Genomic DNA, 72,089 nt, shown 5'->3' on the forward strand with positions numbered 1-72,089 from the left:
TAACTACTATAATACTGCCCCCTATATACAAGAATATAACTACTATAATACTGCCCCCTATGTAGAAGAATATAACTACTATAATACTGCCCCTATGTACAAGAATATAACTACTATAATACTGCCCCTATGTACAAGAATATAACTACTATAATACTGCCCCTATGTACAAGAATATAACTACTATAATACTGCCCCCTATGTACAAGAATATAACTACTATAATACTGCCCCCTATGTACAAGAATATAACTACTATAATACTGCCCCTATGTACAAGAATATATCTACTATAATACTGCCCCTATGTACAAGAATATAACTACTATAATACTGCCCCTATGTACAAGAATATAACTACTATAATACTGCCCCTATGTACAAGAATATATCTACTATAATACTGCCCCTATGTACAAGAATATAACTACTATAATACTGCCCCTATGTACAAGAATATAACTACTATAATAGTGCCCCTATGTACAAGAATATAACTACTATAATACTGCCCCTATGTACAAGAATATAACTACTATAATACTGCCCCTATGTACAAGAATATAACTACTATAATACTGCCCCTATGTACAAGAATATAACTACTATAATACTGCCCCTATGTACAAGAATATAACCTCTATAATACTGCCCCTATGTACAAGAATATAACTACTATAATACTGCCCCTATGTACAAGAATATAACTACTATAATACTGCTCCTATGTATAAGAATAGAACTACTATTAATACTGCCCCTATGTACAAGAATATAACTACTATAATACTGCCCCCATGTACAAGAATATAACTACTATATTACTGCCCCTATGTACAAGAATATAACTACTATAATACTGCCCCTATGTACAAGAATATAACTACTATAATACTGCTCCTATGTATAAGAATATAACTACTATAATACTGCCCCCTATGTACAAGAAGATAACTACTATAATACTGCCCCTATGTACAAGAATATAACTACTATAATACTGCCCCTATGTACAAGAATATAACTACTATAATACTGCCCCCTATGTACAAGAATATAACTACTATAATACTGCCCCCTATGTACAAGAATATAACTACTATATTACTGCCCCTATGTACAAGAATATAACTACTATAATACTGCTCCTATGTATAAGAATATAACTACATTGGGGAGCACACAGTCCCCTCTTGTCACATTGGGGAGCACACACAGTTCTTCGTGCCCTCTTCTCACATTGAGGGTGCACACAGTCCCCCGTCTCCTCACACTGGGAGGCATACATGGCTCCCTGTCCCCTCACATTGAGCGGTGCACATTCTCCTGACCCTTCACATTGTGTGGCACACAGTCCCCCGTCCCCTCACATTGGGGGCACACACTTTCCCCGTTCTCACATTCGGGGGCACACTATCCACAGTCCCCTTCCTCACAATGGAGGGTGCACAGTTTGCCGTTCCCTGGCCTCACAGTAGGGAGCGCACACAGTCTCTTGTCCTCTCTCCTCACATTGGAGCTGTATAGTCTCCCGTCTCCGCTCCTCACATTGGGGGGCGCACAGGCTCCTGTCCCCTCTCCTCACATTGGCGCGCTCAGTCCCCCATACCCTCACACTGGGGGCCACACAGTCCTCCCCTCACATTTGGGGCACACAGTCCTCCCTCCCCTCATATTTGGGGCACACAGTCCCCCGTCCCCTCACATTGGGGTGCACTCAGTCCCCCATCCCCTCATATTGACGGCGCACAGTCTCCCCTCCCCTCACATTTGGGGCACACTGTCCCCCTTTCCCATTTGGGGCACACTGTCCCCCATCCCCTTACATTGGGGTGCACTCAGTCCCCCATCCCCTCACATTGGGGCGCTCAGTCCCCTCACACTGGGGGCTACACAGTCCCCCCTCCCCTCACATTGGGAGGCACACTGTCCCCCGTCCCCTCACATTGGGAGGCACACTGTCCCCCGGCCCCTCACATTGGGAGGCACACTGTCCCCCGGCCCCTCACATTTGGGGCACACTGTCCCCCGTCCCCTCACATTGGGAGGCACACTGTCCCCCGTCCCCTCACATTGGGAGACACACTGTCCCCCGTCCCCTCACATTGGGAGACACACTGTCCCCCGTCCTCTCACATTGGGAGGCACACTGTCCCCCGTCCCCTCACATTGGGAGGCACACTGTCCCCCGTCCCCTCACATTGGGAGGCACACTGTCCCCCGTCCCCTCACATTGGGAGGCACACTGTCCCCCGTCCCCTCACATTGGGAGGCACACTGTCCCCCGGCCCCTCACATTGGGAGGCACACTGTCCCCCGTCCCCTCACATTGGGAGGCACACTGTCCCCCGTCCCCTCACATTGGGGCACACTGTCCCCCGTCCCCTCACATTGGGAGGCACACTGTCCCCCGTCCCCTCACATTGGGGCACACTGTCCCCCGGCCCCTCACATTGGGAGACACACTGTCCCCCGGACCCTCACATTGGGAGACACACTGTCCCCCGGCCCCTCACATTGGGAGGCACACTGTCCCCCGGCCCCTCACATTGGGAGGCACACTGTCCCCCGGCCCCTCACATTGGGAGGCACACTGTCCCCCGTCCCCTCACATTGGGGCACACACTGTCCCCCGTCCCCTCACATTGGGGCGCACACTGTCCCCGTCCCCTCACATTGGGGGCGCACACTGTCCCCCGTCCCCTCACATTGGGGCGCACACTGTCCCCCGTCCCCTCACATTGGGAGGCACACTGTCCCCCGTCCCCTCACATTGGGGGCGCACACTGTCCCCCGTCCCCTCACATTGGGGCGCACACTGTCCCCCGTCCCCTCACATTGGGAGGCACACTGTCCCCCGTCCCCTCACATTGGGGCGCACACTGTCCCCCGTCCCCTCACATTGAGGCGCACACTGTCCCCCGTCCCCTCACATTGAGGCGCACACTGTCCCCCGTCCCCTCACATTGGGGCGCACACTGTCCCCCGTCCCCTCACATTGGGAGGCACACTGTCCCCCGTCCCCTCACATTGGGGCGCACACTGTCCCCCGTCCCCTCACATTGAGGCGCACACTGTCCCCCGTCCCCTCACATTGAGGCGCACACTGTCCCCCGGCCCCTCACATTGGGAGGCACACTGTCCCCCGTCCCCTCACATTGGGAGGCACACTGTCCCCCGTCCCCTCACATTGGGGCGCACACTGTCCCCCGGCCCCTCACATTGGGAGACACACTGTCCCCCGTCCCCTCACATTTGGAGACACACTGTCCCCCGTCCCCTCACATTGGGAGACACACTGTCCCCCGTCCCCTCACATTGGGAGACACACTGTCCCCCGTCCCCTCACATTGGGAGGCACACTGTCCCCCGTCCCCTCACATTGGGAGGCACACTGTCCCCCGTCCCCTCACATTGGGAGGCACACTGTCCCCCGTCCCCTCACATTGGGAGGCACACTGTCCCCCGTCCCCTCACATTGGGAGGCACACTGTCCCCCGTCCCCTCACATTGGGAGGCACACTGTCCCCCCCGTCCCCTCACATTGGGAGACACACTGTCCCCCGTCCCCTCACATTGGGAGACACACTGTCCCCCGTCCCCTCACATTGGGAGGCACACTGTCCCCCGTCCCCTCACATTGGGAGGCACACTGTCCCCCGTCCCCTCACATTGGGAGGCACACTGTCCCCCGTCCCCTCACATTGGGAGGCACACTGTCCCCCGTCCCCTCACATTGGGAGGCACACTGTCCCCCGTCCCCTCACATTGGGAGGCACACTGTCCCCCGTCCCCTCACATTGGGAGGCACACTGTCCCCCGTCCATTCACATTGGGAGGCACACTGTCCCCCGTCCCCTCACATTGGGAGGCACACTGTCCCCCGTCCCCTCACATTGGGAGGCACACTGTCCCCCGTCCCCTCACATTGGGAGGCACACTGTCCCCCCCGTCCCCTCACATTGGGAGACACACTGTCCCCCGTCCCCTCACATTGGGAGACACACTGTCCCCCGTCCCCTCACATTGGGAGGCACACTGTCCCCCGTCCCCTCACATTGGGAGACACACTGTCCCCCGTCCCCTCACATTGGGAGGCACACTGTCCCCCGGCCCCTCACATTGGGGCGCACACCGTCCCCCGGCCCCGTCCTCTCTCCTCCCCGGTTCCGGTCGCACTGACTGAGCTGAGGGGCGGTCGCTCCGTTCCCTTCAGCCGCGGTGCACGCCGGGAGGCCGCATTGTTCCAGCTGATGCCGCACGGGGTCTCCGGAGCAGTAGGTGCAGGGACCGGCTCCGCTGCCGTGTGTCCGGGGGGGAGATGCTGCTGTGAAGGCGGCTGCGGAGATGTCGTTCCCGGGGCCCGGGCGGCCGGTGCCGGCGCCGCTGTGCTCCGGGGTGTTCGGGGGGATCCTTCCGCCGCCCCTCGGCCACAAGTTCTACTGTCACAACGGCGCCGCCAGCGGAGGAGGAGCGGGCTCCGGCGGGGCCCAGCACCCGGGGGCCACACACTGCGGCGGGGAGCCCGAGCCTGACAGGCCCATCGGATACGGAGCCTTCGGGGTCGTGTGGTGAGTGGGGGACGCGCGTGTAAGGGCCGTGTTTAGGGGGGGTGTATATGTATATAATGGTTATATATTGGGGCTGTATATGTATATAGGGGGGGTATATATGTATATAATGGTTATATATTGGTGCTGTATATGTATATAGGGGGGGTATATATGTATATAATGGTTATATATTGGGGCTGTATATGTGTATATAGGGGGTGTATATATGTATATAATGGTTATATATTGGGGCTGTATATGTATATAGGGGGGGTATATATGTATATAATGGTTATATATTGGGGCTGTATATGTGTATATAGGGGGTGTATATGTATATAATGGTTATATATTGGTGCTGTATATGTATATAGGGGGGGGTATATATGTATATAATGGTTATATATTGGTGCTGTATATGTGTATATAGGGGGGGTATATATGTATATAATGGTTATATATTGGGGCTGTATATGTGTATATAGGGGGTGTATATGTATATAATGGTTATATATTGGGGCTGTATATGTATATAGGGGGGGTATATATGTATATAATGGTTATATATTGGGGCTGTATATGTATATAGGGGGGGTATATATGTATATAATGGTTATATATTGGTGCTGTATATGTGTATATAGGGGGTGTATATATGTATATAATGGTTATATATTGGTGCTGTATATGTGTATATAGGGGGGTATATATGTATATAATGGTTATATATTGGTGCTGTATATGTGTATATAGGGGGTGTATATATGTATATAATGGTTATATATTGGTGCTGTATATGTGTATATAGGGGGTGTATATGTATATAATGGTTATATATTGGGGCTGTATATGTATATAGGGGGGGTATATATGTATATAATGGTTATATATTGGTGCTGTATATGTGTATATAGGGGGTGTATATATGTATATAATGGTTATATATTGGTGCTGTATATGTGTATATAGGGGGGTATATATGTATATAATGGTTATATATTGGTGCTGTATATGTGTATATAGGGGGTGTATATATGTATATAATGGTTATATATTGGTGCTGTATATGTGTATATAGGGGGGGTATATATGTATATAATGGTTATATATTGGTGCTGTATATGTATATAGGGGGTGTATATATGTATATAATGGTTATATATTGGTGCTGTATATGTGTATATAGGGGGGTATATATGTATATAATGGTTATATATTGGTGCTGTATATGTGTATATAGGGGGTGTATATGTATATAATGGTTATATATTGGGGCTGTATATGTGTATATAGGGGGGTATATATGTATATAATGGTTATATATTGGGGCTGTATATGTATATAGGGGGTGTATATATGTATATAATGGTTATATATTGGTGCTGTATATGTGTATATAGGGGTGTATATATGTATATAATGGTTATATATTGGGGCTGTATATGTGTATATAGGGGGGTATATATGTATATAATGGTTATATATTGGTGCTGTATATGTGTATATAGGGGGGTATATATGTATATAATGGTTATATATTGGTGCTGTATATGTGTATATAGGGGGTGTATATGTATATAATGGTTATATATTGGGGCTGTATATGTGTATATAGGGGGGTATATATGTATATAATGGTTATATATTGGTGCTGTATATGTGTATATAGGGGTGTATATATGTATATAATGGTTATATATTGGTGCTGTATATGTGTATATAGGGGGGTATATATGTATATAATGGTTATATATTGGGGCTGTATATGTATATAGGGGGTGTATATATGTATATAATGGTTATATATTGGTGCTGTATATGTGTATATAGGGGGTGTATATATGTATATAATGGTTATATATTGGGGCTGTATATGTATATAGGGGGTGTATATATGTATATAATGGTTATATATTGGTGCTGTATATGTATATAGGGGGTGTATATATGTATATAATGGTTATATATTGGTGCTGTATATGTGTATATATATGTATATAATGGTTATATATTGGTGCTGTATATGTATATAGGGGGTGTATATATGTATATAATGGTTATATATTGGTGCTGTATATGTGTATATATATGTATATAATGGTTATATATTGGGGCTGTATATGTATATAGGGGGTGTATATATGTATATAATGGTTATATATTGGTGCTGTATATGTATATAGGGGGTGTATATATGTATATAATGGTTATACATGTATATTGGTGCTGTATATAGGAGCAATATATGTATGTATATAGGGACTGTATATGTATATAGGGGGTGTATATATATATATATATATATATATATATATATATATATAGGGGCCGTGTTTACGGGGGGTGCATATATGTATATAATGATTATACATATATATTAGTGCTGTATACAGGTACTGTATATAGGAGCAATATATGTATGTATATAGGGACTCTGTATATGTATATAGGGGGTGTATATAGGGACCGTGTATGTATATAGGGACTGTGTATGAAGGTATATATGAATATAGGGGCTGTGTGTGTATATGTGTGTAGATAGATATATATATATATATATATATGGACTAATATATAAGTATATCAGTGGCGTATATGAGGATAATATAGGGGGTGTATATATGTATATAATGGTTATACATGTATATTTGTGCTGTATATAGGAGCAATATATGTATGTATATAGGAACTGTATATGTATATAGGGGGTGTATATAGGGACCGTATATGTATATAGGGACTGTGTATGAAGGTATATATGAATATAGGGGCTGTGTGTGTGTATATATATATATATATATATATATATATATATATATATATGGGCTAATATATAAGTATATCAGTGGCGTATATGAGGATAATATAGGGGGTGTATATAGGGCTGTGTATATATATATATATATATATATATATATATATATATATATATATATATATATATATATATATATATATATATATATATATGCACCCTGTTTCCCTGTAAACAATCCCCACTCCACATATAGGCCCTGGTCCCGGGTCAGCGGAGGTCACAGGTTACTCCAGGCTGTGGCATTTGCTCTTTAGGCGCTGTCCACACTCTGCAGCCTGTGCTCATAAGAACACATTTAAAAACACGTGTTTTTGATGCGTTTTTTTTTATTTTTATTTATTCATTCAAATGGTGATAACTAGAGCTGGTGGACCGGACTGTAGAATCCAACTCCCACGGGTTCAAAGGCGCGCGGTCCGAGCTTCTCAGGGAATTGCGGCTGATGATCTGGATCCGGCACCTGAGAAAAAAATAAAGTAAAAATAAAGCGAGTGCGCTATACTCACCGAGTCACCGACGCGGCTGTAACTTCTCCCGCAGCTGATGATTCACTTCCAGGGCCGCTCATTACCTTCATTGAATATTCACTGCTTCCCCCGCCCACCAGCATCTGTGATTGTTTGCACAGAGACGCGCCCCCTCCATGAGTGACACCCTGTGTGAAGCATCCAATCACAGGCATCGATGGGCGAGTCTATAGCGTACAGTACAAATACATGAATAAAAAATTGACGTAGGGTCCCCCCATATTATGATACCAGCACAGATAAAGCCACAGCTACAGCCTGCAGTCCCCAGCCGTGCATTTATCTTGGCTGTGTATCAAAATAAAAGGAATCACATGCGGCTTTTTTTTTTTTAATTATTTAAATAAATAATTTAAAAAAAACTGTGTGCGGTCCGTCCCCCCTCAATTTTGATACCCAGCTTAGATAAAGCCCAAAAGCTCGGGGCTGGTAATCTCAGGCTGGGGAGACCCAAGGTTATTGAGAGCCCTCCAGCCTAAAAATAGCAGCCTGCATTAGATGCGATAATCCCAACATTTTACCCGGCTCTTCCCTATTACCCTGGTGCAGTGGCAATCGGAATAATAAGGGGTTAATTCCAGCTCACAACTGCCACTAAGCCCTAGATTAGTAATGGCAGGCGTCTAAGAGACCCCCCCCATTACTAATCTGTAAGTGAAAAGAAATAAATACCAAAAAATCCTTCATTGAAATAAGTTAAAAAAAAATCCCCCTCTTTTACCACCTTTATTAACCCCAAAAACACCCAGGTCCGACGTAATCCACACAAGGTCCCATGTTGATTCAGCTTTGCTACATTGAAGGCACAGTGCGCGATCATGGTACATGACCACCCACTGTGGACTTCAGGCAGAGACTGAGCCACAGCGATCAGTGGTGAAATCACTCAGGTAAGTTGTGGACATAGCTGGAGGTTCCCGTGGTCCTCCACCGGTGACTGCAGGTAACTTGACCTCAGGTGACTTCAGTGACCTCATCTGAGTTCACTGAGGTCAGGTTACCTACAGTCACAGGTGGAGGACCATGGGAACCTCCAGCTGTGGCCGCAGCTAACCTGAGTAACGTCACCGCTACTTGCATGTCTCAGTCTCTGCCTGAACTTCACAGCGGGCAGTCATTGTTCTATGGCAGCGCAATGTTTGTAGCAGGGTTGGAATCCTCGTGGGACCTTGTGTGGATTACATTGGACCTGGGTGTTTTTGGGGTTAATAAAGTGGTGAAAGATGGGTTTTTATTTTGTATGTTAGTTCAAATAAAGGATTTTTTTCGGTGTTTGTGTTTATTTCTTTTCACTTACAGATTAGTGATGGGGGTTGTCTCATAGACACCTCCCATTACTAATCTAGGGCTTAGTGGCTGCTGTGAACTGCAATTCACCCCTTATTACCCCAATTGCCACCGCACCAGGGCAGTCGGGAAGAGCCGGGTAAAGTTCTGGGACTGTCGAAAACAAGCGTCAAAAACCGAAGCGTGTGCATGAGGCCTTACACGCCTCTGTAGCTGTCTGGACATTTTTTGATTTTTCTTCATGAATACTGGTAGATTGTTGTACATGGAATAAGGAAATAAGGACATAATAAGATCTCAAGAAATTCAGGATGGAATTCGGGTCGGGAGTAGTGTTGAGCGGACCCGAACTGTAAAAATCCGGATCTGCGCGGCTTCAGCGTCCGATCCGGGTCCGATCCGGACGCGGGAATCCGGCTGCACGATCCGGATTCGGGGTTTTTTTTTTGCTCTCTCTCGCTCTCTTTCTCGCGCTCTCTCTCGCGCGCGCTCGTGCTCTCTCTCGCGCGCGCTCGTGCGCTCTCTCGCGCGCGCTCGTGCGCTCTCACGCTCTCCTCCCCCCCTCGGGAGTTATAATGCTCCAGAATGTGAGGACGTAGTTATATTGGAATAAATGTTCACTTATTGTTCAAGAACAGGTGTAAATTTTTCTTTCTGGGGGAAAAAAATTACATCCCCTGAAAATAAGCCCTAACTATCCATCAGAGGAAGAAATAATATAAGACCCTGTCCTGTTTTCGGGGATACATAGTATATGGAGGATATATGGGTGTGTATATATGTATACATGTCTAGGGGGTGTATATATGTTTTGGGAGTGTGTGTATATATATGTATATGGTATGTGTATGTACATATTTTTATTTATTAGTGGTGTATACAGGTATATGGAGGGTGTATATACATATTTTTTGTAGCCAGCTAAGGTGAGGCAGACAGCGGCAGCCTGCAGGACAGCTGTGGTCTGGTATTTTCAGACTAGGGAGGTCCACAGTTTTTGGTCCCCCCCCAGCCTAAAAATGCAAGGCCGCAGCCAGCCCAGAAGTGGTGCATCCATTAGATGCGCCAATCCTGTTGCTTCGCCGCGGCTCATCCCGTTGCCCTGGTGCAGTGGCAAACTGAGTAATATATGGGGTTGATACCAGCTGTATAATTTCACCTTACATCAAGTCCAGCAATTAGTGATGTCACGCGTCTATCAGATACCTGACATCACTAACCCAGTCAGTAATAAAAAAAAAAAAAAAAATAGATGACAAAAAAACTTTTTATTTGAAAAAAAACACTCCCCAACACATTCCTTCTTTCACCAATTTATTGGAAAGAAAAAACAAACCCGGGTCCGGTGTAATCCAATAAGGGGGTCCCACGACAATCCATAGTCACTGTCCCAGTGAGTGAAGAACAGAATCCCCATTGGCTGGGAGAGCAGTGCAGTGACCTGAGCTAACATCATGAGGTCAGCCCAGGTCACCGCAGGATGACGAGCGCCGACGTCATGAGGTTAGCTGAGTTCATTACCTGCGGTGATGAACTCTGCTGAACTCATGACATCAGCGCTGGTCACTGAGTTCCATTGTCCGCTGCGTTCTGACGTGAAGTATCGCGAGCTCGTGATGTCACCGCTAGTTACAGCCTCGGGCTCCCGCGAGACTTGATACGAGAATGCGGCATCATGGAAGTCAGTGACGAGCGCTGACGTCACAAGTTCAGCGGAGGTCCCACGACGATCCATGAGCTGGCAGTGATGCCGGCTCGTGGAAATCATGTTATCACACCCACAGGAGCGTGGTAACACGGAAAGATGGCGACTAGTCTGGAGAAACAACGTCTCCGCGACTAGTCACAGGAATAATTATCATAGGGACAGCGAGGGGTATAAGATTCACATTAGTGGATAGCGTTATACAGGGCGGTGAGGGGGTGACTTTGGGCGTACAGGTATCTTTGCCGGTGGGGTGAAGACCAGGGGGGACCTGACAGCCCCCTTTATGGTCTTTCCTGGTCCTGAGCAGTGGAGACTCCGATGCTGTGATGGAGCCTCGTCCTGCAGAACCATCAGGGTTTTCTGGAGAGACGCAGACTTGTGGAAGAAAGTATCTTCTCATCACCGGACGGAGGTGATTCTGATCCATCCTCAACCCAAAGAGGTCCAGCTATCTCCTCTGTAAGAATCCTGGCCCATAACAGGACCCCTCTTCCACCTCGCTGAGGACTGTGCCGACACTGATCCAGCCACAGCCACGGGCCATCCATCTGCTCTCTCAGGGGTCGCTTTCATCTCCTGAGGCCATAAAACCTGTGAATCATCCATCCTCAGATATTTTTTGGCCCATTCTTGACGTTTCCACTTCTGTGTCTTGGTCAGTGGTGGACGGGTTCAACCACCTCCACCTCAGCCGTGTGAACACTGAACACGTTGTTCTTCTGTGTGTTGCTCGGTGGTTGTCGGGCTTTACCTCCTCACCTTGGCCGTGTCTCTGAGCACTGAACACCTTGTACTTCTGTGACTTGCTCAGTGGTGGTCGGGATCGGCCTCCTCACCTCGATCGTGTCTCTGAGCACTGAACACCTTGTACTTCTGTGACTTGCTAAGTGGTGGTCGGGATCAGCCCCCTCACCTCGGCCGTGTCTCTGAGCACTGAACACTTGTTCTTCTGTGTCTTGCTCAGTGGTGGTCGGGATCAGCCCCCTCACCTCGGCCGTGTCTCTGAGCACTGAACACTTGTTCTTCTGTGTCTTGCTCAGTGGTGGTCGGGATCAGCCCCCTCACCTCAGCCGTGTGAGCACTGAACACCTTGTACTTCTGTGTCTTGCTCAGTGGTGGTCGGGTTCGGCCTCCTCACCTCAGCCGTGTGAGCACTGAACACCTTGTTCTTCTGTGTCTTGCTCAGTGGTGGTCGGGATCAGCCTCCTCACCTCAGCCGTGTGAGCACTGAACACCTTGTACTTCTGTGTCTTGCTCAGTGGTGGTCGGGTTCGGCCTCCTCACCTTGGCCGTGTCTCTGAGCACTGAACACCTTGTACTTCTGTGTCTTGCTCAGTGGTGGTCGGGCTCAGCCTCCTCACCTCGGCTGTGTCTCTGAGCACTGATCACCTTGTACTTCTGTATCTTGCTCAGTGGTGGTCGGGCTCAGCCTCCTCACCTCGATCGTGTCTCTGAGCACTGATCACCTTGTACTTCTGTGTCTTGCTCAGTGGTGGTCGGGTTCAGCCTCCTCACTTCAGCCGTGTCTCTGAGCACTGAACACCTTGTACTTCTATGTCTTGCTCGGTGGTTGTCGGGCTTTACCTCCTCACCTCGGCCGTGTCTCTGAGCACTGAACACCTTGTACTTCTTTGTCTTGCTCAGTGGTGGTCGGGTTCGGCCTCCTCACCTCGACCGTGTCTCTGAGCACTGAACACCTTGTACCTCTGTGTCTTGCTCAGTGGTGGTCGGGTTCGGCCTCCTCACCTGTTGCTGGTTCTGTGATCACCCCGATGTCTGAGCAGTGTCAGGAGCTGCGTCCTCTGTAAGACAGGGCACAATCTGTGACTTTTCGGAGTCGGGTACATATCTTTTTGGCCCATTTTGCGTGAGGAAATCCCCCTCCTAGTAATTCTGCACACGTGTGTATATCGGGGTTGTATGTAATGTGTGTGTATATTGGGGTTGTATGTAATGTGTGTGTATATCGGGGTTGTATGTAATGTGTGTGTATATCAGGGTTGTATGTAATGTGTGTGTATATATCGGGGTTGTGTGTAATGTGTGTGTATATTGGGGTTGTATGTAATGTGTGTGTATATCGGGGTTGTATGTAATGTGTGTGTGTGTATATATCGGGGTTGTGTGTAATGTGTGTGTATATTGGGGTTGTATGTAATGTGTGTGTATATCGGGGTGTATGTAATGTGTGTGTATATCGGGGTTGTGTGTAATGTGTGTGTATATCGGGGTTGTATGTAATGTGTGTGTATATCGGGGTTGTATGTAATGTGTGTATATCGGGGTTGTATGTAATGTGTGTATATCGGGGTTGTGTGTAATGTGTGTGTATATCGGGGTTGTATGTGATGTGTGTGTATATCGGGGTTGTGTGTAATGTGTGTGTATATCGGGGTTGTATGTAATGTGTGTGTATATCGGGGTTGTATGTAATGTGTGTGTGTATATCGGGGTTGTGTGTAATGTGTGTGTGTATATCGGGGTTGTATGTAATGTGTGTGTATATCAGGGTTGTATGTAATGTGTGTGTATATCGGGGTTGTATGTAATGTGTGTGTATATCAGGGTTGTATGTAATGTGTGTGTATATCGGGGTTGTATGTAATGTGTGTGTATATCGGGGTTGTATGTAATGTGTGTGTATATCAGGGTTGTATGTAATGTGTGTGTATATCGGGGTTGTGTGTAATGTGTGTGTATATCGGGGTTGTATGTAATGTGTGTGTATATATCGGGGTTGTGTGTAATGTGTGTGTGTATATCGGGGTTGTATGTAATGTGTGTGTATATCGGGGTTGTATGTAATGTGTGTGTATATCGGGGTTGTGTGTAATGTGTGTGTATATAGGGGTTGTGTGTAATGTGTGTGTATATATCGGGGTTGTATGTAATGTGTGTGTATATCGGGGTTGTATGTAATGTGTGTGTATATCGGGGTTGTATGTAATGTGTGTGTATATTGGGGTTGTATGTAATGTGTGTGTATATATCGGGGTTGTATGTAATGTGTGTGTATATCGGGGTTGCATGTAATGTGTGTGTATATATCGGGGTTGTGTGTAATGTGTGTGTATATATCGGGGTTGTATGTGATGTGTGTGTATATCGGGGTTGTATGTAATGTGTGTGTATATCGGGGTTGTATGTAATGTGTGTGTATATCGGGGTTGTATGTAATGTGTGTGTATATCGGGGTTGTATGTAATGTGTGTGTATATCGGGGTTGTGTGTAATGTGTGTGTATATCGGGGTTGTATGTAATGTGTGTGTATATCGGGGTTGTATGTAATGTGTGTGTATATAGGGGTTGTATGTAATGTGTGTATATCGGGGTTGTATGTAATGTGTGTGTATATCGGGGTTGTGTGTAATGTGTGTGTATATCGGGGTTGTATGTGATGTGTGTGTATATCGGGGTTGTATGTAATGTGTGTGTATATCGGGGTTGTGTGTAATGTGTGTGTATATCGGGGTTGTGTGTAATGTGTGTGTATATCGGGGTTGTATGTAATGTGTGTGTATATCGGGGTTGTATGTAATGTGTGTGTATATCGGGGTTGTGTGTAATGTGTGTGTATATCGGGGTTGTATGTAATGTGTGTGTATATCGGGGTTGTGTGTAATGTGTGTGTATATTGGGGTTGTATTATTATTATTATTATTATTATTTATTATTATAGCGCCATTTATTCCATGGCGCTTTACAAGTGAAAGAGGGTATACGTACAACAATCATTAACAGTACAAGACAGACTGGTATAGGAGGAGAGAGGACCCTGCCCGCGAGGGCTCACAGTCTACAGGGAATGGGTGATGGTACAATAGGTGAGGACAGAGCTGGTTGCGCAGTGGTCTACTGGGCTGAGGGCTATTGTAGGTTGTAGGCTTGTTGGAAGAGGTGGGTCTTGAGGTTCCTCTTGAAGCTTTCCACGGTAGTGGAGAGTCTGATGTGCTGAGGTAGAGCGTTCCAGAGTATGGGGGATGATATGTGATGTGTGTGTATATCGGGGTTGTATGTAATGTGTGTGTATATCGGGGTTGTATGTAATGTGTGTGTATATCGGGGTTGTGTGTAATGTGTGTGTATATCGGGGTTGTATGTAATGTGTGTGTATATCGGGGTTGTGTGTAATGTGTGTGTATATCGGGGTTGTATGTAATGTGTGTATATCGGGGTTGTATGTAATGTGTGTGTATATCGGGGTTGTATGTAATGTGTGTGTATATCGGGGTTGTATGTAATGTGTGTGTGTATCGGGGTTGTGTGTAATGTGTGTGTATATCGGGGTTGTATGTAATGTGTGTGTATATCGGGGTTGTATGTAATGTGTGTGTATCGGGGTTGTATGTAATGTGTGTGTATATCGGGGTTGTATGTAATGTGTGTGTATCGGGGTTGTATGTAATGTGTGTGTATCGGGGTTGTATGTAATGTGTGCGTATATCGGGGTTGTATGTAATGTGTGTGTGTATATCGGGGTTGTATGTAATGTGTGTGTGTATATCGGGGTTGTATGTAATGTGTGTATATCGGGGTTGTATGTAATGTGTGTGTATATCGGGGTTGTATGTAATGTGTGTATATATCGGGGTTGTATGTAATGTGTGTGTATATCGGGGTTGTATGTAATGTGTGTGTATATCGGGGTTGTATGTAATGTGTGTGTATATCGGGGTTGTATGTAATGTGTGTGTATATCGGGGTTGTATGTAATGTGTGTGTATATCGGGGTTGTATGTAATGTGTGTGTGTGTATATCGGGGTTGTATGTAATGTGTGTGTATATCGGGGTTGTGTGTAATGTGTGTGTATATCGGGGTTGTGTGTAATGTGTGTGTATATCGGGGTTGTATGTAATGTGTGTGTATATCGGGGTTGTGTGTAATGTGTGTGTATATCGGGGTTGTGTGTAATGTGTGTGTATATCGGGGTTGTATGTAATGTGTGTGTATATCAGGGTTGTATGTAATGTGTGTGTATATCGGGGTTGTATGTAATGTGTGTGTATATCGGGGTTGTGTGTAATGTGTGTGTATATCGGGGTTGTATGTAATGTGTGTGTATATCGGGGTTGTGTGTAATGTGTGTGTATATCGGGGTTGTATGTAATGTGTGTGTATATCGGGGTTGTATGTAATGTGTGTGTATATCGGGGTTGTATGTAATGTGTGTGTGTATCGGGGTTGTATGTAATGTGTGTGTATATCGGGGTTGTATGTAATGTGTGTGTATATCGGGGTTGTATGTAATGTGTGTGTATATCGGGGTTGTGTGTAATGTGTGTGTATATCGGGGTTGTATGTAATGTGTGTATATCGGGGTTGTATGTAATGTGTGTGTGTATCGGGGTTGTGTGTAATGTGTGTGTATATCGGGGTTGTATGTAATGTGTGTGTATATCGGGGTTGTATGTGATGTGTGTGTATATCGGGGTTGTATGTAATGTGTGTGTATATCGGGGTTGTATGTAATGTGTGTGTGTATCGGGGTTGTATGTAATGTGTGTGTATATCGGGGTTGTATGTGATGTGTGTGTATATCGGGGTTGTGTGTATCGGGGTTGTATGTGATGTGTGTGTATATCGGGGTTGTATGTAATGTGTGTGTATCGGGGTTGTATGTGATGTGTGTGTATATCGGGGTTGTATGTAATGTGTGTGTATATCGGGGTTGTATGTAATGTGTGTATATCGGGGTTGTATGTGATGTGTGTGTATATCGGGGTTGTATGTAATGTGTGTGTGTATATCGGGGTTGTATGTGATGTGTGTGTATCGGGGTTGTATGTAATGTGTGTGTATATCGGGGTTGTATGTGATGTGTGTGTATATCGGGGTTGTATGTAATGTGTGTGTATATCGGGGTTGTATGTAATGTGTGTGTATATCGGGGTTGTATGTAATGTGTGTGTATATCGGGGTTGTATGTAATGTGTGTGTATATCGGGGTTGTATGTAATGTGTGTGTATATCGGGGTTGTGTGTAATGTGTGTGTATATCGGGGTTGTGTGTAATGTGTGTGTATATCGGGGTTGTATGTAATGTGTGTGTATATCGGGGTTGTATGTAATGTGTGTGTATATCGGGGTTGTATGTAATGTGTGTGTATATCGGGGTTGTATGTGATGTGTGTGTATGGGGGGGTTGTATGTAATGTGTGTGTATATCGGGGTTGTGTGTAATGTGTGTGTATATCGGGGTTGTATGTAATGTGTGTGTATATCGGGGTGTATGTAATGTGTGTGTATATCGGGGTTGTGTGTAATGTGTGTGTATATCGGGGTTGTGTGTAATGTGTGTGTATATCGGGGTTGTATGTAATGTGTGTGTATATCGGGGTTGTATGTAATGTGTGTGTATATCGGGGTTGTATGTAATGTGTGTGTATATCGGGGTTGTATGTGATGTGTGTGTATATCGGGGTTGTATGTGATGTGTGTATATCGGGGTTGTATGTAATGTGTGTGTATATTGGGGTTGTATGTAATGTGTGTGTATATCGGGGTTGTATGTAATGTGTGTGTATATCGGGGTTGTATGTAATGTGTGTGTATATCGGGGTTGTATGTAATGTGTGTGTATATCGGGGTTGTATGTGATGTGTGTGTATATCGGGGTTGTATGTAATGTGTGTGTATATCGGGGTTGTATGTGATGTGTGTGTATATCGGGGTTGTATGTAATGTGTGTGTATATCGGGGTTGTATGTAATGTGTGTGTATATCGGGGTTGTATGTAATGTGTGTGTATATCGGGGTTGTATGTGATGTGTGTGTATATCGGGGTTGTATGTAATGTGTGTGTATATCGGGGTTGTATGTAATGTGTGTGTATATCGGGGTTGTATGTAATGTGTGTGTATATTGGGGTTGTATGTAATGTGTGTGTATATCGGGGTTGTATGTAATGTGTGTGTATATCGGGGTTGTATGTAATGTGTGTGTATATCGGGGTTGTATGTGATGTGTGTGTATATCGGGGTTGTATGTGATGTGTGTGTATATCGGGGTTGTATGTAATGTGTGTGTATATCGGGGTTGTATGTAATGTGTGTGTATATCGGGGTTGTATGTAATGTGTGTGTATATTGGGGTTGTATGTAATGTGTGTGTGTATATCGGGGTTGTATGTAATGTGTGTGTATATCGGGGTTGTATGTGATGTGTGTGTATATCGGGGTTGTATGTGATGTGTGTGTATATCGGGGTTGTATGTGATGTGTGTGTATGGGGGGGTTGTATGTAATGTGTGTGTATATCGGGGTTGTATGTGATGTGTGTGTATATCGGGGTTGTATGTGATGTGTGTGTATGGGGGGGTTGTATGTAATGTGTGTGTATATCGGGGTTGTATGTGATGTGTGTATATCGGGGTTGTATGTGATGTGTGTATATCGGGGTTGTATGTAATGTGTGTATGGGGGGGTTGTATATTTTTGGGGGTTGTGTACACACTATATGATGGGCTATAAGATGCAGGGTTATGGAGTACTCGGAGTATATAAGGGGCAGATGCTGGGGGAGGGGGGGGACGCAGGGCCCGGCACAGTCCTATGTCACTCAGCTGCTGCTGCGCTTCTTTCCCAGTCTTGTATTTTCCCCTTTTCCTTCATTGTAATCTTCCAAGGCCTCTTCCCTGACGTCTGTTTCGGCTGTGTCCTTGCTCCGCGCCCCCTGTGCCAGTCTCGCCGTTCTTATCGGTTGTACCCCGGTTGTTATGACCGGGGCAGAGGGTTATTGGTGCGGGGGTGACACTCCACGCTTGGTGGCTGGCGCTGGGCACCTGTCATGGCGGCACCCCTGTGTTTCAGCTTGTGAACCCCTTCTTCTCCCGCAGGTCGGTGACTGACCCCCGAGATGGGAAACGTGTCGCACTTAAGAAGATGCCAAATGTCTTCCAGAACCTGGTGTCCTGCAAGCGCGTGTTCAGGGAGCTGAAAATGCTCTGCTTCTTCAAGCATGACAACGTAAGGAGCGGGGGACGGGGGACGGTGTGTGTGGGGGGGCTGGTGTGGGGGGGGGGGGGCGGTGTGGGGGTGGGGTACATGTGGCACCGGCCAGAGGGTGCACTTATACAGAGGTCGGTGCAGCATATACCTGCCTGCGTATTCCTGGCGCTGGGCACATGACCTTATAACACCGGTGCCCGTAACCAACCAGGGGCCAGCATCCTTGCTGGGGGGTGTCAGGACCCCCTCACCCTGATCTGCGCAGGCGTGGGCACCATCACGTGGCACTGCCGTATGTCTGACCACTGTTTTGTGTCGCAGGTTCTGTCCGCCCTCGATATCCTGCAGCCCCCGCAGATCGACTGCTTTGAGGAGATGTATCCTGAGTCATCCAGGGTGTCGGGTACGGGGGGGCTCGGCAGTGGCTGGGGGGCGAGTGGGTGGGGGGGGCGCTGACCAGCAGGTGACACTGTGATGGCTGGACAGAGGGTTTGTCACAAAGTGTCCACATCCGGGTCTCCATAGTGATACATTGTAACAATCCGATCTGCAGACATTCCTGATGCACTGGATACATTGTAACAATCCGATCTGCAGACATTCCTGGTGCACTGGATACATTGTAACAATCCGATCTGCAGACATTCCTGATGCGCTGGATACATTGTAACAATCCGATCTGCAGACAGTCCTGGTGCACTGGACACATTGTAACAATCCGATCTGCAGACATTCCTGGTGCACTGGACACATTGTAACAATCCGATCTGCAGACATTCCTGGTGCACTGGATACATTGTAACAATCCGATCTGCAGACATTCCTGATGCGCTGGACACATTGTAACAATCCGATCTGCAGACATTCCTGATGCACTGGACACATTGTAACAATCCGATCTGCAGACATTCCTGGTGCATTGGATACATTGTAACAATCCGATCTGCAGACATTCCTGATGCACTGGATACATTGTAACAATCCGATCTGCAGACATTCCTGATGCGCTGGATACATTGTAACAATCCAATCTGCAGACATTCCTGATGCCCTGGACACATTGTAACAATCCGATCTGCAGACATTCCTGATGCACTGGATACATTGTAACAATCCGATCTGCAGACATTCCTGATGCACTGGATACATTGTAACAATCCGATCTGCAGACATTCCTGATGCACTGGATACATTGTAACAATCCGATCTGCAGACCTTCCTGATGCCCTGGATACATTGTAACAATCAGATCTGCAGACATTCCTGGTGCATTGGATACATTGTAACAATCTGATCTGCAGACATTCCTGATGCACTGGACACATTGTAACAATCCGATCTGCAGACATTCCTGATGCACTGGACACATTGTAACAATCCGATCTGCAGATATTCCTGATGCACTGGACACATTGTAACAATCCGATCTGCAGACATTCCTGATGCACTGGACACATTGTAACAATCCGATCTGCAGACATTCCTGATGCCCTGGACACATTGTAACAATCCGATCTGCAGACATTCCTGATGCACTGGATACATTGTAACAATCCGATCTGCAGACATTCCTGATGCGCTGGATACATTGTAACAATCCGATCTGCAGACATTCCTGATGCGCTGGATATATTGTAACAATCTGATCTGCAGACATTCCTGATGCGCTGGATACATTGTAACAATCCGATCTGCAGACATTCCTGATGCGTTGGACACATTGTAACAATCAGATCTGCAGACATTCCTGATGCGCTGGATACATTGTAACAATCCGATCTGCAGACATTCCTGATGCGCTGGATACATTGTAACAATCCGATCTGCAGACATTCCTGATGCACTGGATACATTGTAACAATCTGATCTGCAGACATTCCTGATGCCCTGGATACATTGTAACAATCAGATCTGCAGACATTCCTGATGCGCTGGACACATTGTAACAATCCGATCTGCAGACATTCCTGATGCACTGGATACATTGTAACAATCCGATCTGCAGACATTCCTGATGCGCTGGACACATTGTAACAATCCGATCTGCAGACATTCCTGATGCGCTGGACACATTGTAACAATCCGATCTGCAGACATTCCTGATGCACTGGATACATTGTAACAATCCGATCTGCAGACATTCCTGATGTGCTGGATACATTGTAACAATCTGATCTGCAGACATTCCTGATGCGCTGGATACATTGTAACAATCCGATCTGCAGACATTCCTGATGCACTGGATACATTGTAACAATCCGATCTGCAGACATTCCTGGTGCACTGGATACATTGTAACAATCCGATCTGCAGACATTCCTGATACCCTGGATACATTGTAACAATCCGATCTGCAGACATTCCTGGTGCATTGGATACATTGTAACAATCCGATCTGCAGACATTCCTGATGCACTGGACACATTGTAACAATCCGATCTGCAGACATTCCTGATGCCCTGGATACATTGTAACAATCCGATCTGCAGACATTCCTGATGTGCTGGATACATTGTAACAATCTGATCTGCAGACATTCCTGGTGCACTGGACACATTGTAACAATCTGATCTGCAGACATTCCTGATGCGCTGGATACATTGTAACAATCTGATCTGCAGACATTCCTGGTGCATTGGATACATTGTAACAATCTGATCTGCAGACATTCCTGATGCACTGGATACATTGTAACAATCCGATCTGCAGACATTCCTGATGTGCTGGATACATTGTAACAATCCGATCTGCAGACATTCCTGATGTGCTGGATACATTGTAACAATCCGATCTGCAGACATTCCTGATGCACTGGATACATTGTAACAATCTGATCTGCAGACATTCCTGGTGCATTGGATACATTGTAACAATCCGATCTGCAGACATTCCTGATGCACTGGACACATTGTAACAATCCGATCTGCAGACATTCCTGATGCCCTGGATACATTGTAACAATCCGATCTGCAGACATTCCTGGTGCACTGGATACATTGTAACAATCCGATCTGCAGACATTCCTGATGCACTGGATACATTGTAACAATCTGATCTGCAGACATTCCTGATGCACTGGACACATTGTAACAATCCGATCTGCAGACATTCCTGATGCACTGGATACATTGTAACAATCTGATCTGCAGACATTCCTGATGCACTGGATACATTGTAACAATCCGATCTGCAGACATTCCTGATGCGCTGGATACATTGTAACAATCTGATCTGCAGACATTCCTGATGCCCTGGACACATTGTAACAATCCGATCTGCAGACATTCCTGATGCACTGGACACATTGTAACAATCCGATCTGCAGACATTCCTGATGCACTGGATACATTGTAACAATCTGATCTGCAGACATTCCTGATGCACTGGATACATTGTAACAATCTGATCTGCAGACATTCCTGATGCCCTGGATACATTGTAACAATCCGATCTGCAGACATTCCTGATGCACTGGATACATTGTAACAATCAGATCTGCAGACATTCCTGATGCGCTGGACACATTGTAACAATCCGATCTGCAGACATTCCTGGTGCACTGGATACATTGTAACAATCCGATCTGCAGACATTCCTGATGCACTGGATACATTGTAACAATCTGATCTGCAGACATTCCTGATGCACTGGATACATTGTAACAATCCGATCTGCAGACATTCCTGATGCACTGGATACATTGTAACAAACCCTCCGCTGTGTGTGATCCGTGCAGGTTGTCACTATGTGAATGTAGCATGAACGCATCGCTTTACCCCGGCCGCTGTAACCTCGCGATATTTCCATTCTACAGCGTCTGTGACTTAGCATTTCAGAATCCGTCCTCCGTTGTTCCTCCTGGCACTGTTTAGGTACACTGACAATAGGGTTAGGGGATATTGTCCCATTGATGTTGATTGTTCAGGGATAAACCAAACATTTCCATGAGGAATAACAGAGGACGCTGCTCCAGAGTCGGGGTCGGGAGAGGTGACGGGGACGCTTTACACCGGAGTGCTCCTCCTGGCAGTGACGTGATGGGCTCTGGAGCCCCCGGCAGATATATACATATATACTATGACCTTGACTGTGACCCCGGCAGATACGTCATCACCGAGCTGATGCAGACCGACCTCCACAAAGTGATCGTGTCTCCGCAGCCGCTCAGCGCAGACCACATCAAGGTCTTCCTGTACCAGATCCTACGAGGTGGGTGACCGGGGCCCCGGAGGGTGTGTGTGTGTGTGTGTGTGGGGGGGGGGGGTCCTGCCGGGATTAACCCTCGTGTTCCTTGCAGGATTGAAGTATCTGCACTCGGCCGGGATCCTGCACCGAGACATCAAACCGGGGAACCTGCTGGTGAACAGTAACTGCGTGCTGAAGGTCGCGTCACGTTCCCGCTCGCTCAGCGGCGGCGGCTGCTGCTGCTTTCCCTCCTTTAGTGCTTTTTAGCTTCACTACCTGATTGCATTATGTTCTATCCTCCAGTCACATCCAAAGCTGCATCCTCGATTCCTTCCCCCTTGAATTAGCCCTGTGCCGACAGACGAGTTGGATTACTGGACCGTGCCGCCATTGCATATCCCACAGGTGGGAGATCCTGCAGAGCTAATGGGAAATTGGTGCAGCTCTGGATGCAACTGGAGTAGAGGCCCCAGCGTAAGTAGCGGGATCGCTTGCAGCTTTGGTGATGCCGTCACTCTCTCCTCAGATCTGTGACTTTGGTTTGGCGCGGGTGGAGGAGCCGGACGAGTCGCAGCACATGACCCAGGAGGTGGTGACGCAGTATTACCGCGCTCCGGAGATCCTCATGGGCAGCCGCCATTACCAGAACGCCATCGACATCTGGTCCGTGGGCTGCATCTTCGCCGAGCTTCTGGGGAGGCGAATCCTGTTCCAGGCGCAGAGTCCGATCCAGCAGGTATGTATGGAGCCCCCTTATCTGTAGACCATAGCGTCACCCCTCGTTCATTACTCTCCGGAAGAAGGTTTAACCGGATAATTCTCAATAGATGTGATTTTTACTCCAGTCACACCCAGAGCTGCATTCACCATTCTGCTGTCACACAAGGCAGGTTTTCAACACTGGACATTATAGAGGCCTGCTCTGTGCAGACACTGAACAAGCAAGATCAGTGCTTGCGTAAAAAGTATTTAACTTTTTTTTTTTTTTCTTCAGGACCTCACCTTCACCTGCTTGTTCATGGTCTGTTCTTGGGTTGTAATCTGTACTCTGTGCAGATACTGAACCAGCAGGATCAGTGCTGCCCTTTTGCTTCAGGACCTCACCTTTACCTGCTTGTTCAGGGTCTGTTCTTGGGTTGTGATCTGTACTCTGTGCAGACACTGAACCAGCAGGATCAGCGCTGGCCTTTTGCTTCAGGATCTCACGTTTACCTGCTTTTTCAGGGTCTGTTCTTGGTTTGTGATCCGTGCTGTGTGCAGACACTGAACCAGCAGGATCAGCGCTGGCCTTTTGCTTCAGGATCTCACGTTTACCTGCTTTTTCAGGGTCTGTTCTTGGTTTGTGATCTGTACTGTGTGCAGACACTGAACCAGCAGGATCAGCGCTGGCCTTTTGCTTCAGGATCTCACGTTTACCTGCTTTTTCAGGGTCTGTTCTTGGTTTGTGATCTGTACTGTGTGCAGACACTGAACTAGCAGGATCAGAGCTGCCCTTTTGCTTCAGGACTTCACCTTCACCTGCTTGTTCAGCGTCTGTTCTTGGGTTGTCATCCATACTCTGTGCAGACACTGAACCAGCAGCTACATTCAGGTGATACGAGGTAGAGCAGACTTCACATCTCCCTGCTGTCCCCTACTTGTTCTGGATCTGATCTACGGCTGTGAACGGTGCGCTGTGCAGACACTGAACAAGCAGATATAACCAAGCAGTGTGAGGTGGAGGAGACTTAGCATATTCTTGCTGCACCTTGCACTGAACGCGGTTCACAGATCCAGACTGGATCCTGAACAAGGGGCAGCAGGGAAATGGGAGGTCTTCTATAGCTGCGCCTATTGGTTTTAGTTCTGCATGGGTCACAGCCCTATAAAAGACCATGAACAAGTAGGAGGCAGCAAGAAAATGTCAAGTGTGCTCTCCCTTATATCACGTGGCTTTTTCAGTGCCTGGCATGGTTTACAGTCCTCAACCAACACATGGACCTGCGGGCACAGCTGTGTAACATGAGGTGAAACCGAGCTAACAATTTGTGGCAGCCCCTACTTGCTGAGAGTCTGTGGTCAGGATGTGAAGCAGACTTTCAACCAGCAGGTGACATGAGGTAGAGCAGACGTCATATTTTCCTGCTGCTCAATCTTGTTCAGGGTCTGTGCTCGGGCTGTGACCCTCACGTGTGGCAGACACTGAACCAGCAGGACCTCACATTTCCCTTCTTGTTTAGGGTCTGTGTTAGGGCTGTGACCCTCATTTAGTGCAGACACTGAACCAGCAGGGCCTCACATCTTCCTTCTTGTTCAGGGTCTGTGTTAGGACTGTGACCCTCACTTGGTGCAGACACTGAACCAGCAGGACCTCACATTTCCCTTGTTCAGGGTCTGTGCTAGGGCTGTGACCCTCACTTAGTGCAGACACTGAACCAGCAGGACCTCACATTTCCCTTGTTCAGGGTCTGTGCTAGGGCTGTGACCCTCACTTAGTGCAGACACTGAACCAGCAGGACCTCACATCTCCCTTCTTGTTCAGGGTCTCTGTTAGGGCTGTGACCCTCATTTAGTGCAGACACTGAACCAGCAGGACCTCACATCTCCCTTCTTGTTTAGGGTCTCTGTTAGGTCTGTGACCCCCACTTGATGCAGACACTGAACCAGCAGGGCCTCACATCTCCCTTCTTGTTTAGGGTCTGTGTTAGGGCTGTGACCCCCACTTGGTGCAGACACTGAACCAGCAGGGCCTCACATCTCCCTTCTTGTTTAGGGTCTGTGTTAGGGCTGTGACCCTCGCTCTGTGCTCGCCCTGAACCAGCAGGACCTCACATCTCCCTTTTTGTTCAGGGTCTGTGTTAGGGCTGTGACCCTCACTTGGTGCAGACACTGAACCAGCAGGGCCTCACATGTCCCTTTTTCAGGGTCTGTTGTTAGGGCTGTGACCCTCGCTCTGTGCTCGCCCTGAACCAGCAGGTGCGGTCGGATAATATGAGGTGGAGATAACCTCCTGTTTTTCTGCTCCCTTGTTGTTCAGTGTCTGTGCTGCATTGTGGGAGATGTAGTCCTCCTCAGGCGCTGCAGTCGGCCATGTTTTATTCTGTAGGTAGGGGCCCGCGTTCTTGGGGCCCCGTGTACATGGCGTAATCTTGCGGTCTCTTTTGCAGCTGGACTTGATCACTGATCTCCTGGGGACCCCTCCTCTGACGGCCATGCGTTCCGCCTGCGAGGGGGCGAGAGCCCACATACTGCGCGGCCCGCACAAGCCGGTGATGATCCGTTCCTACATTACCGTCCTCCCCCAGTACCTCTGCTTGCTGTCAGTGAACTCCCGCCCTGACCTCACCTTCTCTCTCGGCAGCCGTCCCTCTCGGTCTTGTACATGCTGTCTGGTGAAGCCACCCACGAGGCCGTTCACCTCCTGTGCCGGATGCTGCTGTTTGATCCGGTGAGTCTCGTGCACGCTCCTCGGGGGAGGGGCTTATGGGCATTTGTGGGCGGCGGTTTCTGGATGGAGGCCTCGCGGTCTAATAACGCGGTGTCCTCAGATGAAGAGGATCTCTGCTAAGGACGCCCTGGCCCACCCGTACCTGGAGGAGGGGCGGCTCCGCTATCACACCTGTATGTGTCACTGCTGCTACTCCGTCTCCTCCGGACGCGTCTACACTGCAGACTTCGAGCCCACGGCCGGAGACCGATTTGATGATTCGTATGAGAAGAGCCTCACGTCTGTCTGGCAGGTCAAAGGTCAGTGACCCCCGGGGGTCGGGGTCTGGGGGGTCCTCGCTCCTGGTCAGTGACTAACGCTTCTGTCTTGGCGCAGAGCTGGTCCATCGCTTCATCACAGACCAACAGCAGGGCAAGCGGCCGCCGCTGTGCATAAACCCGCACTCAGCCGCCTTCAAGACCTTCATCAGGTGGGCGACCATCACCACAAGCAAGGCGTAGCCTGCACCCCATAGTCCCAAATCTCTGACCCCAGAGTGTATGGTAAAGAAGAGTAAGTGGACCCCAGGACTGTCCCATAACCCCGCATCCTCCTCTGAGCCTCCTCCGCTCTGCCTCATGGGCCGGCCTCCTCCTGAGCCTCACTCTCCTGCTTCACACTCGCGCCTCTTACCTTGAAGATCTGTCTCCTCCTCAGCCGCTGCCTCGTTCCTGCTTTCTCTGTAAGGTCGCCCCTCCATTGTCCCCTCTTCATAAACTTCTGCCTCCTTGGCCTTATTAGACATGTCTCCAATAGCTAAGAAGTGACCTAATTCTCTGCCTCCTTGTTATCTCCGACCTCCCCCCGCCTCGGTGTGCCCTCCTCTGTGTCGCCGACCTCCACCGCCTCCGGCATGGCCGCCTCTCCCCCAGCCTCAGCGTGGCCGCCTCTCACCCCACGTCTTTTCCCTCCCCAGTGTCTCTGCCGTTCCCAGCCTCGGTGTCTCCGCATCCTCTCCCTCCCTTGGTGTCTCCACGTCCTCTCCCCCGCCTCCGGTGTCTCCGCGTCCTCTCCCCCGCCGCCGGTGTCTCCGCGTCCTCTCCCCCGCCTCCGGTGCCTCCGCGTCCTCTCCCCCGCCTCCGGTGTCTCTGTCGTCCCCAGCCTCGGTGTCTTCGCATCCTGTCCCTCCCTCGGTGTCTCCACGTCCTCTTCCCCGCCTCCGGTGTCTCCGTGTCCTCTCCTCCGCTTCCGGTGTCTCCGTGTCCTCTCCTCCGCCTCCAGTGTCTCCGCGTCCTCTCCCCCGCCTCCGGTTTCTCTGCCGTCCCCAGCCTCTCCCCCGCCTCCGGTGTCTCCGCGTCCTCTCCCCCGCCTCCGGTGTCTCCGCGTCCTCTCCCCCGCTTACGGTGTCTCCGCGTCCTCTCCCCCGCCTCCGGTGTCTCCGCGTCCTCTCCCCCGCCTCCGGTGTCTCCGCGTCCTCTCCCCCGCCTCCGGTGTCTCCGCGTCCTCTCCCCCGCCTCCGGTGTCTCCGCGTCCTCTCCCCCGCCTCCGGTGTCTCCGCGTCCTCTCCCCCGCCTCCGGTGTCTCCGCGTCCTCTCCCCCGCCTCCGGTGTCTCCGCGTCCTCTCCCCCGCCTCCGGTGTCTCCGCGTCCTCTCCCCCGCCTCCGGTGTCTCCGCGTCCTCTCCCCCGCCTCCGGTGTCTCCGCGTCCTCTCCCCCGCCTCCGGTGTCTCCGCGTCCTCTCCCCCGCCTCCGGTGTCTCCGCGTCCTCTCCCCCGCCTCCGGTGTCTCCGCGTCCTCTCCCCCGCCTCCGGTGTCTCCGCGTCCTCTCCCCCGCCTCCGGTGTCTCCGCGTCCTCTCCCCCGCCTCCGGTGTCTCCGCGTCCTCTCCCCCGCCTCCGGTGTCTCCGCGTCCTCTCCCCCGCCTCCGGTGTCTCCGCGTCCTCTCCCCCGCCTCCGGTGTCTCCGCGTCCTCTCCCCCGCCTCCGGTGTCTCCGCGTCCTCTCCCCCGCCTCCGGTGTCTCCGCGTCCTCTCCCCCGCCTCCGGTGTCTCCGCGTCCTCTCCCCCGCCTCCGGTGTCTCCGCGTCCTCTCCCCCGCCTCCGGTGTCTCCGCGTCCTCTCCCCCGCCTCCGGTGTCTCCGCGTCCTCTCCCCCGCCTCCGGTGTCTCCGCGTCCTCTCCCCCGCCTCCGGTGTCTCCGCGTCCTCTCCCCCGCCTCCGGTGTCTCCGCGTCCTCTCCCCCGCCTCCGGTGTCTCCGCGTCCTCTCCCCCGCCTCCGGTGTCTCCGCGTCCTCTCCCCCGCCTCCGGTGTCTCCGCGTCCTCTCCCCCGCCTCCGGTGTCTCCGCGTCCTCTCCCCCGCCTCCGGTGTCTCCGCGTCCTCTCCCCCGCCTCCGGTGTCTCTGCCGTCCCCAGCCTCGGTGTCTCCGCATCCTGTCCCTCCCTCGGTGTCTCCGCGTCCTCTCCCCCGCCTCCGGTGTCTCCGCGTCCTCTCCCCCGCCTCCGGTGTCTCTGCCGTCCCCAGCCTCGGTGTCTCTGCCGTCCCCAGCCTCGGTGTCTCCGCGTCCTCTCCCCCGCCTCCGGTGTCTCCGCGTCCTCTCCCCCGCCTCAGGTGTCTCCGCGTCCTCTCCCCCGCCTCTGGTGTCTCCGCGTCCTCTCCCCCGCCTCTGGTGTCTCCGCGTCCTCTCCCCCGCCTCCGGTGTCTCCGCGTCCTCTCCCCCGCCTCCGGTGTCTCTGCCGTCCCCAGCCTCGGTGTCTCCGCATCCTGTCCCTCCCTCGGTGTCTCCGCGTCCTCTCCCCCGCCTCCGGTGTCTCTACCGTCCCCAGCCTCGGTGTCTCCGCATCCTGTCCCTCCCTCGGTGTCTCCGCGTCCTGTCCCTCCCTCGGTGTCTCCGCGTCCTCTCCCCTGCCTTGGTATGCCCACCTCATTGTCTCTCACCTCCTCCGGCGTGGTGTGACCACCTCCCGTGGCATATAAGTTAGTATGTGACCCTGTGAGCCCCGGGTCTACCAATCACTTCATGCCGTCTTCTAATGTCTCTCCTCTTCTTAGGTCCACCGCCTGGCATTCCTCAAAGGTTTCCAAGAAGGAGGAGAGATGAGCTGCTCGTGGGTGGAGTTCCTGTAGTCACCGTTCACAGCATGAAGCATCTGACTGTCCTTCCACTGCTGTCCATCACTCTCCTCCGATCTCCCGCTCGCTCCCCTTCTCTATTATTTCCTGCTTCGTTATAACCCCGCCCCCGAGGAACCGTCCCTATATTCCCAGAATCCTGTGGGAGACGGCAGTGATTGGCTGAGGAACCTCTATACGGATAAAGGACGCTGTAAATATTTTCTATAAGGAGACTCCTCTGCCTTCCCCCGTCACTGCCTTTTGGGGGAGACCCCTGGACTTGGGGGGGGGGGGGGGAGAGCGCTTCCAACATTGTTAGCACTTGTGTGAAGCGTTACTGCCCCGATTCTCCCGCAAAACTGCGCAAAATGTGTTTTATTTATTTTTACCGATTTTTAAAGGAGAGAAGAGTAGTAAAACGGAATGTCCCCATCCCCCTGCCTCACTGTAGGCGGCCATATTGTAGGCGTGGCCAATGGGCTACGTGTCATTGGATCATTCCTCAAGTTCATGGTACGGCCCTTCCATTGGATGGAGTGGGGGAGGGGGTGGGCAGCGCTGAAGCGCGGCATGCTGGGAAATATCAGGTCATTGGCTGCTTTTATATAGGAGCTGCTACGGGGACATCTTGTGGCCAAAGCGGGTACTGCAGGTTAATACATTTCATTGCCTGGCTCTCAGCAGACGGCGGTCACCGGTTGTGAAACATCTCTGGTCTAGATTGGTAATATTGGTCGACGCTGGTGTCGGGTGCGTCGACGCTGGTGTCGGGTGCGCCGACGCTGGTGTCGGGTGCGCCGACGCTGGTGTCGGGTGCGCCGACGCTGGTGTCGGGTGCGCCGACGCTGGTGTCGGGTGCGCCGACGCTGGTGTCGGGTGCGCCGACGCTGGTGTCGGGTGCGCCGACGCTGGTGTCGGGTGCGCCGACGCTGGTGTCGGGTGCGTCGACGCTGGTGTCGGGCGGGTCGACGCTGGTGTCGGGCGGGTCGACGCTGGTGTCGGGTGCGTCGACGCTGGTGTCGGGTGCGTCGACGCTGGTGTCGGGTGCGTCGACGCTGGGGTCTGGTGTGTCGACGCTGGTCTGGTGTGTCGACGCTGGTGTCGGGTGCGTCGACGCTGGTGTCGGGTGCGTCGACACTTATCGCTGCAGATTGCACAGATCACAGGAGCCCTCTGCTGACACCTTGTGGCCGCTGTCAGGTACTGCAGCGGCTGAGTATAATGCACTACAGGGGGCGCGGCGGCCCCTCGGAAGGGATGGTCGTGCATTGGACTGTTTTTCTCTCCCGTTTCCCCGTCTTTCTTGTTTTCTAACTTATGACTTGTACAGATGTGTATCACGTTGTGTCAGGCGATGGCGCTTCACTGTACTATGGTTTGAAACCCATTCAATAATCTACCTCTTCCAGTAAGTGTTTATTTTTTATGATTTTTTTTTTCTGTTGAGATTTTTCGTGTTTTTTTTGTTTTTTTTTGTTTTTTTAATTTCCTAAATGTGAAAAAAACCCAGAATCCCTGAAAACTTGAATTTAGCGTCTTCAGGTTTTATTTAACGATTGTTGGTCAAAGCCGACATCTTAAATAAATTCTGTCCTGCCTTTTACACCCGTCGTGTCTTGTGGTCTTTACACTAAATCCGGAGGCGCCTCGGTAACTCCTGCTGTCGAGGACGGTCGCCTGCACGGTGCGCCCCATGTCTACAGATGGACAAGACATGATTTACAGAACTGATGTCATCTTATGGGGCCCAGAAGAATAGTGAGTGCAGCTCTGGAGGCAACTGGACCATGAGAGGATGATATAGCAGAATAGTGAGTGCAGCTCTAGAGGCAACTAAACCATGAGAAGAGGATACAACAGAATAGTGAGTGCAGCTCTGGAGGCAACTGGATCATGAGAGGATGGTACAGAAAAATAGCAACTGCAGCTCATGAGGCAACTGGACCAGGAGAGGATGATACAGCAGAATAGTGAGTGCAGCTCTGGAGGCAACTGGACCATGAGAGGATGATACAGCAGAATAGTGAGTGCAGATCTGGCGGCAACTGGACCATGAGAGGATGATATAGCAGAATAGTGAGTGCAGCTCTGAAGGCAACTGGACCATGAGAGGAGGATACAACACAATAGTGAGTGCAGCTCTGGAGGCAACTGGACCGTGAGAAGATGATATAGCAGAATAGTGAGTGCAGCTCTGGAGGCAACTGGACCATGAGAGGATGATATAGCAGAATAGTGAGTGCAGCTGTGGAGGCAACTGGACCATGAGAGGATGATATAGTAGAATAGTGAGTGCAGCTCTGGAGGCAACTGGACCATGAGAGGATGATGCAGCAGAATAGTGATTGTAGCTTTGGCGGCAACTGAATCATGAGAGGATGATGCAGTAAAATAGAGAGTTCAGCTCTGGGTACAATGGGGGGGTCATAACAGAATTATGCAGCAGAATAGTAAGTGCAGCTCTTGAGACAACTGGACCATGAAAGGATGATACAGCCCAATAGTGAGTGCAGCTCTGGAGGCAACTGGACCATGAGAAGAGGATACAGCAAAATAGCGAGTGCAGCTCTGGAGGCAACAGCACCATGAGAAGATGATAGAGCAGAATAATGAGTGCAGCTCTGGAGGCAACTGTAGCACAAATGGATGAAGCAGCAAAATGGAGATTTCAGCTCTGGCGGCAATTGGAGCATAACAGGATGATGCAGCAGAATAGAGTGTTCAGCTCTGGAGACACCTCACGCTTGAGGATGAAGCAGCAGAATAGTGAGTGCAACTCTGAGGGAAACTGGGGCATAAGAGGGTGGTACAGCAGAATATTGAGTGCAGCTCTTGGGAGCAGCTATAGCATAAAGCAGGAAACAGAGTCCTTATTGCTGCCTGAGACATACAATAGAGTGTAGTAACAGATCATTGAGTGCAGCTCTGAATGGTGCATAAGACAGAAAAAAAGCCCTGAATGCAGCTCTGGGGGTGACTAGAGTATATGACAGGTTGAAGTATCAGAACAGTGAATGCAGCTTTAGGAGCAGATGCAGCGATATAGGGGTGGGGATTGCAGCTTCGGGGGTGACTGGAGTGTAAGACACGGGAATAGAACTGTAGATGCAGCTCTGGCAAGGACTGGAGTATGAGGACACAGCAGCAGAACAGAGAGTTCAGCTCTGGAGATAATGATCGCAGCACTTGGTAATGCAGGATGTGTATATCTTGTGCTTTGTTGTTGCGGCGCAGGTTGAGTGGTACAGGGTGCAGCGCTCGTCACACTTCCTCTCACGTGGGGAGACGGCGGAATACAGAAATACGTTGGTTTTTTGGTTTCATAAACTGCTGCAATTTCCGCCTCCTGCCCCGAAACAGCCGAGAACGAGACTGGACCCAGGGCCCGACGGGGCGAGTAACAGAGGTATGATACGAGAGGGGGGGGGGGGGGGCGGTGACGGGAGCCCTGGGGAAGCGGTGCTACACGGCACGACACTGAGCACTGCTACATCATGTGCCCGCCTACAATATACACGGCACCACAGTGTGAGCACTGCTACATCATGTGCCCGCCTACAATATACACAGCACCACAGTGTGAGCACTGCTACATCATGTGCCCGCCTACAATATACACGGCACCACAGTGTGAGCACTGCTAAATCATGTGCCCGCCTACAATATACACGGCACCACAGTGTGAGCACTGCTACATCATGTGCCCGCCTACAATATACACGGCACCACAGTGTGAGCACTGCTACATCATGTGCCCGCCTACAATATACACGGCACCACAGTGTGAGCACTGCTACATCATGTGCTCGCCTACAATATACACAGCACGACAGTGTGAGCACTGCTACATCATGTGCCCGCCTACAATATACACAGCACCACAGTGTGAGCACTGCTACATCATGTGCCCGCCTACAATATACACAGCACGACAGTGTGAGCACTGCTACATCATGTGCCCGCCTACAATATACACAGCACGACAGTGTGAGCACTGCTACATCATGTGCCCGCCTACAATATACACGGCACCACAGTGTGAGCACTGCTACATCATGTGCCCGCCTACAATATACACGGCACCACAGTGTGAGCACTGCTACATCATGTGCTCGCCTACAATATACACAGCACGACAGTGTGAGCACTGCTACATCATGTGCCCGCCTACAATATACACAGCACCACAGTGTGAGCACTGCTACATCATGTGCCCGCCTACAATATACACGGCACCACAGTGTGAGCACTGCTACATCATGTGCCCGCCTACAATATACACAGCACGACAGTGTGAGCACTGCTACATCATGTGCCCGCCTACAATATACAGGGCACGACAGTGTGAGCACTGCTACATCATGTGCCCGCCTACAATATACACAGCACCACAGTGTGAGCACTGCTACATCATGTGCCCGTCTACACTATACACAGCACCACAGTGTGAGCACTGCTACATCATGTGCCCGCCTACAATATACACAGCACCACAGTGTGAGCACTGCTACATCATGTGCCCGCCTACAATATACACGGCACCACAGTGTGAGCACTGCTACATCATGTGCCCGCCTACAATATACACAGCACCACAGTGTGAGCACTGCTACATCATGTGCCCGCCTACAATATACACGGCACCACAGTGTGAGCACTGCTACATCATGTGCCCACCTACAATATACACGGCACCACAGTGTGAGCACTGCTACATCATGTGCCCGCCTACAATATACACGGCACCACAGTGTGAGCACTGCTACATCATGTGCCCACCTACAATATACACGGCACCACAGTGTGAGCACTGCTACATCATGTGCCCGTCTACACTATACACAGCACCACAGTGTGAGCACTGCTACATCATGTGCCCGCCTACAATATACACAGCACCACAGTGTGAGCACTGCTACATCATGTGCCCGCCTACAATATACACAGCACCACAGTGTCAGCACTGCTACATCATGTGCCCGCCTACAATATACACGGCACCACAGTGTGAGCACTGCTACATCATGTGCCCACCTACAATATACACAGCACGACAGTGTGAGCACTGCTACATCATGTGCCCGCCTACAATATACACGGCACGAGTGTGAGCACTGCTACATCATGTGCCCGCCTACAATATACACAGCACGACAGTGTGAGCACTGCTACATCATGTGCCCACCTACAATATACACGGCACCACAGTGTGAGCACTGCTACATCATGTGCCCGCCTACAATATACACAGCACCACAGTGTGAGCACTGCTACATCATGTGCCCGCCTACAATATACACGGCACCACAGTGTGAGCACTGCTACATCATGTGCCCACCTACAATATACACGGCACCACAGTGTGAGCACTGCTACATCATGTAATCGTCTACAATATACACAGCACGACAGTGTGAGCACTGCTACATCATGTGCCCGCCTACAATATACACGGCACCACAGTGTGAGCACTGCTACATAATGTGCCCGCCTACAATATACACTGCACCACAGTGTGAGCACTGCTACATCATGTGCCCGCCTACAATATACACGGCACCACAGTGTGAGCACTGCTACATCATGTAATCGTCTACAATATACACAGCACCACAGTGTGAGCACTGCTACATCATGTGCCCGCCTACAATATACACGGCACCACAGTGTGAGCACTGCTACATCATGTGCCCGCCTACAATATACACGGCACCACAGTGTGAGCACTGCTACATCATGTAATCGTCTACAATATACACAGCACCACAGTGTGAGCACTGCTACATCATGTGCCCGCCTACAATATACACGGCACCACAGTGTGAGCACTGCTACATCATGTGCCCGCCTACAATATACACAGCACGACAGTGTGAGCACTGCTACATCATGTGCCCGCCTACAATATACACAGCACCACAGTGTGAGCACTGCTACATCATGTGCCCGCCTACAATATACACGGCACCACAGTGTGAGCACTGCTACATCATGTGCCCGCCTACAATATACACAGCACCACAGTGTGAGCACTGCTACATAATGTGCTCGTCTACAATATACACGGCACCACAGTGTGAGCACTGCTACATCATGTGCCCGCCTACAATATACACAGCACGACAGTGTGAGCACTGCTACATCATGTGCCCGTCTACAATATACACAGCACGACAGTGTGAGCACTGCTACATCATGTGCCCGCCTACAATATACACAGCACGACAGTGTGAGCACTTCTACATCATGTGCCCACCTACAATATACACTGCACCACAGTGTGAGCACTGCTACATCATGTGCCCGCCTACAATATACACGGCACGACAGTGTGAGCACTGCTACATCATGTGCCCGCCTACAATATACACAGCACGACAGTGTGAGCACTGCTACATCATGTGCCCGTCTACAATATACACAGCACGACAGTGTGAGCACTGCTACATCATGTGCCTGCCTACAATATACACAGCACCACAGTGTGAGCACTGCTACATCATGTGCCCACCTACAATATACACGGCACCACAGTGTGAGCACTGCTACATCATGTGCCTGCCTACAATATACACTGCACCACAGTGTGAGCACTGCTACATCATGTGCCCGCCTACAATATACACAGCACGACAGTGTGAGCACTGCTACATCATGTGCCCGCCTACAATATACACGGCACGACAGTGTGAGCACTGCTACATCATGTAATCGTCTACAATATACACAGCACCACAGTGTGAGCACTGCTACATCATGTAATCGTCTACAATATACACTGCACCACAGTGTGAGCACTGCTACATCATGTGCCCGCCTACAATATACACAGCACCACAGTGTGAGCACTGCTACATCATGTGCTCGCCTACACTATACACAGCACGACAGTGTGAGCACTGCTACATCATGTGCCCGCCTACAATATACACAGCACCACAGTGTGAGCACTGCTACATCATGTGCCCGCCTACAATATACACAGCACGACAGTGTGAGCACTGCTACATCATGTGCCCGCCTACAATATACACGGCACCAGAGTGTGAGCACTGCTACATCATGTGCCCGCCTACAATATACACGGCACGACAGTGTGAGCACTGCTACATCATGTGCCTGCCTACAATATACACGGCACCACAGTGTGAGCACTGCTACATCATGTGCCCGCCTACAATATACACGGCACCACAGTGTGAGCACTGCTACATCATGTGCCCACCTACAATATACACGGCACGACAGTGTGAGCACTGCTACATCATGTGCCCGCCTACAATATACACAGCACGACAGTGTGAGCACTGCTACATCATGTGCCCGCCTACAATATACACAGCACGACAGTGTGAGCACTGCTACATCATGTGCCCGTCTACAATATACACAGCACGACAGTGTGAGCACTGCTGCATCATGTGCCCGCCTACAATATACACAGCACGACAGTGTGAGCACTGCTACATCATGTGCCCGCCTACAATATACACAGCACGACAGTGTGAGCACTGCTACATCATGTGCCCGCCTACAATATACACGGCACCACAGTGTGAGCACTGCTACATCATGTGCCCGCCTACAATATACACGGCACCACAGTGTGAGCACTGCTACATCATGTGCTCGCCTACAATATACACAGCACGACAGTGTGAGCACTGCTACATCATGTGCCCGCCTACAATATACACAGCACCACAGTGTGAGCACTGCTACATCATGTGCCCGCCTACAATATACACGGCACCACAGTGTGAGCACTGCTACATCATGTGCCCGCCTACAATATACACAGCACGACAGTGTGAGCACTGCTACATCATGTGCCCGCCTACAATATACAGGGCACGACAGTGTGAGCACTGCTACATCATGTGCCCGCCTACAATATACACAGCACCACAGTGTGAGCACTGCTACATCATGTGCCCGTCTACACTATACACAGCACCACAGTGTGAGCACTGCTACATCATGTGCCCGCCTACAATATACACAGCACCACAGTGTGAGCACTGCTACATCATGTGCCCGCCTACAATATACACGGCACCACAGTGTGAGCACTGCTACATCATGTGCCCGCCTACAATATACACAGCACCACAGTGTGAGCACTGCTACATCATGTGCCCGCCTACAATATACACGGCACCACAGTGTGAGCACTGCTACATCATGTGCCCACCTACAATATACACGGCACCACAGTGTGAGCACTGCTACATCATGTGCCCGCCTACAATATACACGGCACCACAGTGTGAGCACTGCTACATCATGTGCCCACCTACAATATACACGGCACCACAGTGTGAGCACTGCTACATCATGTGCCCGTCTACACTATACACAGCACCACAGTGTGAGCACTGCTACATCATGTGCCCGCCTACAATATACACAGCACCACAGTGTGAGCACTGCTACATCATGTGCCCGCCTACAATATACACAGCACCACAGTGTCAGCACTGCTACATCATGTGCCCGCCTACAATATACACGGCACCACAGTGTGAGCACTGCTACATCATGTGCCCACCTACAATATACACAGCACGACAGTGTGAGCACTGCTACATCATGTGCCCGCCTACAATATACACGGCACGAGTGTGAGCACTGCTACATCATGTGCCCGCCTACAATATACACAGCACGACAGTGTGAGCACTGCTACATCATGTGCCCACCTACAATATACACGGCACCACAGTGTGAGCACTGCTACATCATGTGCCCGCCTACAATATACACAGCACCACAGTGTGAGCACTGCTACATCATGTGCCCGCCTACAATATACACGGCACCACAGTGTGAGCACTGCTACATCATGTGCCCACCTACAATATACACGGCACCACAGTGTGAGCACTGCTACATCATGTAATCGTCTACAATATACACAGCACGACAGTGTGAGCACTGCTACATCATGTGCCCGCCTACAATATACACGGCACCACAGTGTGAGCACTGCTACATAATGTGCCCGCCTACAATATACACTGCACCACAGTGTGAGCACTGCTACATCATGTGCCCGCCTACAATATACACGGCACCACAGTGTGAGCACTGCTACATCATGTAATCGTCTACAATATACACAGCACCACAGTGTGAGCACTGCTACATCATGTGCCCGCCTACAATATACACGGCACGAGTGTGAGCACTGCTACATCATGTGCCCGCCTACAATATACACAGCACGACAGTGTGAGCACTGCTACATCATGTGCCCACCTACAATATACACGGCACCACAGTGTGAGCACTGCTACATCATGTGCCCGCCTACAATATACACAGCACCACAGTGTGAGCACTGCTACATCATGTGCCCGCCTACAATATACACGGCACCACAGTGTGAGCACTGCTACATCATGTGCCCACCTACAATATACACGGCACCACAGTGTGAGCACTGCTACATCATGTAATCGTCTACAATATACACAGCACGACAGTGTGAGCACTGCTACATCATGTGCCCGCCTACAATATACACGGCACCACAGTGTGAGCACTGCTACATAATGTGCCCGCCTACAATATACACTGCACCACAGTGTGAGCACTGCTACATCATGTGCCCGCCTACAATATACACGGCACCACAGTGTGAGCACTGCTACATCATGTAATCGTCTACAATATACACAGCACCACAGTGTGAGCACTGCTACATCATGTAATCGCCTACAATATACACGGCACCACAGTGTGAGCACTGCTACATCATGTAATCGTCTACAATATACACAGCACCACAGTGTGAGCACTGCTACATCATGTGCCCGCCTACAATATACACAGCACGACAGTGTGAGCACTGCTACATCATGTGCCCGCCTACAATATACACAGCACCACAGTGTGAGCACTGCTACATCATGTGCCCGCCTACAATATACACGGCACCACAGTGTGAGCACTGCTACATCATGTGCCCGCCTACAATATACACAGCACCACAGTGTGAGCACTGCTACATAATGTGCTCGTCTACAATATACACGGCACCACAGTGTGAGCACTGCTACATCATGTGCCCGCCTACAATATACACAGCACGACAGTGTGAGCACTGCTACATCATGTGCCCGTCTACAATATACACAGCACGACAGTGTGAGCACTGCTACATCATGTGCCCGCCTACAATATACACAGCACGACAGTGTGAGCACTTCTACATCATGTGCCCACCTACAATATACACTGCACCACAGTGTGAGCACTGCTACATCATGTGCCCGCCTACAATATACACGGCACGACAGTGTGAGCACTGCTACATCATGTGCCCGCCTACAATATACACAGCACGACAGTGTGAGCACTGCTACATCATGTGCCCGTCTACAATATACACAGCACGACAGTGTGAGCACTGCTACATCATGTGCCTGCCTACAATATACACAGCACCACAGTGTGAGCACTGCTACATCATGTGCCCACCTACAATATACACGGCACCACAGTGTGAGCACTGCTACATCATGTGCCTGCCTACAATATACACTGCACCACAGTGTGAGCACTGCTACATCATGTGCCCGCCTACAATATACACAGCACGACAGTGTGAGCACTGCTACATCATGTGCCCGCCTACAATATACACGGCACGACAGTGTGAGCACTGCTACATCATGTAATCGTCTACAATATACACAGCACCACAGTGTGAGCACTGCTACATCATGTAATCGTCTACAATATACACTGCACCACAGTGTGAGCACTGCTACATCATGTGCCCGCCTACAATATACACAGCACCACAGTGTGAGCACTGCTACATCATGTGCTCGCCTACACTATACACAGCACGACAGTGTGAGCACTGCTACATCATGTGCCCGCCTACAATATACACAGCACCACAGTGTGAGCACTGCTACATCATGTGCCCGCCTACAATATACACAGCACGACAGTGTGAGCACTGCTACATCATGTGCCCGCCTACAATATACACGGCACCAGAGTGTGAGCACTGCTACATCATGTGCCCGCCTACAATATACACGGCACGACAGTGTGAGCACTGCTACATCATGTGCCTGCCTACAATATACACGGCACCACAGTGTGAGCACTGCTACATCATGTGCCCGCCTACAATATACACGGCACCACAGTGTGAGCACTGCTACATCATGTGCCCACCTACAATATACACGGCACGACAGTGTGAGCACTGCTACATCATGTGCCCGCCTACAATATACACAGCACGACAGTGTGAGCACTGCTACATCATGTGCCCGCCTACAATATACACAGCACGACAGTGTGAGCACTGCTACATCATGTGCCCGTCTACAATATACACAGCACGACAGTGTGAGCACTGCTGCATCATGTGCCCGCCTACAATATACACAGCACGACAGTGTGAGCACTGCTACATCATGTGCCCGCCTACAATATACACAGCACGACAGTGTGAGCACTGCTACATCATGTGCCCGTCTACACTATACACAGCACCACAGTGTGAGCACTGCTACATCATGTGCCCGCCTACAATATACACAGCACGACAGTGTGAGCACTGCTACATCATGTGCCCGCCTACAATATACACAGCACGACAGTGTGAGCACTGCTACATCATGTGCCCGTCTACAATATACACAGCACGACAGTGTGAGCACTGCTACATCATGTGCCCGCCTACAATATACACAGCACGACAGTGTGAGCACTGCTACATCATGTGCTCGCCTACAATATACACAGCACGACAGTGTGAGCACTGCTACATCATGTGCCCGTCTACAATATACACAGCACGACAGTGTGAGCACTGCTACATCATGTGCCCACCTACAATATACACAGCACCACAGTGTGAGCACTGCTGCATCATGTGCTCGCCTACAATATACACAGCACGACAGTGTGAGCACTGCTACATCATGTGCCCACCTACAATATACACAGCACCACAGTGTGAGCACTGCTACATCATGTGCTCGCCTACAATATACACAGCACGACAGTGTGAGCACTGCTACATCATGTGCCCACCTACAATATACACAGCACCACAGTGTGAGCACTGCTACATCATGTGCTCGCCTACAATATACACAGCACGACAGTGTGAGCACTGCTACATCATGTGCCCGCCTACAATATACACAGCACCACAGTGTGAGCACTGCTACATAATGTGCCCGCCTACAATATACACGGCACCACAGTGTGAGCACTGCTACATCATGTGCCCGCCTACAATATACACAGCACGACAGTGTGAGCACTGCTACATCATGTGCCCGCCTACAATATACACAGCACCACAGTGTGAGCACTGCTACATCATGTGCCCGCCTACACTATACACGGCACCACAGTGTGAGCACTGCTACATCATGTGCCTGCCTACAATATACACGGCACCACAGTGTGAGCACTGCTACATCATGTGCCTGCCTACAATATACACGGCACCACAGTGTGAGCACTGCTACATCATGTGCTCGCCTACAATATACACAGCACGACAGTGTGAGCACTGCTACATCATGTGCCCGCCTACAATATACACAGCACGACAGTGTGAGCACTGCTACATCATGTGCCCGCCTACAATATACACGGCACCACAGTGTGAGCACTGCTACATCATGTGCCCGCCTACAATATACACGGCACCACAGTGTGAGCACTGCTACATCATGTGCTCGCCTACAATATACACAGCACGACAGTGTGAGCACTGCTACATCATGTGCCCGCCTACAATATACACAGCACCACAGTGTGAGCACTGCTACATCATGTGCCCGCCTACAATATACACAGCACCACAGTGTGAGCACTGCTACATCATGTAATCGTCTACAATATACACAGCACGACAGTGTGAGCACTGCTACATCATGTGCCCGCCTACAATATACACGGCACCACAGTGTGAGCACTGCTACATCATGTGCCCGCCTACAATATACACAGCACGACAGTGTGAGCACTGCTACATCATGTGCCTGCCTACAATATACACTGCACGACAGTGTGAGCACTGCTACATCATGTGCCCGCCTACAATATACACAGCACCACAGTGTGAGCACTGCTACATCATGTTCCCGCCTACAATATACACGGCACCACAGTGTGAGCACTGCTACATCATGTGCCCGCCTACAATATACACGGCACCACAGTGTGAGCACTGCTACATCATGTGCCCGCCTACAATATACACGGCACGACAGTGTGAGCACTGCTACATCATGTGCCCGCCTACAATATACACGGCACCACAGTGTGAGCACTGCTACATCATGTGCCCGCCTACAATATACACGGCACGACAGTGTGAGCACTTCTACATCATGTGCCCGCCTACAATATACACGGCACCACAGTGTGAGCACTGCTACATCATGTGCCCGCCTACAATATACAAAGCACGACAGTGTGAGCACTGCTACATCATGTGCCCGCCTACAATATACACAGCACGACAGTGTGAGCACTGCTACATCATGTGCCCGCCTACAATATACACAGCACGACAGTGTGAGCACTGCTACATCATGTGCCCGTCTACAATATACACAGCACGACAGTGTGAGCACTGCTACATCATGTGCCCGCCTACAATATACACAGCACGACAGTGTGAGCACTGCTACATCATGTGCCCGTCTACAATATACACAGCACGACAGTGTGAGCACTGCTGCATCATGTGCCCGCCTACAATATACACAGCACGACAGTGTGAGCACTGCTACATCATGTGCCCGCCTACAATATACACAGCACGACAGTGTGAGCACTGCTACATCATGTGCCCGCCTACAATATACACAGCACGACAGTGTGAGCACTGCTACATCATGTGCCCGCCTACAATATACACAGCACGACAGTGTGAGCACTGCTACATCATGTGCCCGCCTACAATATACACAGCACGACAGTGTGAGCACTGCTACATCATGTGCCCGCCTACAATATACACAGCACGACAGTGTGAGCACTGCTACATCATGTGCCCGCCTACAATATACACAGCACGACAGTGTGAGCACTGCTACATCATGTGCCCGCCTACAATATACACAGTACGACAGTGTGAGCACTGCTACATCATGTGCCCGTCTACAATATACACAGCACGACAGTGTGAGCACTGCTGCATCATGTGCCCGCCTACAATATACACAGCACGACAGTGTGAGAACTGCTACATCATGTGCCCGTCTACAATATACACAGCACGACAGTGTGAGCACTGCTACATCATGTGCCCGCCTACAATATACACAGCACGACAGTGTGAGCACTGCTACATCATGTGCCCGCCTACAATATACACAGCACCACAGTGTGAGCACTGCTACATCATGTGCCCGCCTACAATATACACAGCACCACAGTGTGAGCACTGCTACATCATGTGCCCGCCTACAATATACACAGCACGACAGTGTGAGCACTGCTACATCATGTGCCCGCCTACAATATACACAGCACCACAGTGTGAGCACTGCTACATCATGTGCCCGCCTACAATATACACAGCACCACAGTGTGAGCACTGCTACATCATGTGCCCGCCTACAATATACACAGCACGACAGTGTGAGCACTGCTACATCATGTGCCCGCCTACAATATACACAGCACCACAGTGTGAGCACTGCTACATCATGTGCCCGCCTACAATATACACAGCACGACAGTGTGAGCACTGCTACATCATGTGCCCGCCTACAATATACACGGCACCAGAGTGTGAGCACTGCTACATCATGTGCCCGCCTACAATATACACGGCACGACAGTGTGAGCACTGCTACATCATGTGCCCGCCTACAATATACACAGCACGACAGTGTGAGCACTGCTACATCATGTGCCCGCCTACAATATACACTGCACGACAGTGTGAGCACTGCTACATCATGTGCCCGCCTACAATATACACGGCACCACAGTGTGAGCACTGCTGCATCATGTGCCCGCCTACAATATACACAGCACCACAGTGTGAGCACTGCTACATCATGTGCCCACCTACAATATACACAGCACCACAGTGTGAGCACTGCTACATCATGTGCCCGCCTACAATATACACGGCACCACAGTGTGAGCACTGCTACATCATGTGCCCGCCTACAATATACACGGCACCACAGTGTGAGCACTGCTGCATCATGTGCCCGCCTACAATATACACTGCACGACAGTGTGAGCACTGCTACATCATGTGCCCGCCTACAATATACACGGCACCACAGTGTGAGCACTGCTGCATCATGTGCCCGCCTACAATATACACAGCACCACAGTGTGAGCACTGCTACATCATGTGCCCACCTACAATATACACGGCACCACAGTGTGAGCACTGCTACATCATGTGCCCGCCTACAATATACACTGCACGACAGTGTGAGCACTGCTACATCATGTGCCCGCCTACAATATACACGGCACCACAGTGTGAGCACTGCTGCATCATGTGCCCGCCTACAATATACACAGCACCACAGTGTGAGCACTGCTACATCATGTGCCCACCTACAATATACACGGCACCACAGTGTGAGCACTGCTACATCATGTGCCCGCCTACAATATACACAGCACGACAGTGTGAGCACTGCTACATCATGTGCCCGCCTACAATATACACGGCACCACAGTGTGAGCACTGCTACATCATGTGCCCGCCTACAATATACACGGCACCACAGTGTGAGCACTGCTACATCATGTGCCCGCCTACAATATACACAGCACGACAGTGTGAGCACTGCTACATCATGTGCCCGCCTACAATATACACAGCACGACAGTGTGAGCACTGCTACATCATGTGCCCGCCTACAATATACACAGCACGACAGTGTGAGCACTGCTACATCATGTGCCCGCCTACAATATACACAGCACGACAGTGTGAGCACTGCTACATCATGTGTCCGTCTACAATATACACAGCACGACAGTGTGAGCACTGCTGCATCATGTGCCCGCCTACAATATACACAGCACCACAGTGTGAGCACTGCTACATCATGTGCCCGCCTACAATATACACAGCACGACAGTGTGAGCACTGCTACATCATGTGCCCGCCTACAATATACACGGCACGACAGTGTGAGCACTGCTACATCATGTGCCCGCCTACAATATACACGGCACGACAGTGTGAGCACTGCTACATCATGTGCCCGCCTACAATATACACAGCACGACAGTGTGAGCACTGCTACATCATGTGCCCGCCTACAATATACACAGCACGACAGTGTGAGCACTGCTACATCATGTGCCCACCTACAATATACAGGGCACGACAGTGTGAGCACTGCTACATCATGTGCCCACCTACAATATACACGGCACGACAGTGTGAGCACTGCTACATCATGTGCCCGCCTACAATATACACAGCACGACAGTGTGAGCACTGCTACATCATGTGCCCGCCTACAATATACACGGCACCACAGTGTGAGCACTGCTACATCATGTGCCCACCTACAATATACACAGCACGACAGTGTGAGCACTGCTACATCATGTGCCCGCCTACAATATACACAGCACGACAGTGTGAGCACTGCTACATCATGTGCCCGCCTACAATATACACAGCACGACAGTGTGAGCACTGCTACATCATGTGCCCGCCTACAATATACACAGCACGACAGTGTGAGCACTGCTACATCATGTGTCCGTCTACAATATACACAGCACGACAGTGTGAGCACTGCTGCATCATGTGCCCGCCTACAATATACACAGCACGACAGTGTGAGCACTGCTACATCATGTGCCCGCCTACAATATACACTGCACCACAGTGTGAGCACTGCTACATCATGTGCCCGCCTACAATATACACAGCACGACAGTGTGAGCACTGCTACATCATGTGCCCGCCTACAATATACACAGCACGACAGTGTGAGCACTGCTACATCATGTGTCCGTCTACAATATACACAGCACGACAGTGTGAGCACTGCTGCATCATGTGCCCGCCTACAATATACACAGCACGACAGTGTGAGCACTGCTACATCATGTGCCCGTCTACAATATACACAGCACGACAGTGTGAGCACTGCTACATCATGTGCTCGCCTACAATATACACAGCACGACAGTGTGAGCACTGCTACATCATGTGCCCGCCTACAATATACACAGCACCACAGTGTGAGCACTGCTACATCATGTGCCCGCCTACAATATACACGGCACCACAGTGTGAGCACTGCTACATCATGTGCCCGCCTACAATATACACAGCACGACAGTGTGAGCACTGCTACATCATGTGCCCGCCTACAATATACACGGCACCACAGTGTGAGCACTGCTACATCATGTGCCCGCCTACAATATACACAGCACGACAGTGTGAGCACTGCTACATCATGTGCCTGCCTACAATATACACGGCACCACAGTGTGAGCACTGCTACATCATGTGCTCGCCTACAATATACACAGCACGACAGTGTGAGCACTGCTACATCATGTGCCCGCCTACAATATACACAGCACCACAGTGTGAGCACTGCTACATCATGTGCCCACCTACAATATACACGGCACCACAGTGTGAGCACTGCTACATCATGTGCCCGCCTACAATATACACAGCACGACAGTGTGAGCACTGCTACATCATGTGCCCGCCTACAATATACACGGCACCACAGTGTGAGCACTGCTACATCATGTGCCCGCCTACAATATACACGGCACCACAGTGTGAGCACTGCTACATCATGTGCTCGCCTACAATATACACAGCACGACAGTGTGAGCACTGCTACATCATGTGCCCGCCTACAATATACACAGCACCACAGTGTGAGCACTGCTACATCATGTGCCCGCCTACAATATACACGGCACCACAGTGTGAGCACTGCTACATCATGTGCCCGCCTACAATATACACAGCACGACAGTGTGAGCACTGCTACATCATGTGCCTGCCTACAATATACACTGCACGACAGTGTGAGCACTGCTACATCATGTGCCCGCCTACAATATACACGGCACCACAGTGTGAGCACTGCTACATCATGTGCCCGCCTACAATATACACGGCACCACAGTGTGAGCACTTCTACATCATGTGCCCGCCTACAATATACACGGCACCACAGTGTGAGCACTGCTACATCATGTGCCCGCCTACAATATACACAGCACGACAGTGTGAGCACTGCTACATCATGTGCCCGCCTACAATATACACAGCACGACAGTGTGAGCACTGCTACATCATGTGCCCGCCTACAATATACACAGCACGACAGTGTGAGCACTGCTACATCATGTGCCCGCCTACAATATACACAGCACCACAGTGTGAGCACTGCTACATCATGTGCTCGCCTACAATATACACAGCACGACAGTGTGAGCACTGCTACATCATGTGCCCACCTACAATATACACGGCACCACAGTGTGAGCACTGCTACATCATGTGCCCGCCTACAATATACACGGCACCACAGTGTGAGCACTTCTACATCATGTGCCCGCCTACAATATACACGGCACCACAGTGTGAGCACTGCTACATCATGTGCCCGCCTACAATATACACGGCACGACAGTGTGAGCACTGCTACATCATGTGCCCGCCTACAATATACACAGCACGACAGTGTGAGCACTGCTACATCATGTGCCCGCCTACAATATACACGGCACGACAGTGTGAGCACTGCTACATCATGTGCCCGCCTACAATATACACAGCACGACAGTGTGAGCACTGCTACATCATGTGCCCGCCTACAATATACACAGCACGACAGTGTGAGCACTGCTACATCATGTGCCCGTCTACAATATACACAGCACGACAGTGTGAGCACTGCTACATCATGTGCCCGCCTACAATATACACAGCACGACAGTGTGAGCACTGCTACATCATGTGCCCGCCTACAATATACACGGCACGACAGTGTGAGCACTGCTACATCATGTGCCCGCCTACAATATACACGGCACGACAGTGTGAGCACTGCTACATCATGTGCCCGCCTACAATATACACAGCACGACAGTGTGAGCACTGCTACATCATGTGCCCGCCTACAATATACACGGCACGACAGTGTGAGCACTGCTACATCATGTGCCCGCCTACAATATACACAGCACGACAGTGTGAGCACTGCTACATCATGTGCCCGCCTACAATATACACAGCACGACAGTGTGAGCACTGCTACATCATGTGCCCGTCTACAATATACACAGCACGACAGTGTGAGCACTGCTACATCATGTGCCCGCCTACAATATACACAGCACGACAGTGTGAGCACTGCTACATCATGTGCCCGCCTACAATATACACGGCACGACAGTGTGAGCACTGCTACATCATGTGCCCGCCTACAATATACACGGCACCACAGTGTGAGCACTGCTACATCATGTGCCCGCCTACAATATACACAGCACGACAGTGTGAGCACTGCTACATCATGTGCCCGCCTACAATATACACAGCACGACAGTGTGAGCACTGCTACATCATGTGCCCGCCTACAATATACACAGCACGACAGTGTGAGCACTGCTACATCATGTGCCCACCTACAATATACACAGCACGACAGTGTGAGCACTGCTACATCATGTGCCCGCCTACAATATACACAGCACGACAGTGTGAGCACTGCTACATCATGTGCCCGCCTACAATATACACGGCACGACAGTGTGAGCACTGCTACATCATGTGCCCGCCTACAATATACACAGCACGACAGTGTGAGCACTGCTACATCATGTGCCCGCCTACAATATACACAGCACGACAGTGTGAGCACTGCTACATCATGTGCCCGCCTACAATATACACGGCACGACAGTGTGAGCACTGCTACATCATGTGCCCGCCTACAATATACACAGCACGACAGTGTGAGCACTGCTACATCATGTGCCCGCCTACAATATACACAGCACGACAGTGTGAGCACTGCTACATCATGTGCCCGTCTACAATATACACAGCACGACAGTGTGAGCACTGCTACATCATGTGCCCGCCTACAATATACACAGCACGACAGTGTGAGCACTGCTACATCATGTGCCCGCCTACAATATACACGGCACGACAGTGTGAGCACTGCTACATCATGTGCCCGCCTACAATATACACGGCACCACAGTGTGAGCACTGCTACATCATGTGCCCGCCTACAATATACACAGCACGACAGTGTGAGCACTGCTACATCATGTGCCCGCCTACAATATACACAGCACGACAGTGTGAGCACTGCTACATCATGTGCCCGCCTACAATATACACAGCACGACAGTGTGAGCACTGCTACATCATGTGCCCACCTACAATATACACAGCACGACAGTGTGAGCACTGCTACATCATGTGCCCGCCTACAATATACACAGCACGACAGTGTGAGCACTGCTACATCATGTGCCCGCCTACAATATACACAGCACGACAGTGTGAGCACTGCTACATCATGTGCCCGCCTACAATATACACGGCACGACAGTGTGAGCACTGCTACATCATGTGCCCGCCTACAATATACACGGCACCACAGTGTGAGCACTGCTACATCATGTGCCCGCCTACAATATACACGGCACCACAGTGTGAGCACTGCTACATCATGTGCTCGCCTACAATATGCACAGCACGACAGTGTGAGCACTGCTACATCATGTGCCCGCCTACAATATACACAGCACCACAGTGTGAGCACTGCTACATCATGTGCCCGCCTACAATATACACGGCACCACAGTGTGAGCACTGCTACATCATGTGCCCGCCTACAATATACACGGCACCACAGTGTGAGCACTGCTACATCATGTGCCTGCCTACAATATACACTGCACGACAGTGTGAGCACTGCTACATCATGTGCCCGCCTACAATATACACAGCACGACAGTGTGAGCACTGCTACATCATGTGCCCGCCTACAATATACACGGCACCAGAGTGTGAGCACTGCTACATCATGTGCCCGCCTACAATATACACGGCACGACAGTGTGAGCACTGCTACATCATGTGCCCGCCTACAATATACACGGCACCACAGTGTGAGCACTGCTACATCATGTGCCCGCCTACAATATACACGGCACGACAGTGTGAGCACTGCTACATCATGTGCCCGCCTACAATATACACGGCACGACAGTGTGAGCACTGCTACATCATGTGCCTGCCTACAATATACACGGCACCACAGTGTGAGCACTGCTACATCATGTGCCCGCCTACAATATACACAGCACCACAGTGTGAGCACTGCTACATCATGTGCCCGCCTACAATATACACTGCACCACAGTGTGAGCACTGCTACATCATGTGCTCGCCTACAATATACACAGCACGACAGTGTGAGCACTGCTACATCATGTGCCCGCCTACAATATACACGGCACCACAGTGTGAGCACTTCTACATCATGTGCCCGCCTACAATATACACGGCACCACAGTGTGAGCACTGCTACATCATGTGCCCGCCTACAATATACACAGCACGACAGTGTGAGCACTGCTACATCATGTGCCCGCCTACAATATACACGGCACCAGAGTGTGAGCACTGCTACATCATGTGCCCGCCTACAATATACACGACACCACAGTGTGAGCACTGCTACATCATGTGTCCGCCTACAATATACACGGCACCACAGTGTGAGCACTGCTACATCATGTGCCCGCCTACAATATACACGGCACGACAGTGTGAGCACTGCTACATCATGTGCCTGCCTACAATATACACTGCACCACAGTGTGAGCACTGCTACATCATGTGCCCGCCTACAATATACACGGCACGACAGTGTGAGCACTGCTACATCATGTGCCCGCCTACAATATACACGGCACCACAGTGTGAGCACTGCTACATCATGTGCCCGCCTACAATATACACGGCACGACAGTGTGAGCACTGCTACATCATGTGCCCGCCTACAATATACACGGCACCACAGTGTGAGCACTGCTACATCATGTGCCCGCCTACAATATACACGGCACGACAGTGTGAGCACTGCTACATCATGTGCCTGCCTACAATATACACGGCACCACAGTGTGAGCACTGTTACATCATGTGCCTGCCTACAATATACACTGCACCACAGTGTGAGCACTGCTACATCATGTGCCCGCCTACAATATACACGGCACGACAGTGTGAGCACTGCTACATCATGTGCCCGCCTACAATATACACGGCACCACAGTGTGAGCACTGCTACATCATGTGCCCGCCTACAATATACACGGCACGACAGTGTGAGCACTGCTACATCATGTGCCTGCCTACAATATACACGGCACCACAGTGTGAGCACTGCTACATCATGTGCCCGCCTACAATATACACGGCACGACAGTGTGAGCACTGCTACATCATGTGCCCGCCTACAATATACACGGCACGACAGTGTGAGCACTGCTACATCATGTGCCCGCCTACAATATACACGGCACGACAGTGTGAGCACTGCTACATCATGTGCCCGCCTACAATATACACTGCACTACAGTGTGAGCACTGCTACATCATGTGCCCGCCTACAATATACACAGCACCACAGTGTGAGCACTGCTACATCATGTGCCCGCCTACAATATACACGGCACCACAGTGTGAGCACTGCTACATCATGTGCCCGCCTACAATATACACAGCACGACAGTGTGAACACTGCTACATCATGTGCCCGCCTACAATATACACGGCACCAGAGTGTGAGCACTGCTACATCATGTGCCCGCCTACAATATACACGGCACGACAGTGTGAGCACTGCTACATCATGTGCCCGCCTACAATATACACGGCACCACAGTGTGAGCACTGCTACATCATGTGCCCGCCTACAATATACACAGCACCACAGTGTGAGCACTGCTACATCATGTGCCCGCCTACAATATACTCGGCACCACAGTGTGAGCACTGCTACATCATGTGCCCGCCTACAATATACACGGCACCACAGTGTGAGCACTGCTACATCATGTGCCCGCCTACAATATACACGGCACCACAGTGTGAGCACTGCTACATCATGTGCCCGCCTACAATATACACGGCACGACAGTGTGAGCACTGCTACATCATGTGCCTGCCTACAATATACACGGCACCACAGTGTGAGCACTGCTACATCATGTGCTCGCCTACAATATACACGGCACGACAGTGTGAGCACTGCTACATCATGTGCCCGCCTACAATATACACAGCACCACAGTGTGAGCACTGCTACATCATGTGCCCGCCTACAATATACACAGCACCACAGTGTGAGCACTGCTACATCATGTGCCCGCCTACACTATACACGGCACGACAGTGTGAGCACTGCTACATCATGTGCTCGCCTACACTATACACAGCACCACAGTGTGAGCACTGCTACATCATGTGCCCACCTACAATATACACGGCACGACAGTGTGAGCACTGCTACATCATGTGCCCGCCTACAATATACACGGCACGACAGTGTGAGCACTGCTACATCATGTGCCCGCCTACAATATACACGGCACGACAGTGTGAGCACTGCTACATCATGTGCCCGCCTACAATATACACGGCACGACAGTGTGAGCACTGCTACATCATGTGCCCGCCTACAATATACACTGCACCACAGTGTGAGCACTGCTACATCATGTGCCCACCTACAATATACACAGCACCACAGTGTGAGCACTGCTACATCATGTGCCCGCCTACAATATACACGGCACCACAGTGTGAGCACTGCTACATCATGTGCCCGTCTACACTATACACAGCACCACAGTGTGAGCACTGCTACATCATGTGCTCGCCTACAATATACACAGCACGACAGTGTGAGCACTGCTACATCATGTGCCTGCCTACAATATACACTGCACCACAGTGTGAGCACTGCTACATCATGTGCCCGCCTACAATATACACTGCACCACAGTGTGAGCACTGCTACATTATGTGCCCGCCTACAATATACACAGCACCACAGTGTGAGCACTGCTACATCATGTGCCCGCCTACAATATACACTGCACCACAGTGTGAGCACTGCTACATCATGTGCCCACCTACAATATACACAGCACCACAGTGTGAGCACTGCTACATCATGTGCCCACCTACAATATACACTGCACCACAGTGTGAGCACTGCTACATCATGTGCCCGCCTACAATATACACTGCACCACAGTGTGAGCACTGCTACATCATGTGCCCGCCTACAATATACACAGCACGACAGTGTGAGCACTGCTACATCATGTGCCCGCCTATAATATACACGGCACCACAGTGTGAGCACTGCTACATCATGTGCCCGCCTACAATATACACAGCACCACAGTGTGAGCACTGCTACATCATGTGCCCGTCTACAATATACACTGCACGACAGTGTGTGCACTGCTACATCATGTGCCCGCCTACAATATACACTGCACCACAGTGTGAGCACTGCTACATCATGTGCCCGCCTACAATATACACTGCACCACAGTGTGAGCACTGCTACATCATGTGCCCGCCTACAATATACACTGCACCACAGTGTGAGCACTGCTACATCATGTGCCCGCCTACAATATACACAGCACGACAGTGTGAGCACTGCTACATCATGTGCCCGCCTATAATATACACGGCACCACAGTGTGAGCACTGCTACATCATGTGCCCGCCTACAATATACACAGCACCACAGTGTGAGCACTGCTACATCATGTGCCCGTCTACAATATACACTGCACGACAGTGTGTGCACTGCTACATCATGTGCCCGCCTACAATATACACTGCACCACAGTGTGAGCACTGCTACATCATGTGCCCGTCTACAATATACACTGCACGACAGTGTGAGCACTGCTACATCATGTGCCCGCCTACAATATACACTGCACCACAGTGTGAGCACTGCTACATCATGTGCCCGCCTACAATATACACAGCACGACAGTGTGAGCACTGCTACATCATGTGCCCGCCTACAATATACACGGCACCACAGTGTGAGTACTGCTACATCATGTGCCCGCCTACAATATACACGGCACCACAGTGTGAGCACTGCTACATCATGTGCCCGCCTACAATATACACGGCACGACAGTGTGAGCACTGCTACATCATGTGCCCGCCTACAATATACACGGCACGACAGTGTGAGCACTGCTACATCATGTGCCCGCCTACAATATACACGGCACGACAGTGTGAGCACTGCTACATCATGTGCCCGCCTACAATATACACGGCACCACAGTGTGAGCACTGCTACATCATGTGCCTGCCTACAATATACACGGCACCACAGTGTGAGCACTGCTACATCATGTGCCTGCCTACAATATACACAGCACCACAGTGTGAGCACTGCTACATCATGTGCCCGCCTACAATATACACAGCACGACAGTGTGAGCACTGCTACATCATGTGCCCGCCTACAATATACACGGCACCACAGTGTGAGCACTGCTACATCATGTGCCCGCCTACAATATACACGGCACGACAGTGTGAGCACTGCTACATCATGTGCCCGCCTACAATATACACGGCACCACAGTGTGAGCACTGCTACATCATGTGCCTGCCTACAATATACACGGGACCACAGTGTGAGCACTGCTACATCATGTGCCCGCCTACAATATACACGGCACCACAGTGTGAGCACTGCTACATCATGTGCCCGCCTACAATATACACGGCACCACAGTGTGAGCACTGCTACATCATGTGCCCGCCTACAATATACACGGCACGACAGTGTGAGCACTGCTACATCATGTGCCCGCCTACAATATACACAGCACCACAGTGTGAGCACTGCTACATCATGTGCCCGCCTACAATATACACGGCACGACAGTGTGAGCACTGCTACATCATGTGCCCACCTACAATATACACAGCACCACAGTGTGAGCACTGCTACATCATGTGCCCGCCTACAATATACACAGCACCACAGTGTGAGCACTGCTACATCATGTGCCCGCCTACAATATACACGGCACCACAGTGTGAGCACTGCTACATCATGTGCCCGCCTACAATATACACGGCACGACAGTGTGAGCACTGCTACATCATGTGCCCGCCTACAATATACACGGCACGAGTGTGAGCACTGCTACATCATGTGCCCGCCTTCAATATACACGGCACCACAGTGTGAGCACTGCTACATCATGTGCTCGCCTACAATATACACGGCACGACAGTGTGAGCACTGCTACATCATGTGCCCGCCTACAATATACACAGCACGACAGTGTGAGCACTGCTACATCATGTGCCCGCCTACAATATACACGGCACCACAGTGTGAGCACTGCTACATCATGTGCCCGCCTACAATATACACAGCACCACAGTGTGAGCACTGCTACATCATGTGCCCGCCTACAATATACACTGCACCACAGTGTGAGCACTGCTACATCATGTGCCCGCCTACAATATACACGGCACGACAGTGTGAGCACTGCTACATCATGTGCCCGCCTACAATATACACGGCACGACAGTGTGAGCACTGCTACATCATGTGCCCGCCTACAATATACACAGCACCACAGTGTGAGCACTGCTACATCATGTGCCCGCCTACAATATACACGGCACGACAGTGTGAGCACTGCTACATCATGTGCCCGCCTACAATATACACAGCACGACAGTGTGAGCACTGCTACATCATGTGCCCGCCTACAATATACACAGCACGACAGTGTGAGCACTGCTACATCATGTGCCCACCTACAATATACAGGGCACCACAGTGTGAGCACTGCTACATCATGTGCCCGCCTACAATATACACAGCACCACAGTGTGAGCACTGCTACATCATGTGCCCGCCTACAATATACACTGCACCACAGTGTGAGCACTGCTACATCATGTGCCCGCCTACAATATACACGGCACGACAGTGTGAGCACTGCTACATCATGTGCCCGCCTACAATATACACGGCACGACAGTGTGAGCACTGCTACATCATGTGCCCGCCTACAATATACACAGCACCACAGTGTGAGCACTGCTACATCATGTGCCCGCCTACAATATACACGGCACGACAGTGTGAGCACTGCTACATCATGTGCCCGCCTACAATATACACAGCACGACAGTGTGAGCACTGCTACATCATGTGCCCGCCTACAATATACACAGCACGACAGTGTGAGCACTGCTACATCATGTGCCCACCTACAATATACAGGGCACGACAGTGTGAGCACTGCTACATCATGTGCCCACCTACAATATACACGGCACGACAGTGTGAGCACTGCTACATCATGTGCCCGCCTACAATATACACAGCACGACAGTGTGAGCACTGCTACATCATGTGCCCGCCTACAATATACACAGCACGACAGTGTGAGCACTGCTACATCATGTGCCCACCTACAATATAAACTGCACCACAGTGTGAGCACTGCTACATCATGTGCCCGCCTACAATATACACGGCACCACAGTGTGAGCACTGCTACATCATGTGCCCGCCTACAATATACACGGCACGACAATGTGAGCACTGCTACATCATGTGCCCGCCTACAATATACACGGCACGACAGTGTGAGCACTGCTACATCATGTGCCCACCTACAATATAAACTGCACCACAGTGTGAGCACTGCTACATCATGTGCCCACCTACAATATACACGGCACGACAGTGTGAGCACTGCTACATCATGTGCCCGCCTACAATATACACAGCACGACAGTGTGAGCACTGCTACATCATGTGCCCGCCTACAATATACACGGCACGACAGTGTGAGCACTGCTACATCATGTGCCCACCTACAATATACACGGCACCAGTGTGAGCATTGCTACATCATGTGCCCGCCTACAATATACACGGCACGACAGTGTGAGCACTGCTACATCATGTGCCCGCCTACAATATACACGGCACCACAGTGTGAGCACTGCTACATCATGTGCCCGCCTACAATATACACGGCACCACAGTGTGAGCACTGCTACATCATGTGCCCGCCTACAATATACACGGCACCAGTGTGAGCATTGCTACATCATGTGCCCGCCTACAATATACACGGCACCAGTGTGAGCACTGCTACATCATGTGCCCGCCTACAATATACACGGCACCAGTGTGAGCATTGCTACATTATGTGCCTGCCTACAATATACACGGCACCACAGTGTGAGCACTGCTACATCATGTGCCCGCCTACAATATACACTGCACCACAGTGTGAGCACTGCTACATCATGTGCTCGCCTACAATATACACGGCACCACAGTGTGAGCACTGCTACATCATGTGCCCGCCTACAATATACACTGCACCACAGTGTGAGCACTGCTACATCATGTGCCCGCCTACAATATACACTGCACCACAGTGTGAGCACTGCTACATCATGTGCTCGCCTACAATATACACGGCACGACAGTGTGAGCACTGCTACATCATGTGCCCACCTACAATATACACTGCACCACAGTGTGAGCACTGCTACATCATGTGCCCGCCTACAATATACACGGCACGACAGTGTGAGCACTGCTACATCATGTGCCCGTCTACAATATACACGGCACGACAGTGTGAGCACTGCTACATCATGTGCCTGCCTACAATATACACTGCACCACAGTGTGAGCACTGCTACATCATGTGCCCGCCTACAATATACACTGCACCACAGTGTGAGCACTGCTACATCATGTGCTCGCCTACAATATACACGGCACGACAGTGTGAGCACTGCTACATCATGTGCTCGCCTACAATATACACGGCACGACAGTGTGAGCACTGCTACATCATGTGCCCGCCTACAATATACACGGCACCACAGTGTGTGCACTGCTACATCATGTGCCTGCCTACAATATACACGGCACCACAGTGTGAGCACTGCTACATCATGTGCCCACCTACAATATACACTGCACCACAGTGTGAGCACTGCTACATCATGTGCCTGCCTACAATATACACGGCACCACAGTGTGAGCACTGCTACATCATGTGCCCGCCTACAATATACACGGCACCACAGTGTGAGCACTGCTACATCATGTGCCCGCCTACAATATACACAGCACCACAGTGTGAGCACTGCTACATCATGTGCCCGTCTACACTATACACAGCACCACAGTGTGAGCACTGCTACATCATGTGCCCGCCTACAATATACACTGTGCAAACATATACACTGCTATATCACATACACACCCAGATCTGCTGGATAGACTGCTACATCACACACCCAGATCTTCACCGAGCTCCCACCGTGCTTCACTGTAGACATTGCCGAGCCTCCACCGTGCTTCACTGTAGATATCACTGAACTCCACCATGCTTCACTGTAGACCTCACCGAGCTTCACTGTAGACATCGCTGAACCCCTGCTACGCTTCACTGTAAACATCGCCGAGCCCCCGCCGTGCTTCACTGTAGACATCGCCGAGCCTCCGCCGCGCTTCACTGTAGACATCCGTGAGCCCCCGCCGCACTTCACTGTAGACATCCGTGAGCCCCCGCCGCGCTTCACTGTAGACATCCGTGAGCCCCCGCCGCGCTTCACTGTAGACATCCGGGAGCCCCCGCCGCGCTTCACTGTAGACATCCGTGAGCCCCCGCCGCGCTTCACTGTAGACATCCGTGAGCCCCCGCCGTGCTTCACTGTAGACATTGCCGAGCCCTCACCGCGCTTCACTGTAGACATCGCCGAGCCCCCACCGCGCTTCACTGTAGACATCGCCGAGCCCCCGCCGTGCTTCACTGTAGACATCCGTGAGCCCCCGCCGTGCTTCACTGTAGACATGGCCGAGCACCCGCCGTGCTTCACTGTAGACATGGCCGAGCACCCGCCGCGCTTCACTGTAGACATCGCCGAGCCCACACCGCGCTTCACTGTAGACATCCGTGAGCCCCCGCCGCGCTTCACTGTAGACATCCGTGAGCCCCCGCCGTGCTTCACTGTAGACATTGCCGAGCCCACACCGCGCTTCACTGTAGACATCGCCGAGCCCCCGCCGCGCTTCACTGTAGACATCGACGAGCCCCCGCCGTGCTTCACTGTAGACATCCGTGAGCCCCCGCCGTGCTTCACTGTAGACATCCGTGAGCCCCCGCCGTGCTTCACTGTAGACATCCGTGAGCCCCCGCCGTGCTTCACTGTAGACATCCGTGAGCCCCCGCCGTGCTTCACTGTAGACATCCGTGAGCCCCCGCCGTGCTTCACTGTAGACATCCGTGAGCCCCCGCCGTGCTTCACTGTAGACATGGCCGAGCACCCGCCGTGCTTCACTGTAGACATCGCCGAGCCCCCACCATGCTTCTCTGTAGACATCTCTGAGCACCACCATGCTTCACTGTAGCCATGGCCGAGCCCCCTAAACCTGGTCTGTAAATCATTTTGACTGCGGCTGTACCTGCTCCTCAGTGACTGCCTGTAACAGGCGGGTGACCAGATTATTATATGGGGCGGTAGACACCTTGCGCCTCTTCTGACCGGGGCACCTGATATTTCTGTAGGTGTCTGTGTAGATTACAGAATGTTAACCCCTTTATGATATTCTCCCCTTTTATCGCAGGTTCTCCGGCTCCTTTGCTATGGCAGCACTTCCAGCGGCCTCTGCCGGCCTCCCCACAGCCAGCCCCCTCCTGCCGCCTTCTTGTGGTCACTGTCTGGTGGCCATTCTGGTGCTCGGCGCCCTCACGGCTGTCTTCATGGTCGCCTGCCTCTCGCTGTGCTTCAAGCTGTCTCTGAGGTCCGGGCGGTCTCAGCGGAGTAGAGACGTGGTCACCTCTGTGCCCCTGGAGCTATGGGCGGCTCCGCCAACCTCACAAAGCCAGACCAACCTCCTGTGGCCCACCGCGCCGGTACGGTCACCGGCGCCCCCGCCCAGCAGCGACTGGGGGGACGCCTTGTTTCAGCAGCCGCGGGTGACATTGCAGGACATCGATGAATTCTGGTGGAGAAACTGCAGAGACGTGTGACCTCCGCCCACCAGCGGGGGGCTCCCTCCACAGCCGCCATCCAACCGGGCCACAGGGCAGGACCAATAGAAGAGCTGTATGCAAATGAGGAGCCTTTACAGCCAATCACAATCCCAGAGAGACACTGACTCCTGTGCTGCTTCGCCTGAGTCCAAGGGGCGGAGCAAGATACTCACCTCTGGGTTGGATTGGTCAGTTGAGGTGACAAAGGGAGGGGCTTTTTGCGATCGCCTCACATTAAGCATCATTTCCTACCCTTCTGATTGGCTTTATTGGGGGGGTCTTAAAGCCGTCATTCATGTGACCACCGAGTCGTTGTATTTTACCTATGAATTGTATCTTCTTTCTGTTTTTACTTCTTGTACATAGAATATGGAGGCCGCTATGAACCCCTAAACCGGAGGGGAGAGGCCTGTGTATATTACGTATGATGGTGACACCCCAGAGGACTGATCGGTGGATGATTCATCCATCTACATTAACTTTTGAAGGGTGTGGATACTTCTGCAAGCATTGTTTTATGGTCTGACTACATAGGGTCTGTTTGTAGTCTGTAACCATGGCGACACACAGCCATGCATCGGCGCTGTATACACAAGCAAGGTTGCGTCATTTTTCATTGAAAGGGCATGAGAGAACGAGTGCAAAAATCTCCACACCCTTCCAGAGTCTCTTTTGCAGCCCATCCCCCCATTTTGAGTTTAATTTCCCATTAATAAAGATGAAAGTAACAGCGGAGGATTCAGCGACTGCGTGATTATTCCGGGGGTCACGTGGGCGGGGCCAGGGTGACCCCATAACTGCATCGATCACCTCTTCATAGCAAATCTGCCCCCGAAACATGCCCCGATGACCCAAAAATACCAGGATCACCCCACAGATGTCCGACACCCTGAGACCATAATACTCCGGTAGCGATCATCATGACAACCACCATCATGTCACCACTATGACAACACTTCTGGGCTGACAGCACCTACTGCGACTGTTTTCTGGAGGGGGCCCCGATCTACTTTGCTGATCATAGGGGGGCACGGAGCAATGAGGGGGTCCATTTAGTACCCGTTATGGGGTCTGCTTTCTTGCTCGATACCCCCAAAGCCGTCCGTCCCGCATCGGTCGTTGGCATCCACCATTATTGTGGCCCCTTTAAGGGCCGGTTATCGCCTCGGGTCGCGCTGACTCATGGACTTCTCCTTTACACGAGCGGCTGGTCCTGCGTAATCCGCAGCCAGACTGATATGTGGGAACCGGTGCAGGCGGCCATGTCTGAGAAGCCGCAAAGAAGAGGAAGGAAGGTGAACTAAGACCAAGCGATGTGATAATGCCCCGAGTCCTCCCTCCCCCGTCTGAGAGCGCTCATCCAGAGCCTCCTGGTTCATGATTAGAATGCGGGCACTGCAGTGTAGACTGACACAAAATAGCAAAATGTGTGTCCTTAGCATCGGTCAGTATTCACACACGCTGCTTATTGTTCAGCAGCTACATGCCCATTTCTTGTCTGACCTCCTCTGCTCCTTCCCCCTAAGAGGGAGAGAATGCATGACGCTCTTAAACTGAAAAATCCACACCTAAAAACCACTCATAAAAGACATGCGGATTTTAGCGCAATTTTGATGTGGATTTTGGCGCAATTTTTATGTGGCTTATGGCACAGTTTGATGCAGTTTTGATGCGGATTTTAGCGCTGTTTAGATGTAGATTTTAGCGCAGTTTAATGTGGAATTTAGTGCAGTTTTGATGCGGATTTTAGTGCCTCTTTGATGCGGATTTTAGCACCATTTGATGCAGCGTTTGATGCAGTTTTGATGCGGATTTTAGCGCAGTTTAGATGCGGATTTTAGTACAGTTTAATGTGGAATTTAGTACAGATTTTAGTGCCTCTTTGATGCGGATTTTAGCACAGTTTTGTTGAAGATTTTAGCACCGTTTGATGCAGATTTTGACGCAGTTTTGATGCAGATTTTAGCACAGTGTAAGGCTATGTGCCCACGGGAGCTTGCTTCTGTAGATTTTGCCGCGGAAAACCTGCGGATTTATCTGGATTTTCCAGATAAATCCGCAGGTTTTAGCAAGTCCAGACACTCCCCATGTTATCCTATGGGACATGGGGAGTGTCTGTGTCCACGTTGCGCAATGTGCGGCTGCGGAACATGGTGTGGATGTCCCGCAGCCGCAAATAACTGCATGTCAATTATTCCTGCAGAATTACCTGCGGAAATCCCGGCCCTCCGCTATGGAGATAGAGGCCGGGACGTCTGCAGGTAATTCGCATTAAAGTCCGCAGTTTTACGGCTGCTATATCGCTGGAATCCGCAGCTAAAAATAGCTGCGGATTCCGGCGGGCACCTGCGGGAAACCTGCGGCCGTACCTACGGATACATCCACAGGTGCAATCTCCCGTGGGCACATAGCCTAATGCGGATTTTAGAACAGTTTAGATGCAGAGTTTAGCGCAGTTTAAATGCAGATTTTAGCGGTTTGATGCGGATTTTAGCACAGTTTGTTGCGGCTTTTAGCACAGTTTGTTGCGGATTTTAGCGCAGGTTTGATGCGGATTTTAGCGCAGGTTTGATGCGGATTTTATGATGCATTTCCTCCACACAAAAAAGATAAAAATTGTGTAAAAACGCATTTTGTCATCATTTACATTGGGAAAACGCATTAGACAATTGCCTTTTTTAAACCTATGGCATAAAACGCGCCGGCGCTCAGACGCACTCTCTCATTCTGATGACGCAGAACTTTGTTGTAAGAAGATTTGAAACTTTATGTGGATTTTGGTGCAGAATCGGCACCAAAGTTCTTGGCATGACCGTGCCGTCTGGGGGCAGGAATAGATCGGGCTCTCGCCTCAGCATCCTCCGGACATGAAGGATGGATCCAAGGTATTTATCCGTGATGCACAGTCATAACCATCCTACGAGCGGCCATTTTCACATCCGTTTCGTAACGGTTGGTGGAGAAACTTAGGTGGGCGGGCGAGGAGGGACGGAGACATCCGTTCTGCGTTCTGATTTACTGTCGACCCTCCCATCATAAGAGAAGGAAGTTACACGGCAGAGATAGAGAATGAGCAAAGCCGCATGACACCAGCATATACCACGGCTGGAGGAAATGAGGAGGCGCACACTGTGAGAGCGCGGCACGGGGACATCGGAGGGTGGAGGCACAAGCTCCGGACCATCCTCGGGGACCAGCTGCAGGTAAGGACCCCACGTCCCACCATTTACTTTTATAATATTTTGGGGTGGGTTCTCGGGTCCCAAAAACTCTATAGGGGCAGCAAACGCCCGTCGCTTGTTTGTGGCCACGTGAGGCGCGGCTGAGAAACCTCGACCTTAAATGACCCCAACACAATCCTTCTGGATAAAAAAAACCTTACAGAAAGTTTTCCAGTCTCTATTGTGTTAGTAAATTTGGCCAAATAGATTGAGGACCGAGCAGAAGCTTTGGAGTCCATACGGGCGACGGCACTAATGAGCCATATCGGGAGAGGGAGGGGGGAGATGTGCTTTGTGCCGGTGATTTTGGTAACGGCAGAAGTGATTGTAGACGAGACAAGTCCAAGAATCCACGTTCTTAGATCAGTAACATCTCAGAGTCTCAGCTTCTCACGTCTTATCTCCTCCACCCCCCGGGTTTCTACATTATTTCTTCTCGTTTACTGCTCCAACAACAGGAAATTACTAAATCTTGTGGCACAGGAGCGGCCAGCACCCTTCCGGAACCATAATTCAGGTTCTTTAGAGGAGAGAGAGAGACAAAGACTTCCCCTGGTGGCCACAATGGTGGTCCTCACTAGTATATACTGAGATGGGGCTGGGTGGGCTTCACATGTCCATCACACGCCCGAGGTCATTGCTCGTGGGACAACCCTGGACAGTGCTTCTTGGTGACATTTTTGTGTTTATATTTTTAGGTTTCCTGAAGAAGCAGAAAAAGTCAACACATTAGGAAAACCATGATGGAAGGTGACCTTGTGACGGTCGCACTGCTGCTCCTGTCAGTAACTTGGTCTTCATCCTTGGACCCAATGGTAACCACGACTGAGAAGAGTAATGATAAGGATGTCACCACAACTGGAATATCCGATACCTTCATAGATAATTCAACCAGTGATAAGGGCTCTAAGGAGATAGAGGTGTCGACCGCAAAACTTCCGACAATCCATGCAAGCACCATTGAGCCGGGAGTAACCCCAAAGCAAGAGATGGTAACAACTGGTGCAACATCTGTAGAAGAAGCATCCACCTCCACCAGCAAGGAGCCAACCTCTACCACCTTCATACCTAGACCCGTCAATGACCTGATCAGCTCTTCTACAGATCTCCCAGTCACAAGCCATGAAGACAGTAAGACGGACGGAAACGAGACAACCACGTCACACCCCCATGATGAAACTGTGAGAACTTCTAAACCGGTAAACTTAAAACCGCCCCAAAATTCCCCCTTGCCCACAAAAAAACCAGTAAAGTCCACAGACGTGAAGACAGTCATCCTTATCGCGGTCTGCATGGTCATCCTCTTCTTGATCCTGATCGCTGTCATCGTCATATTGGTGAGGAACAAGAGAAGGAGCGGCTCCCAAAGCTTCCAGAGCAGAAGCTCCAAGCGGGAGAGCAACTGGGCCGGCCAGGTCCCGGACCTCGGAGATGGGACGATGACTGAGCATCCGGTGGGGACGGAAAACGGGGCGGCCAGGAACAAACCGGGAAAGGAACAAGAGATGATCACGTTCATCAGTAGCGAAAAGAAGGAGGAATCCGTGGAGGAGGTGAATGAGATGAATAATGGCGACACCCTGGAGGAGCAGAAGCCTCTGCTGGAGGACGGCCCACCAGAGAAGGAAGAAACCCCCCCGGCTCTGATGGTGGAGCAGGAACTGGTGTGAGACGGGCAGAGACCCAACCTGGGCAGACGCCGGCCATATAATGGCACCTAGGCTCATCCGGCACCTCCCAGGGGCACGCAGCGGACATTTATAGCGGGATTTTCTCATAATGGACTCAGAGCGCAAAGAACCCCCGACGGGACATTGTACAGGGGGGCACGACCCATCAGCTTAACCCCTTATATCATATCTACCCATATATCTATCCGTCTTATACCCAGTTATCTGATATTTATCTACTTATCCATCGTCCACGTATCTCATCTCTGTAGAACTTTCTAGAATACTTCACTTTCTGCCCGCATTATATCTTGTACAGGGGGCGGCCATGTTGGGGACATGTTGGGGACATGTTGGGGACGTGTTGGGGCCCCGGGGACACCTCTGGGCCCCTCTGCGGTTGCTTTGTTACTTCTGTATTTAGTTGCTGATGTTTCCTCATTAAATCTCTGTTTCTCATCTCCTGATCTGAGTTGCTGCTTCGTACCTTACATCCTCTGTGCTGCTGTTACTGAGGGACTTTATGGTGTTGAGTGGAAAAATGATAAAAAGCGAAAGAAAATCATAAAATGTTAAAAAAAAAAAAAAAAAAAAGTGAAAACAGACTGGCCACATTATACCGGCCTCCCAGGCTACTGCTCTCTGTTAGCAGCCAGATCCAATAATGTACTGATATTAGTGGTATTGTTTTAGTAGTAACTAGCTGTACTACTCGGCTTTGCCCGGGTTAATAACTGCTGTTAACAAAATAGAATGTATTAACAAAAATGTATTCTGCACAAACACCACAAAACAAACAGATATGTAATTATTAAAAGGCAAAAACTAAGCTAATAGAAGCATTTCACAACATATATTTCAACACCACAGATATTCCACACAGATTTAACTAAATTGGCCAAGTAATGTGCTCCGTCTGTCTCTTTCCCAGTCTGTCTGTCTCTCTCTGTCTCTTTTTTTATCTGTCTCTATTTCTCTGTTTCTTTCCCCATCTGTCTCTTTCTAGGTCTGTCTCTTTCCCAGTCTATCTCCCCGTCTCTTTGTCTGCCTCTTTCCCCGTCTGCCTCTTTCCCCGTCTGCCTCTTTCCCCGTCTGCCTCTTTCCCCGTCTGCCTCTTTCCCCGTCTGCCTCTTTCCCCGTCTGCCTCTTTCCCCGTCTGCCTCTTTCCCCGTCTGCCTCTTTCCCCGTCTGCCTCTATCAAGGTCTGCGTCTTTCCCCAGCTATCATTGTCTGTCTCTCTAGCTGTCTCCTCCTTCCCCTGCCTGTCTCTGTCTCTGTCCAAGTCTGTCTCTGTCTGTCTCTTTCCCCGTCTGTCTCTGTCTGTCTCTTTCACCGTTTGTCTCTGTCTGTCTCTTTCCTTGTCTGTCTCTGTCTGTCTCTTTCCCAGTCTGTCTCTCTCTATTCGTCTCCCCACGACATCTTATTACCTCACATATAAGCTTCTTATACTATGAATGTCTTTTGTTCCTATAGCAACCACTCACAGCTCATACTAATAACCTGTAGTTCCAGGCTCCATTTACTTTAATGGAGGCATGTTTATTGGAGAGTAACTGTAAAGCGCGGGGTTTAATTTTCCTGTCAAAACATAGTCTACGACGTTCCCTGAGTGACATGGGGTGTCTGTGCAAAATTTCGTGATTGTAAATGCGACGGTGCGGATACACTTTTCGTTTCACTTTTTCCCCATTATGTAGATAGGGGCAAAATTGATTGGTAAATTGGAACGCGTGGGGTTAAAATTTCGCCTCACAACATAGCCTATGACGCTTTCGGGGTCCAGACGTGTGAGTGTGCAAACTTTTGTGGCTGTAGCTGCGACGGTGCAGATGCCAATCCCGGACATACACACATACATTCAGCTTTATATATTAAATGGTGGGATTAGTAATGGTAGTAATGGGGGCACTGCGATGTATGGACGCACATTGCGAGGTGCGGAGTGACCCCTGCAGTACTGGCAGCCGCCAGCAGGTGGGGCTCTACTACAGCACTGCTGTTTCCCATGATGCTTTGTGGCCTCCTGTCATCTCAGAGCACATACTCCATTATTTTGGCGGCGTTTTCGGCTGCCACTCGGCCTAATGTTACACTATGGGGCAGCGCATTTATTCTCACACCGTTTCGGCGTAAATTGGACAAGTCTATGGGAGTGGAAATCACCGGACTCCGCTCAGATAACATCCGATGTACACAGATAATGGAGGAGATGGAGAAACGACGTCCGTCTTCTTCTCAACCGGGCTCAGATTCTCGGAGGGTGAACCGAGCGTCATTACCGGCATCCATCCGATTCCCTCATGTGACCCCGGCCGCACCCTGACCCACAGATTAATGAGGTGACCGGCCCTTTAATCTGATGACATCATTTCCATGACATCATAATATCTAGTGTCAAAGACAAAGGATTGTGCGATACCCGAGACCGCACCTGACAAGTCACACACAAGGATCACACCCCGAGACTAAGGCGACGGCGGCTCACAGCAACCGGAGACCACAACATCATACACAGGAATGGAAGATCCCAGAGAACAACAGCGAGGCACACGACAGTAACCATATACACATCACCTGACATCATTACTATACCTAACTATAACAAAGTATACAAATAATACTGCCCCTATGTACAAAAATATAACTGCTATAATACTGCCCCCTATATACAAGAATATAATTACTATAATACTGCCCCTATATACAAGAATATAACTGCTATAATACTGCTCCTATGTACAAAAATATAACTGCTATAATACTGCCCCCTATATACAAGAATATAATTACTATAATACTGCCCCTATGTACAAAAATATAACTGCTATAATACTGCTCCTATGTACAAGAATATAACTACTATAATACTGCCCCTATGTACAAAAATATAACTGCTATAATACTGCCCCCTATATACAAGAATATAACTACTATAATACTGCCTCTATGTACAAGAATATAACTACTATAATACTGCCCCCTATATACAAGAATATATCTACTATAATACTGCCCCTATATACAAGAATATAACTACTATAATACTGCCCCTATGTACAAGAATATAACTACTATAATACTGCCCCCTATATACAAGAATATAACTACTATAATACTGCTCCTATGTACAAAAATATAACTGCTATAATACTGCCCCCTATATGCAAGAATATAATTACTATAATACTGCCCCTATATACAAAAATATAACTGCTATAATACTGCCCCTATGTACAAGAATATAACTACTATAATACTGCCCCTATATACAAGAATATAACTACTATAATACTGCCCCTATATACAAGAATATAACTACTATAACACTGCCCCCTATGTACAAGAATATAACTACTATAACACTGCCCCTATGTACAAGAATATAACTACTATAATACTGCCCCCTATGTACAAGAATATAACTACTATAACACTGCCCCTATGTACAAGAATATAACTACTATAATACTGCCCCCTATGTGCAAGAATATAACTACTATAATACTGCCCCCTATGTGCAAGAATATAACTACTATAATACTGCCCCTATGTACAAGAATATAACTACTATAATACTGCCCCTATGTACAAGAATATATCTACTATAATACTGCCCTCTATGTACAAAAATATAACTGCTATAATACTGCCCCCTATATACAAGAATATAATTACTATAATACTGCCCCTATGTACAAAAATATAACTGCTATAATACTGCCCCCAATGTACAAGAATATAACTACTATAATACTGCCCCTATGTACAAGAATATAACTACTATAATACTGCCCTCTATGTACAAAAATATAACTGCTATAATACTGCCCCCTATATACAAGAATATAATTACTATAATACTGCCCCTATGTACAAAAATATAACTGCTATAATACTGCCCCCTATATACAAGAATATAACTACTATAATACTGCCCCATGTACAAAAATATAACTGCTATAATACTGCCCCTATATACAAGAATATAACTACTATAATACTGCCCCTATGTACAAAAATATAACTGCTATAATACTGCCCCCTATATACAAGAATATAATTACTATAATACTGCCCCTAGGTACAAGAATATAACTACTATAATACTGCCCCTATATACAAGAATATAACTACTATAATACTGCCTCTATGTACAAGAATATAACTACTATAATACTGCTCCTATATACAACTACTATAATACTGCCCCTATGTACAAGAATATAACTACTATAATACTGCCCTCTATGTACAAGAATATAACTACTATAATACTGCCCCTATGTACAAGAATATAACTACTATAATACTGCTCCTATGTACAAGAATATAACTACTATAATACTGCTCCTATGTACAAGAATATAACTACTATAATACTGCCCCTATATACAAGAATATAACTACTATAATACTGCCCCTATGTACAAGAATATAACTACTATAATACTGCCCCTATGTACAAGAATATAACTACTATAATACTGCCCCTATGTACAAGAATATAACTACTATAATACTGCTCCTATGTACAAGAATATAACTACTATAATACTGCCCCATGTACAAGAATATAACTACTATAATACTGCCCCCTATATACAAGAATAAAACTACTATAATACTGCCCCTATGTACAAGAATATAACTACTATAATACTGCCCCCTATGTACAAGAATATAACTACTATAATACTGCCCGTGTACAAGAATATAACTACTATAATACTGCTCCTATGTACAAGAATATAACTACTATAATACTGCCCCTATATACAAGAATATAACTACTATAATACTGCCCCTATGTACAAGAATATAACTACTATAATACTGCCCCTATGTACAAGAATATAACTACTATAATACTGCCCCTATGTACAAGAATATAACTACTATAATACTGCTCCTATGTACAAGAATATAACTACTATAATACTGCCCCATGTACAAGAATATAACTACTATAATACTGCCCCCTATATACAAGAATAAAACTACTATAATACTGCCCCTATGTACAAGAATATAACTACTATAATACTGCCCCCTATGTACAAGAATATAACTACTATAATACTGCCCGTGTACAAGAATATAACTACTATAATACTGCTCCTATGTACAAGAATATAACTACTATAATACTGCTCCTATGTACAAGAATATAACTACTATAATACTGCTCCCTATGTACAATAATATAACTACTATAATACTGCCCTATGTACAAGAATATAACTACTATAATACTGCCCCCTATATACAAGAATATAACTACTATAATACTGCCCCTATGTACAAGAATATAACTACTATAATACTGCCCCTATGTACAAGAATATAACTACTATAATACTGCCCCTATGTACAAGAATATAACTACTATAATACTGCCCCTATGTACAAGAATATAACTGCTATAATATTGCCCCTATATACAAGAATATAACTACTATAATACTGCCCCTATATACAAGAATATAACTACTATAATACTGCCCCTATGTACAAGAATATAACTACTATAATACTGCCCCTATGTACAAGAATATAACTACTATAATACTGCCCCTATGTACAAGAATATAACTGCTATAATATTGCCCCTATATACAAGAATATAACTACTATAATACTGCCCCTATATACAAGAATATAACTACTATAATACTGCTCCTATATACAAGAATATAACTACTATAATACTCCCCCTATGTACAAGAATATAACTACTATAATACTGCCCCTATGTACAAGAATATAACTACTATAATACTGCCCCTATGTACAAGAATATAACTACTATAATACTGCCCCTATATACAAGAATATAACTACTATAATACTGCTCCTATATACAAGAATATAACTACTATAATACTGCCCCTATGTACAAGAATATAACTACTATAATACTGCTCCTATATAAAAGAATATAACTACTATAATACTGCCCCCTATGTACAAGAATATAACTACTATAATACTGCTCCTATATACAAGAATATAACTACTATAATACTGCCCCTATATACAAGAATATAACTACTATAATACTGCTCTTATATACAAGAATATAACTACTATAATACTGCCCCCTATGTACAAGAATATAACTACTATAATACTGCTCGTATATACAAGAATATAAACTACTATAATACTGCCTCTATGTACAAGAATATATCTACTATAATACTGCCCCTATGTACAAGAATATAACTACTATAATACTGCTCCTATATACAAGAATATAACTACTATAATACTGCCCCCTATGTACAAGAATATAACTACTATAATACTGCTCGTATATACAAGAATATAAACTACTATAATACTGCCTCTATGTACAAGAATATATCTACTATAATACTGCCCCTATGTACAAGAATATAACTACTATAATACTGCCCCCTATGTACAAGAATATAACTACTATAATACTGCTCGTATATACAAGAATATAAACTACTATAATACTGCC

The 72,089-nt window shown here is 49.3% G+C and overlaps 2 protein-coding genes across 2 annotated transcripts; both read left to right on the plus strand.

Moving 5' to 3' along the window:
- The first annotated feature begins 4,226 nt into the window (after positions 1 to 4,226).
- On the plus strand, positions 4,227 to 31,134 carry LOC142245676 (serine/threonine-protein kinase NLK2). Its single transcript, XM_075318599.1, has 11 exons — positions 4,227 to 4,571; positions 18,731 to 18,860; positions 19,164 to 19,219; positions 22,945 to 23,051; positions 23,140 to 23,225; positions 23,554 to 23,763; positions 26,174 to 26,275; positions 26,368 to 26,454; positions 26,555 to 26,753; positions 26,830 to 26,923; positions 29,479 to 31,134. Exons 1-11 carry the CDS (start codon positions 4,348 to 4,350, stop codon positions 29,525 to 29,527), a joined length of 1,344 nt encoding a protein of 447 aa, XP_075174714.1. The 5' UTR covers positions 4,227 to 4,347; the 3' UTR covers positions 29,528 to 31,134.
- A 32,602-nt stretch (positions 31,135 to 63,736) lies between these two features.
- On the plus strand, positions 63,737 to 66,058 carry LOC142246545 (uncharacterized). The gene is made up of 2 exons (XM_075319612.1): positions 63,737 to 63,911; positions 64,628 to 66,058. Exon 2 carries the CDS (start codon positions 64,670 to 64,672, stop codon positions 65,597 to 65,599), a length of 930 nt encoding a protein of 309 aa, XP_075175727.1. The 5' UTR covers positions 63,737 to 63,911; positions 64,628 to 64,669; the 3' UTR covers positions 65,600 to 66,058.
- Positions 66,059 to 72,089: the final 6,031 nt, after the last annotated feature.

Source organism: Anomaloglossus baeobatrachus, chromosome 7 (assembly GCF_048569485.1).
Source record: "Anomaloglossus baeobatrachus isolate aAnoBae1 chromosome 7, aAnoBae1.hap1, whole genome shotgun sequence".
Classification (NCBI taxonomy): Eukaryota; Metazoa; Chordata; class Amphibia; order Anura; family Aromobatidae; genus Anomaloglossus; species Anomaloglossus baeobatrachus.

Coding starts and splice junctions, on each gene's coding strand:
- LOC142245676 (XM_075318599.1), top strand. CDS start 4,348: ATGTCGTTCCCGGGGCCCGGGCGGCCGGTGCCGGCGCCGCTGTGCTCC. Junction 4,572..18,730: donor GGAGCCTTCGGGGTCGTGTG/GTGAGTGGGGGA, acceptor CTTCTCCCGCAG/GTCGGTGACTGACCCCCGAG. Junction 26,924..29,478: donor GCCTTCAAGACCTTCATCAG/GTGGGCGACCAT, acceptor TCCTCTTCTTAG/GTCCACCGCCTGGCATTCCT.
- LOC142246545 (XM_075319612.1), top strand. CDS start 64,670: ATGATGGAAGGTGACCTTGTGACGGTCGCACTGCTGCTCCTGTCAGTA.